Source organism: Sardina pilchardus, chromosome 7 (assembly GCF_963854185.1).
Source record: "Sardina pilchardus chromosome 7, fSarPil1.1, whole genome shotgun sequence".
Classification (NCBI taxonomy): Eukaryota; Metazoa; Chordata; class Actinopteri; order Clupeiformes; family Clupeidae; genus Sardina; species Sardina pilchardus.
In genome coordinates, this window is record NC_085000.1 from 8336106 (window position 1) to 8396105 (window position 60000).

Below are 60000 nucleotides of genomic sequence, written 5' to 3' on the forward strand. Positions count from 1 at the left end.
CTTTTGTGTGTTCTGCCCTCCTTTATTTTTCTTGTTTTATTGCATTGTTGTTGAGTGTTATTGAGGGTTTGGCTGCCCGCAGTGAATCAGGGAAAACTCACACTCTGAGAACCGCCTCTGCACAGGGCCCACTGGCTGCCCGTCCCGTATCTCGCTGGCATATAAAGTCCTCACCACAACACAAGAATGTGAGAAATGCTTGTAAAAAAAACATCCCCGTCATCACATCACATGCCGACTGTTTTTTCCCCCCACGGCACAGCAGACTCATTCGGATTAGAACCAACCTCACGTCAAAAAAACGACCTAGAATAGAACAAGCTCTGGTATTATAACCCTTGTGTAAACATCCGTCGCCTTCCTTCCCAGACTGCTGCTTTGTCAGGCGTGATGTGGCACTCTCAGACAAAGAGTGACATGGCAGCCCTTGGCCGCTCATCCGCTGACTTCTGAGTTGAGCAGCTAGGTGTTTTCCTGCCCGCAGCCTGAGCTGTGTGATTATGGTGGCGCTGGAGATCCAGGCGGGCTGCTGTGAGCCGGGCTACTGCTCCGGTCAGGGACACTGCAGCCGGACCCTCCCGCAGATGTGAGGAAGGATGCGTCACAGCTGGACCAGGATTGGCCGCTGCAGCCAGGGGGGTCATATACTTCTCATCTAGCACTGTGTGCCCCCCTTTAATCCACTTTTTCACTGCCGTTCTCTCTCTCCCCCTCTTCTCTCTCTCTCTGTCCATCTCTCCTCCCCTCTCTAGTCTACCACTAATCCACTCCTTCCTTTGTGCTGCACTCCTTTCACTCGCGCGTTCTCAATCACGTTCTGTCTGCAATGCTGGCCTGGCACGTCTCGCCTTCAGCCTCTACATCTGGTTCCCTTTCCGTGGCCACTTTGTTCACAACGCTGATGAAATATTGAGCAGTGCCCTCTTTCTCTGCTCTCCTTTTTCCATTAGACACTAGATCTCAACAAGCCTGTTGGGCTGTCAGTCAACAGGAGAAAAGACTACCGGGTTTTTTTTTCCCATCTTGGCAGGTAATTGTACCTTTAGACCTTTTAGTCAGGTGTCTTTCGTCAGGCTTTTCCAATGAAGATGATTCAATCAGCTTCTTTGAAATGATGTGTGCATTTTGCAACAGAACAAGGCGAACAGAAAGGATCCCTGGGCAAAACAAAAGAGGGGCTTGTATGACGAATCTGTGTGTTGTGACATCCCAGCACAAGCATGGGGAAGGCGGCCTATCCAAAGCCCGCAGGCGAGGGAGGGAAGGAGGGAGGAAGGGAGGGGTACTGCATCACAGCTCTACGTAACATTAACCTGGACCCTCCCATGACACAGTGTACGCTTTTTAATGCACATAGCCACAGCCACAAACAAACACACACACACACACACACACACAGAGAGAGAGAGAGAGAGAAAGAGAGAGAGAGACAGAGAGAGAGAGAGAGAGAGACTCACGTAAACACACCCCATCTGCCCTGGCTTCTTAATCTGCTTATGGCCGTATATCCTGCGGGGCGACAGTGGGTGAGTGTGTCATACTGTGACATACATTAGCAGCAGGGCTGCTTTCTGACTTCTCATTACCCAGCATCCTCTACTCGCCTGCGCCATGTGCCCTATTGCTACTGATACTGCCCACTTCATGTGAGTGTCTCTGTGTGTGTCTGTTTGCTTACATATCTGCTCATCTCTCTGCCTACATACTGTTAGATAACCTCACCACTTTGCTCTCTTAATCGCCTACTTCTACACCTTTCACACAGCATTGCCTGCACTGGACTATTTTATAGGCTACCATCATTCCATGTGAACAAACCTCCCCTCTTATAGAGTTCCATTAATTTTGTTGGTAAATATACTGAAGCATTAAACATTAAGCATTTCGTATTTAGTACAAATCTGAGGAGTATCTCAACATATACACAGCAGTTGAGTAGAGAGAATGGGGCCGAGGAACGGTATGAGAGGTTGGAGAACATTCCTTCCATACATTTCCTTCAGCGTGTCACATTCTGTGCATGTGGGTGTAGCGTATAGAGCTTCAAAGGCTTTTCCCCCGCGTTCACGTGGCCATGCCTGAGCTTCAGAGAAGCAGAAGCTGCTCTGATGTGCAGATGTGTGTGAGTGTGTGTGGATTTGTATGGGTGCTCGCTCGTACCACACCACAAAGTACCTTCTCCTCCCTTTAAGGGGAGGCACCCCACCCCCCACCCCCAATCCTCCCAGCTGAGCTTGTAGTAAACAAAGGCATATGGCCTAGTCTCATTCATGTTGGGAGGAGGGACATTTCTCTCTTCTCTTTTTTGATCACCTTCATGGGTTTGTTAGGGAAGACAATACCGTTGAAGAGAAGGGAAAGTGACCATTGTTGTAAAAAAAAAACCCTCCTCAGTGTCTCTGCTTTGTTTGGTCAGCGGATGGTTCTGATAAGACCCCTTGCGGTCCTATTGGTGTGAGGTGACCCACTCCACTCTTCCTCTTCAGTAAAGCACATCAGTATGCAGACAGGGCATCCAGCACCTTTTCTTCTCCTCTTCCCATCTCCCCCTCCACTGGTTTTCAATTATGTCTTTCCTGTAGCCTCTCCCTCCTCTCCTCTTTCTCCATCACTTTTTCTTTTTTTTGCCTCTCACATGTCTGCCCTCCATCTTTTCTTTGGCTTCTTATTCTCTCTCTCTCTCTCTCTCACTTAACGTGATTCACTCTTTCACTCTTCCTCTCCGTCCCGTAAGTCAGGTCCTGTCTGCTCAGGGCTGGACATTAATCACAGGTGACTGTGGTGACAAGCTGTCGTCGTCAGAGACAAAGAGACTGGCCTCACTCTCCCCCCAGCGGGAATATTTATCTTTTAATACAACAGCTCCTAAATGGCAAAAACACCACCTGGGCAACACAAAAAATGAACAAAATATATACTGTACCTGTTTGTTATTGTAGGTGATGCAAACAAGTCATTGTCTGAACTTTTTAAATTGTACAAAAGCAGAATGACCAAAGTGTGATATGAATTGTGGATGATAACCTGTAATATGAATTAGAAGTGTAGATGATAACCTGTAATATGAATTAGAAGTGTGTTTGATAACCTGTAGTATGAATTAGAGGTGTGTTTGATAATCTGTAATATGAACTAGAAGTGTGTATGAATTAGAAGTGTGTTTGATAACCTGTAATATGAACTAGAAGTGTGAATGATAACCGGTTGGCACAGTTGGCGCTGCAGAAAACGGAGCTCAGAGGTGGCACGTAAGCCATCACTGGACTTGTGCCACCGCAGAGAGAGAGAGAGAGAGAGAGAGAGAGAGAGAGAGAGAGAGAGAGAGAGAGAGAGAGAGAGAGAGAGAGAGAGAGAGCGAGCGAGGGCACTGCATTCCTTTCTTATTCTGTGGCCATGCTCTGATGGACGCGTTCAGACAAGCGTTTGTGTGCGACTGGGTGAATGTTTGTGTTTGTGCCTGTGTGGGTTCCTGTAATTGCACATGTGCAGATATGTCGGCACTTTCTTTCATTCTTTCTTTCAGGGATAGATGTTGTCCTTCTACATCTATGTTTTTTTTGCCTTTCAAAGAGCGTGCACACCTGCGTCTTTTACACTGAACGTGTTCAATAATATATATTTTTTAGCATTTCGCTGCAGCAAAAATGCATACGACTAGGAAGTGGAGTCCAATAAGACACAAACAGAGATGTTGGTATCAATAATTCATGCTAAAAGTCAGATCTCTGTGCCACCACGGTTCTGTTGGCTAGGGATGAGAGGAACCAGCACACAGGAAGCTGGCACAGGCCACTTGTGGCAAGCACCAAAAAAAAAAAAAAAAAAAAACGTCTGCCCATGGCAAACCATACATTTTGGCAGAAGTTTTTATACCACGAGAAGACAGATTTCTCAAAGGGAAAAGAAATCCTGTTCCAATTCCAACCAGAGATTTAAAGCAGGGTATTATCCCCCTCTTTTCCAAGACGCGACCCAAAGAGTGCTACTGGGGATTCAGGATGAGATCATGCCATGGCGGAATAAATGCATTCCAACTTCCTCTCCTGTCTTCAGCCAGAACAGGGATTCTAAAAAACTATGGTCGACTCTTTTACAAGTTTTTCCTTTACAAGGGTAACCATTCAGTTAAAACTTTCAGACTATTTTTGATATCCTTATAAAAACACAGTTATTGTTAAGGTACAAAGCAATGCAAACACAACAACAAAAACACGTATGAACACTTTTTTTCTTTATTGAAATGTAAAGACAACAAGAGGTTGCAGCAGAAAAAGATCTCTTTTCTTTTTTTGAACTGGCCAATGCTCAACTCAACAGCACATCTGAACAGGGCATTCACGAACATGGAGAAGACAACCCAGTCATACATGTCATGTCTCATCTTCACACAACCGTGGTGTGTGTGTGTTCATCACCGTGTGTGTGTGTGTGTGTGTGTGTGGGTGTTATTTAGCTGTATGTGGATACCCTCAAACAGCAATCAATGAAAAAACAAGAAACTAAACTTTGAAACACTGAACACTCAACAAGTCTTGAAAAGTTGTAACTAAGTAACATTGCATGTCCATAGAGTCTCTTGTTTTGCAGTTGTATTTTGTTGTTGACGTCGTTTGATTGTTTTGTTTTGTTGGTTTTTTTGCATGAGCCATACTCCTTGCACTTAAATGACCATTCCTTGCCTTTTCATCCCTCCTCATTCTTGTTCCAACTCCTCCCTCCCCTGATCCAGCGACCAGTGGTGAGGCTGAGGGGCCAGTGTCCTCACACCACTGAGCAGATGGCCAAAGTGACCTTTGAACTCCAACCTCTGACCTCCTCTGACCAACATACTTGAACCACTTGTTGACAACATGACAAGACCTTTCTCCAAGCTCTTCCCAGAATACAGCATACGACAAACGTAAAAAAAAACCTAAAAACAGCTTGTCCTCAACACTTTTCGTGGAACAAGAACCTGACCCCTGCTGCCATGGAACCCATCTGTGTTCTGTATGTGCTGGAATGTGTTCTGTGAGTGAGGAAAAGTGTGCTTCATCGAGATGGCGTTCCAAAGCATACAAGACGTATACTGTATGTTACACACACACGCACGCACACACACACATACACACACACTCATGCTAAAAAGGGTTTCTCTTCATGCACTGCAGAACCTGGGACAGCATTAACAGTCTAACAGCCACGGTAACTGAACAAAGTATTTCTCTCTTTTTTTTCCGTGAAAGATGCCATTATTTCACAGTATTTATGAGGGTCTCTTCTTTGCTATTCTTTGCATTTCTGTAAAAGCTATCTCCCTCTCTCTCGCTCTCTACACACACACAGACACACACACACATTTCCATTGCAGATACCAGGAAACCAGGTGTGTGCAGATGTGCATGTATGGTTGTGTTGAATTACATGTGCACAATAATATGTGTGTGTATGTGTGTGGGTGGGTGCATACACTTCTGTGTGTCTGTAAATCTGATCAGTGTGTGTGTGTGTGTGTGTGTGTGTGTGTAGGTTCATCTTCCCTTGCCATGCAATGCATATCTCTGATTCTTCACCCAGAGTGTGTAGGCTTAAATGACAACCAAACTGTGGCTAACTGGACTCTCCACAGCCATGAGAGGCTGCGACCTGATGAACCCCAAAGTGAAAGCTGTCACTCAATCAACCAATCAATCAATCAACCAATCACCCTCTCTTCTAAACTGACCAAGCTCTTTGCTCTTTGACTGAAGGGATTTGTCGACAGCAAGACGAGCACAGGGCTCAGAGATCAAAGTAGCACCAGATAATCTGACAGCAACTCTTGGGGTTCAAAGTTCACAGCCACTCCACCACTGCGCTTTTTAAAAAACACACTAAAGTACCTGAACGGTCAGCAATGTAACAGCAGGTCTACTGCCGCCTTCATCCTCCTCCTCCTCCTCCTCTTCCTCATTTTCATTCACTCAAAAGCTTTTCATTACCATTGCGATCATTATTGCTTTAACCGGCTCCCCATCACCCACTAGTCTATGTGCAGAGTGTGTTGGCCTTCCATTCGCCTCTGAGGTAAGTGGTCCACATAGCCGACCCTGATGACAATGACATCACGTTTCCAGAAGAGCGAGCAGTTCCAAGTCCGAAGGTTAATGCTTAATGCACCGAACGTAGAGGGGTCCCCTCTCGACAACAAAAAAATATATCCTTTAACTTACTGTAAGGCAAAAAGAAAAGAAAAAATCTCTCTGTGTTACACAAATATACAAAGAAAAAAATAGACACAAGAGGGGGCTCTAAATGTTCTCATGGATTTAATAAATTAACTATATACCATAAAAAAAAAACGAAACAAACAAAAAGAAAACAGGGGACTATCCAAGTTAGTCTCTTTCCCCGATGCATATTCCGTTATTACTTCCTGTCTGTCCCGAAGTCCAGCCTCCTGTGCAGACAGACGCACGAGTGTCTAGACGTTGGAAACGTTCTGCGAGGCATCTCGTGCCTGCCGGATGCCGTAAAGCCACTTGATGACGCGGGCGTTCCTCTCGATGACCGAGATGCTGTAGGGCACGCGCTCGTTGGGCCTGGGCGGGCCGCCTTCGTCCTCGTCCTCGTAGTCGTCCTCGCAGCCTCCTCTCCCTCGGCCGCCGTAGCCGCCGTCGCCGCACTCGGAGCTGGGCGTGCTGACGCTGCGCATCTTGGAGACGGAGACGATGTCGGAGCTGGCGCGGGCGAAGCACTCCACGCCGCCCATGCCCTCCACCTCGTCGGGGTCCAGGCCGCAGTAGTTGAAGAAGCGCTCCAGGTCGGCGGTGGCGCGCGAGTAGCGGTCGCTCAGGTCCGACTTGGAGCGGTGCAGCGCCGGGTGCTTGCGGGCCGAGCCGCGCGAGCTGGCCGAGGAGATGCGCGTGAAGGCCGGGGAGGCGGGCGGGAGGACCACGCCAGCGGTGGCGCGGAGCAACAGGGGGCTCGCCGGCAGGCACAAGGGGGAGGGGGGCTGCTGCGGACCGGGCAGAGACACGGGCAGGGAGGCCGGGGACGGGGACGGGGACGGGGAGGAGGTGGTGGTGGTGGTGGTGGTGGTGGGAGGAGGTGGAGGAGGAGGCAGCGAGAGCGGCGTCTGCGTCTGCGTGGAGTGGGCCACCTGCGGCTGGGCGATCTGCCGCGGCTTGTGCTGGGGCTGCAGGGGCATCCTCCTGGGCGGCTTGCGCACCTCCGCCTGGGGCCGCACGTCCACCCGCCGCACCGTCACCGAGTTGGGCGAGCTGCCGTACGCGCTCATCCTGGGGGCGCGCGCCGGGACGGGGGGCGGCCGGCGCTCCACGTGCCCGTTGAGGGGCGACGAGGTGCAGGAGGAGACCGGGGTGGCGCCGGACGCCGGGTTCTGGGGCTCCAGGGAGGGAGGGGGGACGCCGCCGCCACCGCTGCCCGGCCGCTTGCACCCCGAGGAGGGCGAGGAGGCGGAGGGGGACGGGGAGGAGGGGACCGGCGACGGAGAGGACGACGGCGAGGGCAGCGGCGGCCCGTCGCACACGTTGATGAGGTTGTTGAGGATCTCCAAGTTGAGGTGCGGCCCTCGGCGGGTCCCCGTGCCCCCGTCGCCCCCTCCGTTCTCGGCGTCGGCGTGGTTCGCCGGCCTCCTTGGCACCTTGCGCGCCGGCGGCGTGCTGATGCGGCACTGCAGCATCATGCCCGGCGACATGAGCGGCTTGCGGATGATGGGCGGCTTGACGGGCTCCTGCCGCGTGAGCGCCACCTGCTGGCTCTTGACGTACTTGGCCTTGTCGGCCTCCAGGCGCTCCACGGCGCTCAGCTTGCGCGTGCCCGGCTCCGCCGGCCGGCGGAAGTAGTTGGGGCCCTTGTTGAGGATGCGGAAGGGCATGGCCGAGGTGAAGGGCCCGCCGGTGCCCAGGCGCCCGTCAGATGGGCGCAGCGTCTCCACGGGCATGATGGGGTTGGCGGTGGCGACAGCAGTGGTGGTGGTGGTGGTGCTGACTGCTGATGCTGCTAGAAGAAAGAAGTGCAGAGACAGAGAGAGAGACAGAGGAGAAAACACAAACAGGGTGAACCAGAGGGTAATGACCACAGCACACTCTACACTCACAAATGTCACTAACACCAAAAAGCTCTTTTGTACTCCTCTTTTCTTTGCCCCTCCCCACACACCCACACACCCACCCACACCCAACAACCCCCCCCCCACACACATACACACACACACACACTCACACACTCCTATCTTGGGCCCCATCCTTTAGCTTGCTTACCAGTCCTTACGGGTTCCTCCTGCTGCTCCTGCTGCTGTTGTTACTGCTGTTGCTTCTCTTCTCTTCTCTTCTCTCTCTCTCTGTTCTTCTTCTCCTCCTGGCTTTTGTGCTCGGCCTGGCTGGCCGGGGCTCTTTCAGGCGCCCTCTTGCCGCTGCAGCTCAGTCAATGGGGGCTTGTGGGCTCGGGTCAGCAGGGGTCACATTCCACATCAGTCCGGCTGACTGACCCACGGCAGGTCCGGGAGTGAGGGTGGAGGTGGTGGAGGTGGTGGGGGGGGGGGGTGAGAGATCCGGGGCCGAGGTGCTGCTCCGACACAGCCCCCTCGTTCACCCAGTAAAAAAGAAAAGACAACTCCACACAGGCAGGCAGTCCTTCCTCCGCCTCCTGCTGCTCTCTGCCGGCTTCTTGTTGAGGCTGTTAATCCAGTGCTGGGGCACTCACTCACTCACTCACTCACTGGAGCTCCTGTTTCACACACACACAGAGAGAGAGAGGGAGAGAATGATCACTTTACAGCCCAGCAGAGAGAAGGAAACTCAGTCAAGCGCTCCGTCTATTCCTTTTCTTTACTCCTCTCTCTTTCTCTCTATCTATCTATCTGCTGCGCTCTCTCTCTCTCTCTCCCTCTCTCTTCCCTGACTCGACAGCTGAGCGGCTCTCTGGATGAAATGGGAGCAGACGTGTGGTTTAATACGCCGTCTACCCCTCCCCTACGCACTCCGCGACAGCAGCCAATCGGAGGCCTCGCACCGTTTCTCCACAGACAGGAGGGAGGGGCAAAGCCAGCGGGGCTGGGAACTGCCCCCCGATTGGCCCGGCCCCAAGGAACTCCCGACCCACGGCCGGGCCCCTCCTCTCCCCTCCCCCCACTCACAAACAAACACTCCTGCTTGAATTTTCATTCAAATGAAATGCTGTGAAAGGCGTGGAGAAACAGACACAGAGAAAGAGAGAGAGAGAAAGAGACAGAGCAACTAAGAAAAAGGAGGAGGACGCACACACGCACAAAAAAAGAAAAAAAGGCACCAGCGAAGGGAACAGCTGCAATCTTTTACATTCAGTTGCATCAAACACAGCAGGGCTTTTGTGGCGGATTAAAAAAAATATACATTTAAATCTCCGGCACTGCTCCACTTGTTGTTTTTCTGTGCTGCTCTACAACACAACAAAAGAGCGTGAACATGAGAGTGGGCTATTGTGCCCCGTGTCTCTGAGCTGAGACATTACGGGCAGATTAACATGTTCTGGAGGCAACAGGCCGGGCTCTGTGTCGGTCTCTGCGTCTAAATCCAGCGGGAACAGTCGGGAGCATCACCTCCGCCGGCCATGGACCAGCCTCGTTTTTAATATAAAGCCCTAAAACCCTCTTAAGATGTCTGCCCACTGTAAACAACGCCGGGCTGCTCCAACGTCGCTTCCACTCAGCTCCACCGAGGCTCCAGATTATCGCTCTCCCTCTCTCTCTCTCTCTCTCTCTCTCTAGGTTTCAGTTTCTCTGGTCTGTCCATGTCCCTCTCTTTCTCTCTCCTACCCCACTGTATACAATGCCACTTGTCTAGCATCTCTCTCTCCCTCTCTCGCTCTCTCTATCCCCAGTTCTGTGCCCATATCACCCCTCTAATTCCTGCTCTCGCCCCGGACTCTCTGGTCCTTTCATGTCTGCTTGATCCTGTGTTCCAGGGGGAAATCGACTTGTGATTTGCAGCTTCTCTCTCTCTCTCTTTCTTTTTTATTGTCTCTGGGTGTCTTCTCTCTCTCTCTCTCTCTCTCCCTCTCTCCTGTCCTCCCTTTCTTATTTTAGTTACACCATTAGCGCGTCAGATTACATCACATGAAGAGCCCTGCATCCTCCTCGTCTCCTTCCCCCTTCGACGCTCCCCCTCTTCATCCGCTACACTTTTAATTAATCTTTTTATAGCCTCCTTTTCTCCCTGAGCCTGTGTCCCCGCTCCTCCCTCCTCTCCTCTCTTCTCCTCCCATCTCTGCCCCCATCCCCCTCCATGCCCCCACCAACCACCCTCCCCACCCTCCCCACCACCCCCCCATGAAAAAACAGGCCCGACGGCACACACTGAGCAATCCGATTTCATAAGACTCAGCTCCCGAAATGAATAGACTCTAAAATTAGTCTGAAAGATCTCCATTTCTGCACCAAATCCCATCTAGCGCTGCAGTGAATATACAGTGTGCTGTCTGTGCCCACATAGCAGCCTAGAAAATCACACGGCACACAGACAGATAAACAATTACACACACAGATAAGCATACGCACGGACACACACAGACATCAAACGCTGGGGTAATAAGAAGATTGATCTGGGTAAAAGAAAACATACCCGAAACAATCACATTATATCTTTGATATTTAACTTCATGCTGCATTTACATTGAGGAAGTTGTTGCTGTTATGTTTTCCATCACATTAGCTTGAGTGAGCGAGAGAGAGAGAGAGAGAGAGAGAGAGAGAGAGAGAGAGAGATAGAGAAATGTGTGTGTGTGTGTGTGTGTGTGTGTGTGTATGTGTGTGTGTGAGAGAGAGAGAGAGAGTGAGTGAGTGAGTGCAAGAGAGACAGAGAGACAGAGGACAGAGAAATAGAGAGTGGCCAGAGGTTTATGACTAGAGACATGCAATACCTGCTTCCTGATGGATGAGCGCTATTGTCACATTGGGAGCACATGGATGTATTCAACACATACTGTATGATATGTCTGTCTGCACTAATGTCCCAGAATGGGGCTCCATGTTCAGTCTCAAGGCTGGCCACAACCAGGTCAGGGGCTGAGCAGGGCCTCTTCAAAGACATGCAAACTCTACACATCCGTAACCTTGTAAGAGACATTGGCCCACTTCAACACACACACACACACACACACACACACACACACACACACACACACACACACACACACACACACACACACATATGCATACACACGCATACACACACATACACACACACACACACACGTGTAAGCACGCACGCGTGTACACGCACGGATACAGAGTTTTACCTCTCAGCTGTCTCGAAGTGGCAGCGCTTTTAATAGACGCAGCACAGTTGCTCAGGATCGAGCCAAGCTTGCTCAGATGCATGTCTGTCTACATACATCCCTGGTGTGTGTGTGTGTGTGTGTGTGTGTGTGTGTGTACCCTCCAGTCCCTTCTCCTAAATACCCACAGGGTCAATCGTGACTCTCTGCTCACATCCGCAGTTTCCTGCTGCCCCAGTGCCCTGTGGCCTCTCTCAGCACACAGCTGCCCCGAAGGGGTGTGTGTGTGTGTGTGTGTGTGTGTGTGTGTGTGTGTGTGTGTGTGTGTGTGTGTGTTCACTTCAGCAGTGTCACCAAAGATGATAAAGAGGACTAGGGACCATTGTGCCCCGAGGAGCAAGAGAGAGATAAGATCCCACCAGCAAGGAACAGCACAGGAGAATCACATGGCAGACGCAGAGAAGGAGGGAGAGAGAGCGTGAGAGAGAGATAGGCTGAGATATAGGCTGGCCAGCACTGACCCACCCACGGCTAGAGTGTGTGTTCTCATTGCAGCCCTTAGTTCCCACGTTTACCAGTCGTAAAACACAGACACAGGCACACTAACATAGGAACACACACAGGAACACACAAACACAGACACACACACACACACACACACAAACACATACACAAACACAGACACACACAGACACACACAGGTACACACAAACACAGATACACAAACACAGACACACAAACGCAGACACACAAAAAAACACAGACACATACAGATACACAAACAGACACACACAGATACACACAAACACAGACACACACAAACACAGACACACACAGATAGACACCACCAAAAAAGTACAAACAGACACAAAAACACAAACACAGACACACACACACGCAGCCTGTAATCGTGCTGACAGGAGAAGTACCATTGTTCTGCTAATCAGGATCAAGCTCCTGAGTTGTGTGGGGGAGAACAGAGAGAGAGAGAGGATGGGGAACAGAAACTTGCCTACAGCACTCTGAGAGTCGCCATGCAACACACTACTACAGCACATCATCAGCAAAGTTCAGTGTGCTCGCTTGTCAGACCTGACCTCAAAATGACTAGGAGCACAAGCTACGAGTCTTTCTGGTACAGTGACCTGTTCTGTTACATTACATTACGTTGGGAACTGTTCTGCTCATGCATTTACATGGAGGTTACAGTGCTGCAAACAACCTCTATTTATGCTGTGTGGATGCGGCCCGTTAGCCTTCAGCAGGTTCTGTTTTGTGTTTTTTTTTTTTATTATTTGGAAAGGAGTACAGCTGTTGACACGGTCACAGGTTCACAATCCACTGTCTACATCATGTCAGAGATGTGGGACCACAACCACAAATAACAATCTTACACACACAAAACACGTAAACGTACACACACACACACACACACACACACACACACACACACACACACACACACACACACAGAGGAATGCATCCAGACAAACAGTGCTAGCTCCGGCTGTGCGGTCATGGGCTGACGGACGTTGGCGGTGGCGGTGCAGCCATGGAGGTGCGAACTGCTCCAGATAACAGCAGGGTGGCCAGAGCGTGCCAACGAGGATCAGGGTGCCACAGCAGGGCGGGCGGGTAGGCAGGGCAGCGCAGGGCAGAGCTGATGGGGGAGGAAGGCGACAGGAATAACCGGCCAATGGTGAGTCAGCGTGGATAACGCCACAGCGACAAGGCCCTTACAGTCCACACTTGTGTTGTCAAGGCCCTATGGGTTTGCGGTGAGGCCTGGTGCCGTTGCTCGCACGCGGCACGAAAGTCCACCTCGAGTGTGAGAAGCAGCTCGGGGGAGCGGAGAAGGGAGTGAGAGATGTGAATGTTTGCTAAGTGACGTAACGCACGGGTAACGGACAGACCGCGGTTTGGCCTCGGAGACCCAGCATGGAAGAAAGAAGCAGGAAAAACATTTCCCTACCACTTGGCCTGAGCCGCGTCCAGAAATCTAACAGGCCCGTGATTGTGTCTGTTTTCTGCATCGCGTGTCTCCTTTTTTGTGTGTGTGGCTCCCCCCCCCCCCCCCCCCCCCCCTTCATGTGAAGAGCTGGGATAAGTTTATTAGGATTTAATGACATGCTATTACGAGACGTGCCCAACAAGGGGGGGAAAAAGTGACGCCACATGTGCAATTCCTCCAGCCGCAAAGCACTCTGGGAAAGCAGGGGTCCCTTCCAGAAGTCTCCAGCTGAAGGACGAAAAAACAACATCACCACAACACGTTTTTCGAAGGGGGGGGGGGGGGGGGGTGTCTACAGAGCTACGCAGTATAATTATAGGGGAATTCGGTGACTGGAAGCAATTTTGCTGCTTCTTTAATATGTATCAATTACTGGACGCCATGCGCAACAACACAGACACACGTGATGGACGGATGGACAGAGAAACTGAAAGCAAGGGAAAGAGAGGACGGACAAAAGGGACAAACGCATCAAGAAGAACTGAAAGGAAACCGTAGGTAAAGAAATGGAAAAAGTGAAAGATAGAGACAGAGAGAGTGCAAGATGAAACTTTGATTTAAAACGCCTGTTACTGAACCATGGATCAAGGACACCAAAAGGCTACCATTCCCCCCACCCCACCCCAACACCATGACTATGGTGCAGACAGCCAGAGGAACAGGGACAGAGAGATGGAAGAGACGAGGCTTGGCCACCAGCCCACTGTGGAGCGGCGGAGGAGTTCCTGTCCATAAAATAAATGGCAGTGTGTAAAAATAAATAAGCCCCGCGGTGGGCAGCAGTCGGCCCGAGTCCCCAGAGCTCTGGCCAGCCTAATGCCACTGGTCACCTCGCTCAGCTCCACACTGCACACGAAACATGTGGAGGAGAGGGGCGAGGGGCTTAGAGATGGACAGACCAACAGGGGGAGAATGGAAGAGGGAAAAGAAAGAGGAGCAAGAGGGATAACAGTGCGAGAGTGAGAGAAAACTCAAGGGCACGAGTCAGCTCAACCCTGTTTTAGCCCAACCACTGATACTGACACAGCCCAACTGTGTGTGCCAGGGTCCCGGGTGTGAGCACCCTACTGAAGGTGAGGGCGGGGGGTGTAACGGACACCAATGGAGCCACTGTGACTCATTAGCGGCGGAGCGACAACAGCACTGGCCAGTGTGCTCTGGGGGAAGCAAGTGCAAAGCTATATATAAAAGTGTTAATTAAAACTGGGGTGGTGCTGGTAGCGGCTTTGCTGGACGCTGCTGGACTCCTCTCGGAGCCCGCTGGTGCTTGCCTGAAACACTGTTGGTCTGTCACACTTGGAGGCCGTTTGGCCTGTTGGACTTGGAGGCTGTTGGACTGGAAGGCTGTTGTTGTACCGACTGCACTGCTCATTTATTTATGGTCCACCCACAGGTCATTTTTCCCCCTCTCTCTCTCTCCCTCTCTCTCTCTCTCTCTCTTGGCCAGCTCCTGACAAGACAGACGTACTGCCCTTCCTGTGTTGGCATTCCAGCAACAGGCCACTGCGATGGAAAAAAAAAAAACAGAATCCTTTCTCCAAAGGGGTTCACCTTTCCACTAAATGCAAGACAGGTAAGCTCTGTCTCGGTCAGTCACAGTCACAGTCACAGACCAATACACTGACCTCTCTGCTTTCCGGCCGTAAAGCCCAGCCTGTGCTGTGCTGCGCAGCGCTGCTCGATAAGGCCTGTCCAGGGTCGGTGTCCCCTGGGAAGAGTTAAGGGCTTTTACTGGGGTAATAGAAGTGTGGCCCCAAGGGCAATGACACCACTGTGCTAAACCACTGAATGGACAGCGCTGGCGTCCAACCTCTTCACCTGATAACCTTTCAAACAGCGGGTCAGTGTGTACCCATGGTCTACCTCCACTGTCCACTCTAATGAAGAAGCATGCTCATAATGGGCAGCAGAGAACAGTATGTACCCCCTCTCTCATGCACGCACACACACACACACACACACACACACACACACACACACACACACAGTCTTACTCCACATCAACTCACAGCAGGCCAAAGTCAACTCTCTGGCACACAACCATTGAAGCATGAAAGAGTTGTTACAGCATAGACACGCACACACACACACACACACACACACACACACACACAAAATCCCTCCCACTCCCCTGTTCCCGGATCCAACCCAGTCAAACCCCCATTCCCACCATTAGTTTTTACCCATCTCCCCCGACCCCCACCCGGGCCTGACTGTCTGCATCTGCACCCTCAGGACAATCTCAATATTCAAACCCCCACACACTCTATTACACTCAGACACACACTATTACACTCTCTCTCACACACACACACACAGTGAAGCCCTGGCAGATAATCATGGTGCCCCCCTTCGTTCCTGCTGTTCTCAGGGAGACACACACAGACACACACAAACACACAGACGAGCACAAAGAAACAATATGCATACACGGTCGCGGTTCATCACTCTCAATTCCCAAAAACATAATGGCCACAAATATGCTCTGACCTCTCCCTCAGTAAGCTTAATTGGACATTACATGGGCCCAGTGACTGATGGACTGACTCTGTGTGTGTGTACGTGTGTGTGTGTGTGTGTGTGTGTGTGTGTGTGTGTGTGTGTGTGACTGTAGGATCGCTCTACCTCCCCAATCTGGCCGAAAACAAGATAATCAGATGAGGGCAGGCGGTCCAGCTGCCCCCCTGCGAAGTGGAGTTGCACCCCCTCTACGGCAGACATACGGACACTGACATCTGTAATTTGTCCTCATTAGACGAGACGGAAAGCGGGGAGCAGCAGGAGGATCGACCGACAGACAGCGTAGGGGGGAAGAGAGAGAGATAGAGAGAGAGAGAGAGAGAGAGAGAGAGAATGAACGCAAGAGTGAACGGATGAGTAAAATCCCAAAGGGGGCACTTGCTCATGCTGATCTGACTGCGGGGAGCTTCAGTGAGTAGTAGCTCGCGTAATCTCAAACACACACCCCCACACACCCCACACCCCCCGGTCTTCCCAGCTCGACAGGAAATGACCCGTCACCTTCCCATGACTCCCCGCTGCATCACAGAGCTGCGTTCTCATCATCCCCCACTCCGCGCGCCGCACCCGGGCCAAGCCCAGCCCGGCAGTGTGGGAGGCAGCAGCGGCAGCACGGCAAGTCTAGTCCCGACCTGCATGTGTCATGACGCGCTGCTCCACTTCCTCACAACACCCCACAGCCTCCCCCACCGTGTGGCCCGGCAACAGTGACGCTGACGGGGCCTGTGGCACGAACCAGAGTTGCAACACTCATGCCTTAGAGCAAGGAAAAACCCTCTACCTGAGCTTATCGGAGCCCTTTGAAGTTATCGAACGCCATTATCCATTCTGCATTTTTGAAATGGCCTGCACAGTGCCTGGGAACCGTGAGCCCTGGGCACTGCTGTGGTGGTGGGAGAGACAGGACTGACTGGGCCTCCAGAGGGCTGTGTGCGTCGGGTGATGATTGACAGGACACAGGCCGTGCTTCTGCAGCCGCTCTGAACCCCCCCCCCCCCCCCCACCACCCACCCACCAAAACAGTCTGGCCCTGACCCCGAGCTGACCCAGCGGTCGGCGGTTTGTTTTAGCGGAGTCTATTCCCTCCGGTGTCGTGGCCTTCCATGCCTGACATCTCTGCAGTTGGACTAAGACGAAACAGCAATCGGATCAGGCCTATTGATTCGATGCAACACCTAGTTAGGAATGATGCATAACAACAACAACAACAACAAATACATCAAATTGGATCATGTCTGTCACCATGACACACACAAAAGAGAAATCGGATCAGACCTATTGATCAGTCAGAAAGCCTAATTAGGAATGATAACCTAACAAAAACACCACTACCACCACCACCACCACACTGTCTGGTCCTCATGCCTGTGGTGACCTTGCTATCTGGTGTCCAGAGCGCGGAGGCTACCTTTCCGCTACGCTACCGACACCACCCCCGTGGGCAGCGCTGGACTGCAGAGGGGAGGCGGATGCTGCAGAAGGGGAACCAAGGGTAAAGGCAACTCCGGGGGAGAGTGTGCGCGCGCGGCGCAGACTAAACACAAAGTGTTGTCCAAAAAGTGCTACGTCAGCACGCACACAAACAACACTGGGACACACAATGACATATTTACAATTGCATTTAAACACTCAACTCTCACTGATCAAGCACACACACACACACACACACGCACACACACACTGCCAACATAATCTCTCCCTCTCCCCCCCTCTCACTCGACACACACACACACACACACTCAGAAATTTGTGTAATCATAGAGGTCTGGTGGTGCACTCAGCGACCGAGCGGCGTCACTGCAGTCTGTGCTGGCCAGCCGTGTTTTCTTTACCCATTTCCACTCCAGTCACGAGCCTCTCACTTTCCCACAGGGCTCCATGTACTACGCACACACACAAACACACAAAGCTTTTTATCATACCCTTGGCTGTGCAGCGACACGCAGAAACTCTCAGAGCCAAAGTGTCAGAGAGAGAGAGACACAGGATTTTCATTTCTTTTTTCCTACTGGCATGCTGAGTACACACACACACACACACACACACACACACACACACACACACACACACACACACACACACACACACACACACACACACACACACACACACACACACACACACACACACACACACACACACACACACACACACACACACACACACACACACACACACACACACACACACACACACACACACACACACACACACACACACACACACACACACACACACACACACACACACACACACACACACACACACACAAACCATGGCAGTCATACCCCGTCATTCACACACACTAACAAGAACTCCTGCTGCCAAACACAAACATACACACAAACAGAAGAGCAACCAGTGAACTACACTGCAATTATACACAGTTGCACACACACACGCACACACACACACAAACAGACTTCTTCAATTATCAACATTCACTGTCAAACCACTCTAAAAATCTCTCTGTTCTAACACTTCTGCACACAACTGATGCTTGCGTAGAACATATGGTCTTAATGACACAGTCCCTGACGTATTGCATAAGAACACAAAGTTCTACAGGCTTATTAGTGATGGGAAAATTCCACCAGACAAAAGTGTTACACAGAGTCTAAGAGTGTCACCGAGGGCGCAGGGCTTTTGTCACCTCGGAGTCTCTTTATCTCACCCTCACTCGAACCATCTCTCCCCTCTCTCTCTCCCTCTCTCTCTTTCTCTCTTTGCCTCAACTCAGGAGCAGTCTTGTGTGTTCAGTGAACGAGCCCCATGTTCAGTGACCCAGTCATTAGTTAAGCTCATGTTCCTCCCGGTGCTCATTAACATTCTAGGAGCACAGGACCAACTCATGGCCCTACACGTGTTCCCAAGACATTCCTCACGCTATATTATTAAATAAAAAAGAACGAGAGAGAGAGAGAGAGAGAGAGAGAGAGAGATTCGCTGAGGTGCCCACTCACATGAGTTGGCTCTGCCAAACAGTAGACAAAAAAACAGATATTTGCCGTCAATGCATAGAGGCCGATTTGAGATACTCATTCTAAGATTGATCAACTTTACAGAATCGCTCAACTTTAATGCAAAAGCCTCCATTCTTATTTTCTAAATGGAATCCTCTCTTAATTGCTCATTCACTTTCTAATAAATGCTCTTCAAACCACAAAAAAACTAAATAAGTGTGATAGGTTCTGTCATCGGCTACTTACAGCTTGCTTTAGGTCTTCGTGAAAACTCCTATGGAGAGTTGTCCAGTCTTAACTGTGGACTTGAGCAGCGAACCAAACTCAAGTCCCAGGGAAAGAGAAGTCGTCACTCCGTGCCAAAGCCACAGCGTGCGTCTGTGTCAACAGTGTGTGAGTATGAGTGTGTGTGTGTGTGTGTGTTAGCTTGAAGTCCTGCTAAAAGAGTGGGACAGCCTACCAGAGCGGCCACAGCACATTTCAACCAACAGGAATGCCCCTCTGGACTCATATACTCTAACTCCTCCTCTCTCCCTCCCTCTCTCTCTCTCTTTCCTCCCTCGCTCTCTACTTCCTCCCCTCACTCCACCCTGGCAGAGCAGGAAGTAGAGCCACTTCTGCACAGGCAGGAAAGACACTTCCTCTTGGCCACATGGGACATAACTAGCCCTTTAATTATTAGTCCCTTTAATACCCCCCCCCCCCCCCCCCCATGACTCAAAACACAATCATACACACCCCCTCAAATACACACAAACATACCCTCTCAAATACACACACCCACACATACATATAAGCTTATGTGCACATCCAATGCACAGACAAATATACATTCTGCAATGCTCCACCATTACTCTGTCTCTGAGTGAAACCTCAAGCAGGGTTCACACTGCTGGCCCAAACGGCAGCGCTGCACAATGACACATATTATTCTAAAAAGCTTGCGCCTGCAAGAACTGGACTGCCGTTGCACCGAGCAAAGCGCAGCACAAGCAGCATTTTGCCACTTTGCCACTCTTGCTCGTGCCACGCTCGAATTCAACCATGTTGAACTTGGACCGCAGAGTGCGGTAAATCATAAGTATTATGCGCTGATAACAGTGGCAAGTGCAACGACAATCCTCTGGACATTAACGACAATCCTCTGGACAATCCTCTGGACATGACCAAGAGCAGCCCAGCGGCGAACGCAGCGTATGCCGCATGCGATGTGAACACCCCTTCAGCCTTATCTGTGTTTATCTGTTTATCTGTCATTCCGTCTCGCGGTCCTCCTTCTCCCGGAGTCCTGGCACTCGTCATTCTTGGCCCGACACCGCCATCATTTCCCCGTAGCACTTCATTCAAACACCTCGCCAGGAAGTGACATAACAATGATGGCCCGGACCATCAAAGAGGAGGTGAGCTTCCCGCAACCGCGTCCAGGAGTCCAGGACTGTCACAGGAGGATGTCCTGCTGTCCCCCCCCGCCGCCAGAGTCATGGAGGTCGTGCCAAGGTATCCGTGTAAATAAATTAAAATGCACTTTAAACCGATTCTAAAATAAAATGCCAAAATAACCTCATTTTAAATGCATCAGAAGAAACGACTAAATACAGTGGCCACGCCATGTTCCAAAAATAAGTAATACTGTGATTGTATGTATCACATTTTTTTTCAAATGTATCACATTTTTGTCTAAATCAAATTAGCCTATTAAAACTCCAAAGAGGTTAGTAGACACAGAACCCCACATTCCAAAAATTCTACAGGCATGTATCAAAAATACTGCCCATCCCTGGTCGTCTCGGACAAGGACTACCTGTGCCAGACCACCCATCTCAAGGATGTTTGTATGTATGCATGTGTGTGTGTGTGTATGTGCATGTGCATGTGCATGTGTGTATGCAGCAGGATACCATGACTTTTGGCCTAATTGTGTGTGTGTGTGTGAGTGTGTGTGTGTGTGTGTGTGTGTGCGCACGTCTGTGTGAATGATGTACATACCTTGACTTTTGGCCTGATTGTGTGTGCATGTAGGAGTGTATGTGTGTGTGTCTGTGTTCTTTACACATTGACTCTTGGCCTAATTAGTCAACATGTTACTCCAGGTTTCCTGAGGCCCTGTATAGAGGCGGAGGAGTGCTCTCCTGCAGCGCGCGGTCCCAGCTAATGGAGCCGTGTTTGTTTGTGTAGCGTACCAGACCAGACCAGACGGGAGGAGCGCGCTCAGCACCGGCCCGGGAGGGAAGGAACAGGGCTGTAAAGTTATGAAACTCGCTTCAGCTTTTTGCGTGTGTGAGTGTGGGGGGGGGGGTATAGATGGGTGTTACAGTGTGTATGCATGTGTGTGTCTGAATGTGTGTGCGTACATCTGTGTGTATGTGTATGCACGTATGTGTATGTGTATGTGTGTGTACATGTGTGTGTGTGTGCGTGTGCGCGTGTGCGCGTGAGAGAGAGAGAGAGAGAGAGAGAGAGAGAGAGAGATTCTAACTGACACAGCAGTTCCTTGAGCCACATCAGACATTGGCTCTGCACCAGGGGAGCCTATGGTGTGCAGACGGACTGGGCTGGATAACGGCGGAAAAACACTCTCAACCTCTCGCCCCAAAGCTCTCAAATGTTATGACTCACTGATTGTCATAATTGCATTACCACAATCTCCCAGTCATAACCACAGCCGTGTCTTCCAGTAAACAAAGTCAGACACAGTTGCAACATCGAGCAATTAGTGAAAAGAAAAACGATAAAGTGAGTGTCCATCAGACCCACACACACACACACACCAACGCCCACACCCACACCTTCTGTCAAACTGTGGCAGGCAGCGCCTCTGTGAATAGGAAAAACAAGAGCAGCACATGCTTTAGCTTCTTCCCTGCTGCCTCGCCCTTCTGCCCAGATCCAGGCCCTAGAGCAGCAATAGAGATCTTATTCAGATACAGACTAACCCTCCACCACCAGCATCCCCTCCCCAGTGTCCTCCACCCCTCTCTCAGGCGGCTTGGGAAAACAGATCCCACCACTGCCAGGGGGGCATACCTGACTGAAGAAAAACTCCTCATAGAGAAAGACAGAGAGAGAGAGAGAGAGAAAGACAGAGAGAGAGAGAGAGAGAGAAAGACAGAGAGAGAGAGAGAGAGAGAGAGAAAGACAGAGAGAGAGAGGTCGACAGAGAGAGAGTGAGCAAAAGACAGGGACACAGAGAGAGAGAGAGCAAGCAAGCAAAAAAAAAAGAGTGAGCACAAGAGAGAGAGAGAGCATGCAATAGAGAGAGACAGAGTGTGCAAAAGAGAGAGCGCAATAGAGACAGAGAGAGAGTGAGCAAAAGAGAGAGAGTGCAAAAGAGAGAGAGCTAGCCAGTGGCTATGGTAACAGAGCTCCATGGGAACGGGGTGGAGGTGTGCACTTGCGGTGCAGCAGGGGCAGCAGGGGCAGCAGGGGCAGCAGGGGCAGGGGAGACGGACAGGAGGGCTGCCTCAGCTTGCCTCAGCTCGCCTCCACCTGCTCTGGGGGGGCACAAGGGTCAACATGTTTTGCCCCAAGTGCAGTAATTCAGCGGTAACTGTGACGCCAGCGCTGGAACAGACACACGTACACCACACACATGCACACCACACACACGCACACCACACACACACGCACACCACACACACACGCACAGAGGAGTTGATGGATTTATGGGTTTTTTAGTTTGGGACGGGGAAAGTTCAAACACTCCCCAGGAAAACGTGCCACCACCCTCCCCCCCCCCGCCTCAGATTCTGCCAGGCCAGCATCGTCAGCGACTCGGAGCGGCTCATCTGCGGCTGTGGCAGGGCGTGGGGTTAAGCCACTCGCTGCCCTCGGAGCGGCTATCGCTATGACCTTTGACCTAGGAGCTGTAACTCCATCGCTGCTCACGTCCATGGACTGCTGCGCACTTTCCCACCGCTCTGGCTCCTTCCTCATCCTTTTCCTGTTAAAGGCCCACTCTGTAACTCTTTTCTCTACAGAGCTCCCCCTACAGTTTTGGGGTGCGTAATTTCCACAAACGTCTCTTTTGGTATTTTTGTTGGCTCTGCCATGATGAACATGGCCTGGAGACAAGACTCTCTTCTTCGCAAAGTCTGGCCTAGCTCCATTGACAAACGTTTATTTCCTGGTTTGTGGACGCTTGTCTGAAGTTTGAATTCATTGGAGTTCAATCACTAACGTTTGGTAAAGACGTATGATAACCATGGGGGACACAACGATAACGATAGGCTTGAAACTTGAACAGAGTAAACTAAGCTGGATCAAGCTATACCAGACGGAGTATGAAGAGAAATTAAATTGAGCGGAAGTACATAGTCAGGTGAAGCCAGGCTATGATGAACATGCTTGTGCTCATAACTATTCCTGATTCAGACTTTGCCGGGACGCTAGTGCAGATCTTGCGAGGCTGGTTATCCGCTAGGAGATGGTAAGGGGAGCAGGGAAAGCATTTTTGACACAACTGGTCATTTAACCAACACTATGATTTCTAAACTGTAAAAGTTGAAAATGTTGCATAGAAGGCCTTTAACAAACTCTCTCGCGCGCTCGCTCACACACACACACACACACACACACACACACACACACACACACACACACACACACACACACACACACACACACACACACACACACACACACACACACACACACACACACACACACACACACACACACACACACACACACACGTATAGCATGCCATCTCATTCAGTGGGCAAGGCCAACAAGCCACAACATAACTATTTAAAATAGTCTGAAAATGTCCAAATGGGATAGTATCCAGACACCCTGGTGTGTTTTTTAAAGGACAGATCACAAGCTAGGGATATGACACTCAAAGACAGACACCCACACACCCACTCTTCACACACACCCATACATACATTCCGTAAGCCTGACGATTTGGCAGGCCAATTCACACATTCATGTCTCCTTTTACAATCTGGAATTACCCTGAGGCATGTCCAGACAAGACTTCACACAGCATCACACACCTAGCACACATGTGCCCACCATCTCATAGCCTCACGTGCACACTAGATAACCTTCCTCCACCATAACCATGAAGTGTCTAACACACACACACACACACACACAAACACACTTAAAGCCACTGTTAAGTTTGTATGATCCATAAAAGATTTGCATGAGGTAGAGGTGCTTTTGAAATGTAACCACAGATGCCCATTTGCAAATTAGAGGGGAATGAATTGCTAATTGTGCGGTTGTTCACTGTTTCACACGAAGGTCACTACTCCACAACTCCATGTATACACACACAGGCACACATACACACACACAAAATGAGGTCAGCAGGTCTGTCAAACATCATCAAAGTCAAGTGAGACCTTCAACATAAATAAACGAAATGAACACAAAAAGGGTCAATACATACACACAAGCACACACACACACACACACACACACACACACACACACACACACACACACACGAGAGCCGTGCTTGGGATCAATGGCCAGTCAGAGGGGAGAGTAAAGAGCAGAGCAGTGGGAAAAAATATCTCCCTACTCAGACACTCACGTGTGCCACAGGAGCAAGGCCTTCTGGGTAACTAGATGGGTAAGAGGGTGGGGGTATGGATGGAGGAAGCATGCACACACACACACACACACACACACACCTGGACAGAGGCTGTTTATCTAGAGAGAGCTCGAGTCAAAGGAGTGTCCCGAGAGCAGCTCAGCTCACATTCCTCATGTGCTGTCAAAGGCAGCTTGGCAATGCCAGGAGAGTGTGTGTCTGTGTGTATGTGCCTGCGTGTGTGTGTGTGTGTCTGGATGAGCATGTGTGTCAAGGTAAATGATTGACTCCTAGAAGAAGGGAACATGTACTGTAACTTGCAGGATTCACAAGAGGAATGCATACCGGGGCCGCATGACAAGTATGTGCATTAGTTAATAGGTGGCCCTTAGTTCTAGAGTCATGTAAAATATGAAAGAGATAGACTTCATATGAAAGAGAGAGAGGGAAAGCAAGAGAGCAAGAGAGAGAGAGAGAGCTAGCCAGTGGTTAGTGGTGAGAGAGGGGTGTGGATGGCAATTCCCACTTCTCTTAGTCTGTTTGCTGTATCTCAGTTCTGCTAATCATCTCTATTAGTCAACTTGTGCTATCCAACAGTGCATCATAACAACACACAGCATTTACATACAGCCAATCAGAAAGGACAAATGTTGATTACTCATCCGAGTGTCTGAGCTCTCTACCGATGGACGCACACAGGTTTATTGGGTGTTTGAGTGTGTGTTATAGAAATAGACATAAGTGTATGAATGTTCGGTGTGTGTGTGTGTGTGTGTGCATGTGTGAGCACACGGAAGAGAGAAAAAATGATTGTTGACGTGAGAGACTCCACAATGTGTGTGTGCATGTATATATGCGGGTCTAGGAGTGTGAGTGTCTGTGTACACGCATGTGTGTGTGTCTGTGAGTGCAGCGCAGACTGACACACTGCAGGCCGCAACCCTGGGCTCTCCCCCTCGGCTCTCCTGCATCTGCTGAGCTGAGGGAAGGATCCCATCTGTCTCTCCCCCTCGTCCCCACAACGCCCTGCCTGAACCCTGCAGCGGCCGCGACCAGGCACTGAGGCAAACCCACAGGCCAGGCCAGGCCAGAGGGCTGCAATCTGACGGCCGATTATTTATAGCCCTCCGCCGAGATGAAGCGCCCCGGACCAGGCTGCATGAAGAGCAAAAAGAACAACATTGCTTCACCGAGCAAGCGGCGTGTTTACGGTATTGATGTCAGCTGTGCCAGGGTACGGCGAGGTGATCCCAGCCTAGAGCTGACTGATTGCTCTCTGAGAGAGAGAGAGGGAGGGAGAGGGAGGGAAGAAGGGACAGCGTGAGAGAGATAGAGAGAGAGAGGGAGAGAGAGATGATGAGAGTCATGATCGGGACCTGGAAAGACCCAAGGAAAACTGGCCCACGTGCTTTTGTATGAGTCAGCTGTTCACGTCAGATGGGGGGGGGGGGGGCAAAGCTTAATACAATCTGAGGATGACCAACAGATGACCCCCTCAAGTGTTATGAGTCACTGATGGGTTCACAAAATCCAACTATTGATGAAAAGAGGGAAATCTGCAGCTACAAAAGTCTGGATTTCCCCCTCCCCACTCATGGATATTAGTAATGGAACACAAGAAGCTGACGTCTGGCTGCTAAACGCATCTGATCACCTGATGTGAATCATTACTGAAAGCCTCTGCCCCTGGCTAGTGATACCCGACAGTGAGAGTGATACAACAAGTGCACTAGTGCATGAACAACGGGCTCCCTTTTTGTTAATGAGGAAACTGGGATTAATCATTCGTCACGTTGGATACGCATACAGGCAGAGGCACTCTGTTTGGGTTAACGGTGCCTCCCTCTCCTGCAAACACACTGACAACCGGTTTCCATCACACACCCTCCTTATCCCCCACTCAACCCTCAGGTCAATCTTAAACACACACACACACACACACACATACACTCACCCACCCACACACACACAAACAGAATGTTTGCTTTGCTACAAGGTAAACCAAAGTCCACAATGGCGCTGCACGTGCTGAGGGCTTAGGATCCCCTTCCTCCCACTGACTGCCCTAGAAACCTGCAGAGCTAATTCTGACTTACAGCCGAAGGGCTGACGGTCTAAAAACACCATCCTGCAGAGCTGAGCCATAGAGGCCCTGGGTGATAAAAACTAACAACAAACCAACTTCAGCAAGGACAGGACAGAGCCTGAGTTGAATGTAGGACGTATCCTAATTTCAAAAATCCTAATGGATCTGCTAGATAAAAGTTGAGGTTGTGTGGTCAGTCGGTCAGAGACACTGAGGTGAACCACTACCTAAGCGAGTCTGGTGACATGGACTAGACGATCTGTGTATGGCAGGCAGTGAGGTTTAGGTCCTCTTTGTTTCCCCCCCTAGAAAACATAAATACAAAACAAAAGAGAGACATATTGGTAAAGTGTTATGATTAAATGGTTCAAGTCGAAATGATGGTTCATGTAAAGAGAAGTTCCGGCCACACAAATGTGACCAGGCAGCGCAAGAATTTACTTTCCAGTTTTGTTTAGCTGGGATTGGAAGCTTAAGGGTTTTAACTTCTACCACAAGGTCAACAAGATGTGTGAGTACCACAACACTGGGCAAGATTACTATGCAAGATCGGGTTGAATATATATATAAAAAAAAAAAAACCTAATCTTCAAATGATGTAATCTGGCCCAAGATGACATAATTTAAAAGCACAGCAAAGCTGTACAGTAGAGTGTGGCTGAGCGTGACTCTGTTTAGTAATTCCCAGCACCACTGCAGCGCTAAACCTCTGGCTGGCAGCAACATCTGCTAACCTCTTTAATCTGATCAGTTTCACTTGGGTTTGGTGTCGGCCCAAAATGTCTTACACAGTAAACACACACATACCCACATGCACACACACGCGCACGCGCACACACTGCTATGCAATAAACAACCCAAAACAATCTTTCTGGTCAGATGTACGGGTTCCGTCAAGACTCTGAGGAATCCTCCCAACCGCACAGTCTCACTCAACACCAATCAAAGGAGAGGAAGGAATGAGAGAGCACCCTGAATTACAGCCGGAGAATGTCACCATTGGTAGTCACCCTGACATACCACAGTTTCACAGTGATTTGAGGCTGTTCACTTCGGAGTACCGATTCCATAGCATGCATGTTCAACACTTCTTGTATTTTGTTGGACGTGACTAAAAAAAAAAAAAAAAATGGGGACTCTGTTGGGGACACAGACAGGCATTAAACATCATTATTATAGACGCCAAGAGCTGAGGAAACACCGGCCAAAAGTTTCCTCTGCATGGCTTGTAGACTTTTTCCAGTACAGAGAACACAGACCAAAAGAGACTTTCACATGCACAACATGCACGGTCAGCAGCCTCTGCGATATCTCTTTTGAAAACAATGGTTAGCTCCGGCTTTAGCGGATACATTACACACACAGTCATTATGAAATGCGCCATATGGCACAGAATGCACCATATTTGTCAAACTGACAAGCTAACGTATTCCAATCTGCATGAAGTTGCCATATGTTGTCAAGCACTAGATAAATGCCCAGTGTAAGGGAACACTGGATGTCACAGTTCAAACACAACTTCCTGAAATGGCTCAGGAAAGCAAGCAAAACATTTCTGAAAAATCTGCGAGAGAAATTGCATGGAGGATTTTTTCACTTCCACATTCAAGTCACTTCTCTTTGTGGCCTTGGACCGAGTCATAGCAGTTCATCATAAGTGGTCGATGACCCAAAGTAGTCTGACTGAGGCAAGAACTGTAGGAGCCTGGGTGAACCCAGATGAATCTGTTAACAGTTGTTTACTCAATTCCAAAGAAAACTAGAAAAGCACTCAGAAAGCGCAATCCTCCAGAACCACCTTGGCGGAGGCAATAAGCCTACACGTTCCTGGGTTTTGGGTGACTCAGAAACAGAGGTCAATGGGCCTCTTTCCAGACTGACCTGCACAGCAAATTAAAATTTGCTATCAGTTTTGACTGGGTACACCCAGGCAAGGACTGCAGAACAGTGCCTACTACACATTACACAAATAGTTGCAATGTTGGATCTTCAACCAAACTGAGCTTATTTGCAGCTAAACAGGCTAAGCCATAGGTGTATACTGTGCAGACAACCATCAATCAGTTCAGCTATGCCATTTAACATGGTGCAACTTCTCATCTTGTGAAGACTTGGCCTGCAGCAATGTCTTGTTCCATGGGAAGAAGGGCCAACAAAACAGGTCAATCCAGGAAAAGCCTGTGGTTTCCCAGCCAATGCCTCCCATCCCAGTCTTCCTTTTCCGTGAGGGAGCAGTGGGAGCACTCAACCACAGCCCTATCCCTTCCAGTGAAAGCAACGCTCAAATAAACAAATGCAATGTTGAATGCCTTCCAGAAACGGATGATTGGCACTTCATTCACAGCAGCCCAATTTCTTCCGCACATCACCACTTACTTATCTCGGGAAAGAGAAGTATGACATGACCTCAACATTCGTTTTCACAATGTTCCCTTGCCAATTGCCATAATCCACTAGCATCTTTAGGGAGCAGTACTGTACATAAGGACTGGTGGATCAAAAGTGATCCTAACCTGATCAAATAATGTCCGCTGCCGAGAAAAACGTTCGAATGTTCAAAAACGATATATAATAAAAACATTATAACTGCTACAACCTGCATTGCCTGACCTGACCAAGTTGACCTGTGACCAGAGAGAAGAGCCTAAAGCTATCCGGCTATTTTTACTCCCTAAAGCTAACGTCACATAGCAAACCTCTTATTATTAGCCAGCCCCAGGACTTTTTTCCTTCCCTTAACCTGAGCGAAAAAATGACGTTGGGAAGGCAATAAAGAACGGTCCCAAAGTCGTTTCGTCAATTTCAAAAGTATAGTAGCTAGCTAGCAGCCAACGTAATATAACAGCATCTAGCTTTCCTTCGTATTTGACTTAACGTCAAATGTGCCATTCAAAACAGTTTAATGAAACAAAAGCATTCGACTGCCAACATATGCTTACGAAATACTCACTCTAATGTCTCTCTTCTCTTTGCAGTATTTTCGTTCCTTTCTCTTTCAAAAACTTTCATTTGAAAACTTTCCACATTGTTATCCGAAAATTTGAATTCAAGGGATTTCTGCGTGGCTCATACCAATTCAATGGTGGTGCATGTTATACCAAATCCACACATTCTATAAGCACTCTGCAGTAGCAAAACGTTTACGAGTGGTTCTCAAAGAAACATTTTAATTGATAGGCTTTGCATACATGAATCCAAACTTGTATAAATACGCAAGAATTTGTAAAACTTTGTGTCCTCACACCCCTATGAGACGGTACATAGTATGCCCTAAATCCCGCCATTGGCCTTTCCCCAGTTTTGGAAGACGCTGGGAATTTGGTTGCTAGGATACCGTTGCACATGTTCGGTGTTGGGTTCGTGAACGTTGGGAAACAATAGAATGGAAACTAAAGGGAGATGCTTTTGATGGAAACTGAAGGAACTTTAAAAGTTAGTCACACTTACTTACCTGATGTGACTCAATCTCATAGACTACCCATCAGAATGCCACCAGAAACTTGGTGTGAACTTGCCATTCCATGGTTTTAATTTCAGTGGGCTATGTGATGGACTTTAACCATCCTATGAAGCTTCATTTACAGGCGAAGATCCTCGGCAAATGGGCATCCATGCCTCACAACTCTGCTGCTCTTTATGAAGAGTCTGGCCCTTGACCAGAAGTAAGCAGAGTGTTTATAGCCTAGTTTATTTACGTGTGGCACACGTGTGTGTGTGTGTGTGTGTGTGTGTGTGTGTGTGTGTGTGTGTGTGTGTGCGCGTGTGTGTGTGTGTAATTAAAACAGCTGAGTTCCATGGAGCCTGACAGCATTACTGGACCACAGCCAGTGAAGAAAAGGGAGGGCAGGTCAGAGGAGTAATTCATTTGCTGACACAGTTTCTCTGAAGCTTGCAAGTTCTTGTGTAAGTGCCTGCCTGAGGATGAGCAGCCTGTTTGTGTGTGTGTGTGTGTGTGTGTGTGTGTGTTTGTGTCAGTGTGTGTGTGTGTGTGTGTGTGAGAGAGAGAGAGAGAGGAGAGAGAGTGATTGTGTGTGTAAGTGTATCAGTGTGGGAATAAAGGTGTTCTTAATTAATCACATGGCAAGATGATCTCATTTTCTGTGCCACAAAGTGCTTCAATTATCTAACTGAGCTGACTGCATCAGGAGAATGAGATGTTTCCCCCTCCCTTTTTGACTTTTTGTGTTCAAAAGAGAGGTTAGTGAAGAACACTTGGCTCTCTGTACCCTTGAGAACAATAATTTTATTCATCTGTGCAAAAATCCTTTAATGTGCTTTTTCTACCCCACCATTAAATTAAAATGCTCCAAAATATTTGCATAACATTGCTCAGAAGTGCTGTGGTTTGAAAAGACAATTTGCATCTATCTGACAACTTAGGAAAAGCTCTGTATGTGTGCCAAAATGCAATTTGTGTACCCAGGGTTGTGTGTGTGTGTGTGTGTGTGTGTGTGTGTGTGTGTGTGTGTGTGTGTGTGTGTGTGTGTGTGTGTGTGTGTAAAAGTCTAAACTTGAATGGTTGAACAACTTCACCCCAGACTCCCACTGGCCGGCCCCAGTCAGGAAACCTTTGCCCTAGTCCTGGATAGTGAGTACAATCCACCCAATAAAAAGCTTCCTGGTGGAAGTGAGACCTCTCCTGATGAAGATGGAAGAGCCCAGAGAGGGGAGTGGCAGGGTCGGTGTGTGTGTGTGTGTGTGTGTGTGTGTGTGTGTGTGCCGAGTGCCGACAGTGCAGCTGGACCTTCAGCCTCACGCCACACCCAATTGTAACACCAGCCGGGATCTTTAACTCCTCGTTAGCGGCGTTACCTCTGGGCCTGGGCCTGTCTGCCGTTTGCTCCATTGTCTGCGGTCGGGTTTAAACTGTCACTGAGGACGGTGATGGAGTAACAGAGGGATCCATAGTAGACAAAGGAACCGTGTCCCAAGGGCTGCGGTCCCAACTGTCAAACCTACGCAAAGCAGACAGACCCTCCTATCTTATTGCAAAGCTGTTACCTAAATCTCCTCTGTTTGTGTGTCTACAGCATGCACAGAGAGGGACATGTGTAAAATGAGTGTAACCAAAGAACCTTTTTTGCCTGAAACCAAAATGACATACATGCCTTTCAAAAATACTCACATTGTCTATCCACTTAGAGGAACTGACTGAAATGAGTTTGGTTTTCGGAAGATTTTTCGAAAGAGTTACAGCTCTATGGTTTAACATCAGATGTTTTTGTACTTCATCCCTGATGTGGGAGGAACAATATGGTTATGAAATGTCTATGTTATGCAATTTTCTCATTTTTATCTGTCTCAAAAATATTACCATAGTTCGCTATCAGTCAGTGGAAAGTTTTCCTATGATTACCTCCATTAACATCCAGAAAGTGAAACACGAGGTTCAAATAAACCATGTCAGACAGCCCCTCTCTGCAGTGTTTTCCTAACAACCCTCCCTGGCACCAAAACAGTCATGAAGGGTTATAAAACAGAATAACCACAAGGTTATTATTCCTCAAAAATGTTGTCCCTCACTTTTTCTTTTAAAAAAAAATGTTTATGATAACCCTTCCTTTGTGGAGAGAAAAGAAATGTTTCTGTCACCAACAACAGCATGAGAAAACACTGAGCAGAGGCCTGTGTCCATTGTTTAAGGGCCCACGTGAGGCCAGGTTATTGTGTTTCAATGACTTCCAGTTTTCTCAGAGATAACCCCATCACCACACTGACCTTAACCCAAAACAGGCTCCATAAAAGTGGAGGAAATGCAGCAGAGGGGCCTTGTGAGACACCAACTAGGCTTCCTCTGTGTTTTTCCGGTGCCACACCAACCCAAACAAGGGAAGACAGCATGGATAGAATTCACACAAGGCTCTATTTTGATTTTTTTTTTTCTGGATTCCTGAGCAATGTTCAACCTGAAGTAACCTCATCTGAATTTGTTGACTATTTTTGCAATAGAGGAGGAATTTGGAAAATAGTTTTCTTCCAATTGCTTGCGTGGGCGTCTCTGTGTGTGTGTTGGGGGTAGGCAGTGGTGACAGTAATTGGCATAGATTTGTGTGATCTTAGAGACAGCATGAACACCGGAACATCAGTTTCTTTCCCACAGAGGCTCTGGGAAGATCTGCGTGGATAGGACATCTTTGATCATGTCTCAGATGGTTCTTCAGATGTCCTCTCTCAGATAAAAAGGAGGACATCACAAAATGGTATGAAACCTGCCTCTGTGTATTTGGGACAAGCTCTACTCCCCCTCGTTATGGTTTGTTGATGCACATACAGAGACACACCAAACACACACACACAGGTCCAAAACACTCAATGAGACAGACACTACACAGTAGCATACACACACCCACGTGTAAATATGTGTGTTTTTATCTTTGCTCTCCATCTCGGCCGGTTCTATTTATAAGCTTGTGTTTCCCTTCCTGGTATTGAGGGGTTGTGTGGCTCACTGCTGAAGGCCAGCACTAGGCTGGTGCTCAGTCACTTCTGACAGACGCCGGGGCTTCCTTTTCATTCACAACACTGTGCTCCCACTCTCTCTCTCTCTCACACACACACACACACACACACACACATGCCTGCTCACTTGGTTGTTTGCACAAACACAGACACACACATTCAAAGAGACACACAAACATTCATTCAAAGACATGAGCAGTGTATTTATAGTAAGTGATGTCAATCTCATTGGTCAGAAATAATGCTTTGTGAGTAATTTCGTCTGTGTTTTTGTTTTGTTCTGTGAAGACATAAACACAGAAATGGGTCAAACTGGTGTGGGATGTGTGTCTCAACGCCTGTTGCCCTGGTGGACAGTCTCATCTGACCCGCTTGGTTGGTCTGTGTTCCTGTTAAATGCAAAGTGTTCATGGGGAAAACAAACACAGTTGTTTGTCTGTAGAAAAAGAAATTGACAGTGTCACAGTGTTAAGAGATGAAATGATAGTGAAAACAAAATAAGTATCTGGAAAAAGAAGTATCTGGAAGAACCTGATCAAGACGGCCTTGTTGAAAGACAATTGCTCAAAGACTACACTGGGCGGACTGGTCTGCTGGCTATCATGGCTGGTCTGGTCTCTACCACAAAATAAGACAAAAAAGCAAAATTTCCACATTGCTGCTTAGAGATCAGGGGGAAACACTTGCAAATGTTTGTTCTGGAGGATGCTATTGAAGTGTTTTGCATGTGAGTGAAAGCTGGGAGCAGCACGTGGACTCAACAGTGCGCTAGACCACAGGCCCACACCACAGTGTATTTTAAGGGTCTTTAAATGGGAGGGCGCTGTGCAGTTGCTAAAGCAGAGTGGAATGTTTATAAAAGAGAGGCCATCACAGAGACCATCTCAGACTCTTCCCCAGGAAACCGTGCACGTGCTGAGGCTCCAACCAAAACACTTGGGCATTTTGGTTCATACATGTGAGTCACTGCATTATCTCATTAGAAATCTAACCACTTTCCTCTTTCTCTCTCCCTCTCTCTCATTCCCCCGTGTCCCCTTAATCTGGTTAACCCCCCCCCCCCCCCCCCCCCCCGCAGCCCCAAAGGTCCGGGGCAACAGATGCCAAGCAGCACAGACACATGCTGAATAAAACAAGGCGGCACTGTCACTCTCACACTCTCTTTCTCGCTCTCAATCGTTCTGTATCCAGCCACACCCACACACCCCTCTTTCTGCACTCTTCATGTCCACACACACACACACCTTTAGAGACACTATAGGGGAAGATGGGAAGAGATCAGAGTGCAACCAAAATACTGTAAAGAAATACATGGATAAAATAGAGTAGAGTGTGTGTGTGTTTATGTACACTTGTATGTGTGTGTGTGTGTGTGTGTGTGTATGCGCATATCACTGCCATGTCTATAGGTGCTGAGCTGAGGGTGTGGTGTGTGGTTACGGAGGCAGTGGCCCGAGGCAAACTCTCGTCAGGGGGAGGAGGCAGAGGTCAAGTTGTTGTCGCGGTGGGGTCAGGTGAGCCGGGAGGGGACAGATGGGGATTTAGCGGCTGACTGAGGCCTAACAGCACAGCCAGGGGGACGTGACGATGACCCCCGTCCCTCGCACAGATCAAGATTATGCTGATGCAGGTGTGAATGTGGCATAATGTGTGAATGACAACTTTCCAATGATGTACGTTAGCATATGTGGGCTGTAATCTAAGCAAATTCACAGGGCTACTTCCTTTTGCTTTTACTTGCCTTTTGTTATTACAATCCTAAAGCCACTGAGAGTCTGCATTTACAGAGAGAATTATGAATGACTAAACAGGCACTCTGCCAAGGCCAAATGCCCTATCTCGCAATGTTAGTAAAGTGAAGAAATTATCTGTGGATCTGCCCCACAAATCACATCTTCACTTAATTATAAATGGCTCTTCCTTGGCCCCATACAACATCTCTCCACCAAGTTTCAGCCAAGAAGTTATTGCAAAATGATTAACATGAGGTTAAAATGAAGGCTGCAAATATCAAAAAAGATCATTCAACAGACTTGAAAGACCTTCTGTTGTATAAGTAAAACTAGTTCTTCACAGTATTCCTCACTCATTGAGTGTCCAAATTGTGTACACTAATATTAATGTAACAGATTGTTCAGATGGCAAAGCCCTCTAAATCCGTCTGACCACTTTTCTTTTAAATGAGAATATTTTTTGCCTACAAATCGATATTTCAGACCAGGTAGAGAGTGGTGCTTAGCGGGTTTTGAAGCTAAATTACTTGATTAACAGATGCGTGGAGAGTATTCACTCACCATCATTTTTGGCGAAGGTGGCATTTAGAGGGTTTTGCGTCTGAACTCTGAACCCATGTATATCATGTAGCCTATACCCTTACACACATACAACTAAAGTGGGCCAAAGGTGAACACTAAATGAGAAGCTCCACTCTTCCCCTCCATCCTCCTCCATATACACGCCCATTGTGCATCCACCTCTCCTGATGTACTGGACGACCAACCGACCAGCTGCGCCCCTCCACCGGAAAAGGCCCCAGGAGAGAGGGAGCGGGGGAGAGAGGGAGGAGGGAAAGAGAGAGGGAAGAGGGGGAGAGAGAGGAAAGAGGAGGAGAGAAGGAGAGATACTCAGAGGGAGGAGTGTGGATGAGTGCAGCCAGAGATAGAGGGCCAGGGTGGCATGTGCCGCTTCCCTTTGTGTTCCTGAGCGGGAGAAATATATGGACACACACACACACACACACACACACACACACACACATATATAGATATGCACAGACACAGAAACACACAGAGATTTGCACACTCACAAAAAAGACATGCACACACATGAACACACACCTATGAAAATGTACATCCACGTGTCTATGGGCAAACATATGCACTACACACACATATTAGACCTATACAAGAATACACCAGGATACACACAATCACTCACACATGAGAATGAATGCATACACACGCTCACACACACACAGACACAAACTGCTCAAACACTTTAAACACACTCACACACACACACACACACACACACACTACCCACAAAACCATACAAGAATGTATAAGGATACATACAAAACACACACACACACACTCATGTGAATGAATGAATACACACACACACACACACACACACACACACACAGAATTACATAAAAAAAATGTACACACACTTTTAACACTCACACACAAACACACACATACACACACATTACACATAACAGGGTCAATCAGCAGAGACAGGGTTCAGCACCCATGGGATGCCCACTCACCAACACAATAGGGTCACAGGGAGAGGGGTGTCAAAACCACACCCATCCCCCATTCACCTACCCTCGCCTGATCAACGCCCCATATTCCCCAGCATTACATAAATCTCTGGACACAGTCTCCTAACTCAGACGGCCCTCATATTAAAGTCAAGTGGCACGAGGCTCACAGACCTGAATATCACATGTATGCACACACACACACAAAATGTTCCTCTATTATACAGAGGCACTTAACAGAATTATGAATTATGAATCAAGATAAATTATGGACGTACATTGTACAATAATGTTTTTGCCCCTGCAGCTGTGCAAATAGTGCTGAGATTCAGAAAATCATAAATTAATAATTATAATGACAGTGGCGTAGAGTTTACTGAAGTGGAATTAAATTAAACTGTTGTGACCCACTGAAGATTGTGTCTTACTTTATGAAGTACATACATGTTACTTGCCCATGGTTGCCTAATTCTAGTAATGAAACCTGTATACAGTACAACATCCAGTTAATTTGGCAAGCCTCTTGTTTCATCAATTTGCTAAAGTGAAGATTGTGTAGATGTCATCAGTCCTCATATATTTCCTCAAAATGGATAGTGACACACACTGATTCTGGGTCCAAATACAGGTTTTAACATGTGGACCAAAATGTACAATAGCATTTGCTGTTGTACATTGGCAATGAGGACAGCTAGTCTGTTATGAATAAAACTTGAGAGTGGGGTATGAATCATCAGATAATTTGGGGGCGGAGAAGAGCTCCAGGGTTGGAGGCGAAGTGACAGGCTGGTGGTTCAAACAATGCTGAGGGCCATCATCACAGAAATACGAAGAGAACGGAGAGAGAGGGAGGAGGAGAAAAGAGAGAGATGGGAAAATGGATAGAGGAGGAGAGAGAGAGCAAACAAAAAAGGGAAAGTTGAGAGAGAAAGGAGAAAGGGAAGCAACTGAAAAAGAAAGTTAACAGAGAGAGAGAGAGAGAGAGAGAGAGAGAGGAAAATAAGGGGAGACATAAGCCCCAAGGCTGCCCTCATTATCACACTGTCTTGGCGATAACTGGTGCCTATGTCTCTGTTTTTTCTGTCTTTATCTCTCGGTCCCAGCAGAGATAAGTCAGAATGTGCTCATGTCCTGTGTCCATGTAGCGGTCTGATGTGGCTGTGTACTACCCGAAGGGACAGCATATTAGGCACCCCCAACAAAACCAAAGAGCTTGGAGTGGAGACAGAGGTCACAGTTGGCTCGCTTCAGCCAAAGGAGAGACACACACAAATCCTCACCTCTCCCAGTATTGAGAAATAGACAGAGTATTAACCAGGCAAGGGGGGAACAGTCTGAGCCTGAGGCCTGTGAATGAGACACATGACATCAGCCCGGAGGGCGAAGCACAAAGGTGACAATGACGATGATGGAGCTATTAAATGGGGCGTTGATGTTGCTAAGCAGCACGGCGAGAAGACACAAGCGCAGTGATTTGCTCCCTTTGTCTCGCCCACCAGAGGTGCGCTATTAGCTGGATGCTTGGCGCGATTTCATCATGGCGATGCGGGGGTGAAGCAATAGCCTCGCAACATAGGCAAGCGACCGGCAGCTCCTAGGGCCAGCAAGCGTCTGTTTTGCATCCCTGCTCTCGCTTCCCCTCACTAGGTCACCTGTTAGGGAGCTAGGCCTCCTCCACCCAATCCCTCCTATGGCTGTTTGTTATCCGTACAGCTTCATGTGGGCCTTCGCTGTATGTATATGTGTATGAGTATGTTTGTGTATCTGCGCCGTGGCATGCAGAGAAGTGTATGTACGCCTGCTACTGTGATCCAATATGTTTTTGTAGCACTGTTAGCGTTTGGGTTGTGTGGGTGTGCCTAATGTTTGTGTATACGTTGTACAAATATACATGTGTGTCGACACCGTGGGACCCGTGGGTGTCTGTAGGAAGTTCATAAACACACTTCTGAGGAACTGCAGACACACATTCACACATACAAAAGCAGGCAAAAGTGTGTGTGCTGCACGCCAACCCACACACACACACACAGAGAGAGAGAGAGAGTGCCAATGCTGAAAACCAGCGCCTGGTCGCCTAGCGGTGAGTGCTTTCTCCTCTGTTTTCATTTTGTTACTTCTGATGAGAGGAAAAACAATTTCCTCTCACATACCACCCCCGCCCCTGACAATGAACGAAGCATTTACTTTCCAGATATCCGTTCCACAGAATTCCAAACACCGAGATCATCAATCTGCACACACATAAAAACAGCTTAAACCTAAGAATAGAAGTTACAAACTTGGTTCATCAAAAGGCTGAGAACCCATTCACTCTTAAGGAAATGTCTACTCAGAGCACTGGGCATTTCCAGCTAAATATAACAGACCTTCCAAGAAATGGACTTCTTTGATTTTATAACAGGCAGACCACCAACATCACAAGCCAGGAATAAATGCACAATACCGTCCCTGTTTACACATGCTTTCATGCCTATTTGAAGTCTATCATGAACTTCCTACGTTTAATCCCAATGTAAATACTTAAATTTGAGCCTGCATTCACATGGAACGGAAAAAACAAAACAGCCTTTCTGTTAGGGTTTTTAGGAAAAGTTGATTACAAAGCATGCAATGAAATCAAATCCCAGTAAATTACAATTGGCTAGGTTATGCGTCTTACCACCCATAAGGAAAACACAAAGCATGACAGCGGGAATACTGGCTTAGTAGATTCATAGGGATGAAGTTAATTAGCACCCTGCACCCGGCACCCGGGCAGCCCTCTCCTCGTCTTTGTGTGGCAGGTGATTCATCAGCCGGCAGTGGGATGTGCACTGACATCCAAAGGAAGGTTCGGAATTCTCGGGGCACATTGGACGTAGCTCCAGTGCTGCCGTGGCAACAAATGGAAGCCAACGGCAACAAAAATGAAACAAAGCAAAGCTCCACAAGAAAAGTGACCTCTAGGCAAAAGGATTCCGGGTTTAGGAGGGGGGAAAATGACTTGTTCAAACATTTATGTTTGAATTCTTTGAGCTCAAGGAATTTTTCTCCCAAAAAAGTGCCCAGACCAAAGCCAACAAAAGGCATTGTGGCAGGCAGCTCTGTGTGCAACCTCGAGGGCAACGAGCATAACCTCATTTGCCTCATTAAGCACCCCACTTGCAGATTGCACAGTTAGCTTGGGAAACTACAAGCTAGGTAACATGCCACAGATGATCACTCACGTTCTAGGCAGATAAATATCACTATTATCAGCATAACAGCCCACACACACACACACACACACACACACACACACACATACACACACACACACATACACACAGACACACACACACACACACACACACACACACACACACACACACACACACACACACACACACACACACACACACACACACACACACACACACACGACCCCATTACCATTCGACTTCTTGTCATTCTCCCTGTGCAGGAACGCAGCAAGAACAAAGAGCGAAGGCTGCCAAATCAGCTTTCTAATTCAGGTCAATGGCTCACGGCACCCTACACAAGAGGGCCACAGTGAGGCCTTCATGATCTGAGGCATCGCGCTTCCTGCCGTGCCGACATCCTACCAAACAGGCTCAGCTTCTGGGCCAGAGCAGGCATGGATGATGGCCATGGATCACCACACAGCAGTGTCTGTGCCACTGGCGTGAAATGAGCAACAGTGTTGGGGAACCAAGCGCCACTCCACAGAGTGGGGGTGAGAGAGGCTCCAATGACCTATTTACCCAGGAAGCCCTGAGGGCTCTAATGTACAGCAGGGCTGACCATCTTATAGCTACAACATGCAGTCACGCTCGATAACGACATAGAGAGAGAGGCTACTCAATAGGTCAGGATAAATTAAAGCAACACCATGTCGTTCTTTTTTGCCTTGAAATAGCGGCTCCAGACTCATTTTGATGGTATACTGACTGCAGAGTATAGCGTCTCAGACATTACTGATGCGCGCCTTGAACGTCTGGTATTGCACTGTGTAATTTGCGTGACAACAGCAGAGACAGAATGGCTCAGCGCGGACCCTCAGTATATATGCCAGACTACATGATGACACTGGCAGAGATGAGACTCTGGCATAAACCTGGACCCTAAAAGAGTGGACAGTGGTCAGGTCATGGACAAACCCACAGCTATGACGGGTATGATGGTCCACTCGTTTATAATTGAGAGGTTGATGGCCGACCCGTCGCCCTTAAATGTTAGGTAGACAGGATGAGGAGTTTTCCCTTCACGTGACTCTTCCATTCAGGGAACTTATAGAAGGCGAGGGAAACCCACACGTTCTTAAAAATAACACCAACATGTCTCAGTTGCACATCTAGCTACCTAAAATATACCATTACATATATCATTACAAACCAGCGCTGAAATGGATGAGGTCAGCATTCCTGGAAGCCTGTGAGGGTTCTGGTAAAATTAGGACAGGGGAAGATAAAGCTGTGGAGCTGAGGCCTTCCATTCAACAGTTTGGTTAACTCAAAATCACTAGCACTAGTCACTAGTAACCTCCACATAACCTCCAAATGGGTACAGAGTCATTTTAACCGTTGATCATGCCTCTTGTGCAGTAGCAAATACAGAGCAGACTCCCCAGACTAATATTCAGCCTTAAAAGATGGAGCTTGGTCTGGTGATAGCCAGGCTAACTCACAAGCCCATTGTTTTCAGTGTCAAAGAAACTACTCCTGCAATCATTAGTCTTTGTCATCCGACAACAGATGACCAACGACATGCAACAGCTCTGGATGGTGAGAGCTGGCGAATCCCATCGGCCTACAGCTGCCCTGGCGTTGGTGGACCGGGTGGGTCAGTTCACAAATGATAAAAAAACTCATTGATTCTGCAGAATAAGTTAAAGAAAGAGAACCAGGCCTCAGGAGGAAGTGGGAGGCTTGTAATCTGTCGATAGCGGTTGGTTTCGGTTGGACAAGGGGGCGTCTGGTGCCTCTGTCAAGTTTTCCTGAAGGGCAAAGAATGAAAAGGGCCAGATTGACTTCAAGCTGATGGTCAAGGGTTGCTAACGCCTCCTTCGATCTTCATCTCTGCCTCATCATTGTGTGCAAATAGACAGAGAACGAGACAAGGGAAGAGAGACAAAAATGACAAATGGCATGCAGAATTTTCTCCAGAGACGCAAAAATGCTAAACATGGCAGTGGGCAGTGGGGGAGTGGCAGAGCGGCAACAATGGGGGCAGTGAGGCAAAAGGGTGGAGAGGGGGGTGGAGGTACCAGTGGGGGTGATTTAAGGGGATATCAACCTCATGCTTTGGGTTGGGGCTTTCCTGTGAATGAATCAGGAGGGGCACGTGCCGTCCTGCGGTAGGGTGTTGGGAAGACGGGCTTTTAGGGTGGAGTGGTGGGTGGAGGGGTGCTGCTGGGTTGGGGGGGTTCAGCGGTGTCTGCGTCTGCCCATGGTCTTTGTTCTCCCAGCTGCTGGTGTCGCCGCTAACACCCCAAAGTCATTCCCTTAGGACATACCCCCCCTCCACACACACACACACACACACACACGCACATACACACACACACAGCTCACCCATCCCAAATTAGACTCTTTATCTTTATCTGAAATCAACACACTCTGCCATTATCAAGCTCCCTCCACAAAAGCACATACATTTGCATACAATCATGCTTAAAATAAGCTCCAGACCATATCTTAACAAAGGGTGACTCACATAAAGGCATAATAACCATTTTGGACTGGAACCGAGATAAAGAGAACTTGTTTTGTTGCACAATAACTTTGTTCTTACCTCCCTCTTCTTTCTGCTCTCCCCCTCACATGTGTCAAGGTGCATGATGCGCTGTCACGGAAAAGTACAATGTTTCGAGGGTATGTGGATGTTTACCTGCAATGTGGGCCATTAGCTGCTTTCTCTGTAAGCCCTCTTTAAACAAGCAGGACACGCCAATTCTGTGTTGAATGTTTCTGTTTTTCTTGCGTGTCTTGTCTGACTTGAGATACCATGACTCATTCCCTGAGCATATAAAATATGACTAGTTGAAAAAAAGAATAACATAACATTGTAACGATCTATAATCCCTATATAATCCCATCAATAATCAATAATCACCAGATCCATGTGCAGCCCTTTCACTGAGAGTTGTAGCCCACATAGCTCTAGTGTAGGCCTACACCTCATATGAGTCATTCTCAAATATCGTTGATAAAGGAGTGAGAGTGTGTGGGAAGAACCTGCATTCACAGCAACACAAAGCTGCTTGTCCTGGTGACTGATCCGCTGGCAGACCCGTCGCTCTGCTTCACCCCCCTTTAGGGCCTGGCATTTGATCAGATGTGTCCCATCCCGTCCAGAACTCAGGGCCAGTCACCCCGCACCATCTAGACCCCATCCGTCCTCCCCCAATTCCCCAGTCGGTCTTATCCAAGCCTGCCTGATACACTCAGCTCATAATCCATTGGCAGACTGTTTGTGTGTGTGTGTGTGTGTGTGTGTGTGTGTGTGTGTGTGTGTGTGTGTGTGTGTGCCACCCCCGCCCGGCTTCACGGACAAAGATATTTTATTTTGTTCATTCGTTACATCAGAACGCCTCTTATCTGAGAAAAAGAGCGAGAACATTATGAACCTAGGATTCATTGCGCTCAAATCCTCTGGGAAATTGGCAAAAGGGCTGACAGGATCTCTTTTAGCTGCCAGAACTGGCTGTTTGGGCTCCTCCGCCACCCTGTGACCACTGTGGGAGCATTCGAACTGTTACTCCTCTGGAGCTACCGCTAATGAAGCAGCCATGTGCTGCCACCTACTGGGTGAATATGAGGATGACATGAATGTAGGTTGCATGGGGTCACACACCATTGCAAATTGGTTCTGATGCAAATCTGAGGCAATATACAGTACAGTGTCTGTGCCAGGTTAGCAGATAATAAGAAAATGACAATGCAACAATATTCCCATGTATTCTACAGTATATGCACCTCTCATATTTCCATCTCTTTATACCTTGTGTAAGTAAGTATGCAAGTAAGTTACAGTAAGTAAGTATTTATTTATATAGTAAGAGTGCAAGACAAAGCGCTCCACATAAGACATTAACACACAAGACAAATGATAGACTCAGTTTGAAATAAATGAATGCAATTTAGATGACAATCTAAATGTGCCTCAGATCTGCCATTCATAATGGATTTTATTTTGCATCCCAGCAAGTTGTTGTCTAGCGCTAACTCTGGCCAGTGAGGCTGTAGCAGGAGCCCATAGTAACCAGCCAGCAGCTCACAAGGCCCAGACCCACACCAATGGACCCTGTCTAGAACAGCATCCGTTTTTAATGGGGTAAAGAAAGCTAGGCGTCCAGCGGCCACTGGTGTTGGATCCGGCATGGACAGCAGCTGCAGCTGACGGCCTCTGTCATGTGACTGGGAGGGATGGACAAGGGCAAGGCACTCCAGCCGAGTTCAGCCCAGTGACCGCGCACTCACCACTGGAGAGCCCACTCTCCTGCCCTGTCCCTATTTATACTACTGACCCTTTATACGCATGCCATTCAACCCTTTAGAGGGATCGTCTGTTCATCTGATAAACATTATCAAGGTACAGTAAATACAGTATACGTTTACAGTGTTTCCCTGACTTCACTCATGGTTAGAATGTGATATCAATATCCAGCATATAATTTATAATACATATAATGAGAGATTCACATTTGAAAGGAGACTATATGTCGTTTTCCAAATTGACTTAGTCAAGTATTTCAGACACCTGAAGAGAGTCAACATTTTGCACCGACAAGTCATTTCAAGTTCACTGCTGGTTCAAGCATGCTTTGATATAAACACATTATGAGTGAAGATTTCATAATGTCATGCTGGTGCAATAAAAGCATAAATAAAATAAAGGATAAGTACCTGTAACTACATCATCTTTCTGAGTTTACTGGGAATTCACCAGAAAATGTGAAATGGGTGCTTTCTGAAAGGTCACTCAATAAGACGTGCAGCAATGAACAAACAGACAGTTGAGGACACCACAAGGGGGTTTACAGAGCATGCAGAGAGGGTGTTTTAGGTGCATTTCTTGGCAGCAGACTTTATCTGATAACAGGAAGGTCACAGGAGTTGATGAATGTGGGCAGACAGTGTTATGCTAGAAACAAATCAAAGTGCAAAAGATCATAGAAGGTGGGGGAGGCAGGCAGGTACAGAGAGGAACCTGAAATATGGTTTCATAGTTCATTAATAAAAAATAGGAGCTGGCATATTACTATTTATACATCTCTCGATTCATGTCAGGAAGATAAATATATACTGTAGACAGACAGACAGACAGACAGACAGACAGAGATGGAATAACACCAACTTTGACCCTGAATGGTCAAACAAAAAAGTTTGCTACAGTGTAGAAATGTAGGCTACATTTGTTGTTAAAATGTTCCTCAATACATTCCGAATGCCCACTGCATGCAAAACTGAAATTGTTATACTGGAAATATTTGAATTGCAACCAGAATTCAATGCTGTAGCACAAACTATCCAACAGGTGTTTGTAGGGAGACCACTCCTCCAGCAGTCGAGGAGTTAACCCTGATGAAGTGGCAGGGGGTGAGGGGGAGTGTGTTGAGCAGCCGTGTCCTCGGCTAACCCGCCTGACGACACCTCCCACAACTCCCCTTCACTGCGGGTTGACCGTTGGTTGCCCTGCCAGACACGTACCAGTAGGTGGGTCCCACTCCGTTGCCAACAGCAGCCCAGGGTTGGTTTCATGCACAACAACTGTATAATGCTAAACTGGACAGATGAGAGGTCAGATCAGACCAGAGCTCTCAAGCCCTCCCCCTCTTCCTGTGTTTGACTGAGTGTCTAACCATTGCGTTCATGGCTGTTTGTCCCTCTGAAAATAATCTCCCAGATTCTTTCGATGCTGCTGGCTGCACGTCCGACTCTTTCCCATGGGATGTGGTCCAAGTCTCTCTGTCCAGGGAAAGCTGCCTCTCTGATCTCTCTCTCTCCCCTAATTAAAACTAGCATTTCCTCTCTTTCCAGTGGTTTACAGGGGGTAGGGGGCTTGAACCCTCTCTCTCCATCTCCCTCTCACTCTCTCCCTCTTTCTCTCCCTCTCTCTCTCCCACTATGTCCATCTCTCTCATGTCTGCCTGCCGCTTGTCTCCCAGTGGTTAGAGGCAGCAGAGGAGAAAGCTAAAGAAATGAATATGAGCAAAGAAAAAGGGAGAGTGAAAGCAGAGCAGAGCACCACGTCTATTTAGCCACACTAGTCACATGTTGTTCTTGGACTGTTTACTTGCACTTGCCTAGTCCCTAACCTACCGCCTCCCTCCCTCTCTCTTTCTCTCGTTCTCCCTCCCTCCCTCCTTCCCTCCCTCTATCTCTCAACAGCCCACCCTGCTCTTTCCTAGTCAGCGCAGACGCCAAATCCAGTGCGCACATTACAGAAGGATCGGGGGGTTCTGATTGTTTTAGTCTTATTGTCTGTTTGGTGGTTCTGTTTCCTGTGTGGTCCCTTGTCTCAGGAAAAATGTGAGTATTTAAAAGCTTCATGCAGAATACTCTATCCAAAGTACACAGATTAGTTTACTTATATGGTGCAGGAAGTGCAATCCATAGACGTGAAAAGCTTGATCTTTTATGGAAAGTTCTGGCATACTGCATGCTAAACTGGGGCAAAGAGATTAAACAGTTTGCTGCAGGTTCGGATAGCAGAGAGAGCTGACTGTAAGCAGTACATATGAGGTATGAAGTCAATGTAAAGGCTGGAGACAGGAGAAAAAAGTACATATTCTAATAAATATGGATAAGATTGATTCAAAATAATATTGAAGTTGACATTTCTGCAACATTTAGTCACTGCAGCAAAGCGAACATGAACTCAAAGACGCATTGTTTGCCATATTTGGACAATTGTTGACTGTCCTTTTGAATCTGTCCAATTTTTTTCCAGGAAGCATTTGTCGAAGGCATCGCATTGTAGAACTTTTTTTTATTTCAAAGACTTCTGTCCAGAACAGGTCCAGTGAATAAGTGAGGGTGACTGTAATGACCGGTGGTGAATATGGAGGTCAGAAGGGACGTGTCTGCACTGGAGCATGGTCCTCTGATCTTGACCGAATGCCAGTTTCCACCATTTTCTAAAGCCTGTTTATGTGCCTGTCAGTTCCACGCTGACATTTAAAAACTAAAGGGAGCTATGTGCCACTGAATTGAGACTTTCTGGATTACAGTGGGATGAGGAATGGCACTGGGAGTGAAATTGGAAGAAATAAATATTTGTAGATCAATGGACATTTATATCTCACTTTGTTTTTCTTGAGAGTTTGAGAACTCTAGGAGGGCTGAAGTGAGACTGTAATCAACAACAAAAGATGATTAGGCTCGCCAGACTAAGCTTCATGGGATTTGGATTGGATCCAAGGTGACACCTGAATTAAGGCAGTTTGCCATCTTAAAGTACCTACCTTAAAGTCAACATCTCAGTAGGAACGTCACCATGCAGTCACTTGTCAATGTTGGTCTTTTGGTACCGGCCACCAAACCAGACTGAAAGAAAATGAAGACATGAATCAAACGGGTTAGGACCACTTTGCTGGTCTATTTCTATCAAAATCCGATCCAATCCCTGAATCTTGAGCTTGAACCCTGACACAATCTGCGGCTTAAGGAAACTTCAGCAGACCTATTTGGCAAGGAGTCGTGTTTTGTTAGAGATCTTGGAGACCCACACAAGCTCACTGTAATGTTTCCTCGAATAAAATAGAAAAGTAAAATAGATAAATAAAAAAGGATTATTTGGGGGGGCTTTTCATTTACAGGCCAGTGATGGCCAAACACAGATGTTTATTTGTTACTGATGAATAAATTGCACTCAGTGGTGATAAGAGTTTATAATGGCCAGGTACACAGCGGTGAGATTAAGATTAAGATTAGAGATTAAGATATTAAGTAGTCATAACCAGTCGTCAGATGTAAGACTAGCCAGTGTTCATCATATATTGCCCAATGGATGCTTAAACTTGGAATAATACTTTGAATTAGATTATATGATAATAATCAGCTCATTATCTGATCAAGTAACAATGCTGGCACTTGTACTAAATGAACTGCGTCCAGATATAGATTTTATATATATTTACAATGACATAAACGTGGACGCTGACTTAAAAAGCAAAGACTTACCTTGCCTAATTTTGCACATGTATTGTGTTGCCCCAGATGTTGCACTTGACCGCTGGACGTATCGGAAGCCTGCTCACCAGGCGAGGAGTCATGGCACTGACCAGCAGCAATGTCAGGATGGCAAGCCATGGCCATGGTAACAGCTCTGCTCTCTTTTCAAGCTAATTGACTGATCAAACAACAAATCAAACACACATGACCATAATAACTTTTATGAAATCACAAATGTACTTTCAATAAGGTCTGTTATTGACATTTAAGAGAAGCTAGACAAATGGTAATGGAAAATTACCCTTATTAACAAATTGTGTTTTGTTGAGCGTTTATAAAGACATGAAATGCAAGATTAACAGGAAGACTTTGCAGCTCCTTTGAAACCGTCTATGCAAATGTTTTCTATTCCAGACTGAGTGCTACTTCTTCGTCAGCAGGTGGCACTGTTGGATACGGAACCCTCCTGAAATGAATAGGCCTACTCTTGATCTAACAAAAATGTTAGTTTATAGCAAGATCACCAAACAAATAGATGAAGTATAAGTAGCAGTAGTTATGCTCTAATCTAAAATGTAAAGGTTTAACATTATTTCTTTTAAAAATCAGTGTTCATCTGAGCATTCATCATGGTCTTATAGGTTAACTCATACATTTACTTATTTAACAGATGTTTCTGTCCAAAGTGATTTACATGTCTACATTGCAAGGGTCATTGACCCCGAATCAACTCAGGCTTAAGTGCCTTAACTGCTCAAGGTCACAACACTGGGACCCGGTATTGAACCCACAACTTTTCAGGCTACTGTAGGCCTAGCCTGGCTATCACCAGACTAAACTTTTGACATTGAACATTAGTCTGGGGAGTCTGCGCTGTATTTCTACTGCACAAGAGGCATGGTCAATGGTTCAAATTACTCTGTATGCATTTGCATAGTCCTTCAACCAGTCAGACCAACGATCTGGGTGCGCCTGGTGGATAAGCCAGTTTATGAATCGTTCCAGCAAACGTGGACAGGAAGCAGGAGAGATAAATGTGCAGGTTTCCAGCCTGAGCTGCAGGGCGAAATCCAATCGCCGGCAGATCGGGCTGGGCTTACCCAGTCTATGCTAAGCTAACTCCTTATGTCAAGCTAACTCCTTATGTTAGGATGTTACCTGACCCTTGCTGCTGTTTTCTTTCCCTACAATCCTCCGTCCACCCACTCTCAGCGGTGGAGCAGGCGGACTTGTCTGTCCCCATGTACTGCGACCGCCTGGACTACCCGCTGCCTGATAGAGCCTTCAAGGACGAGCTCACCGCCGCAGAGAAGAGCCTCAAGCAGAAAGAGAAGGGGCCATGGACACAGCTGTCTAAAGAAGAGAAGCTTGCCTGTCAGTCTACTCTCTGTCTAGTTGTCTCTGTCCACACACACACACACACACACACACACACACACACACACACACACACACACACACACACACACACACACACACACACACCAGCCCTTTCCATATTTCCATATTTTCAACATTTACATGTACAGCTTTTCTCCAAAGTCATTTGTATGGTCATATTCACATTTTCAGTCTAAAGCACAGGCTTGCTGTGTGTCATTTCCACGACTTTGCATTTAGCCTTTGGCATTCACAGTCCAGCTGCATGGGCACTCTGTTACCTTTGACTTTTGGTGGTTAGTGACACAAGCGACACAAAACATTTTTTTTTTTTTTTTTTTTGGCTACACAAACAAATCCCAGGAGAATGTAGTGTAGGCTACCTGTGGGTATTCCCCTCTTCATGTCCCATTGGCGTCTGTGCCTCTTACTGTCTCCACAGTGTACAGGGTCATGTTCAGAAAAACCTATCCTGAGATGAAGGTCCCCAGCCACGAGTGGAAGACAGTGTTGGGAGGCATGTTCATCTTCTTCGGCATCACCGGACTCATCGTCATCTGGCAGAGCCACTATGGTGAGTTGAAGCTTCTGAAATCGCATAGGTAGATGTATATGGTTGTAGTTATAGCCATAGACATAGGGAATAAAGCCATTTAATCTGGAGGCCCAATCTCTAAATGTCCATCTCTTGCGGGCGAACCTCCTGCAACTCCCCAGACTGCCACAGTGTGTGCTACAGTCTACATTTTACAAACCCTCCTGTAATCTAATCTAGATTGAATACGATAATTGGATTGGGTTTTAGGAAAAACAGTTAAATACAGACAAATCATAATACACTTTGAGGGGAAAACCACTCCACAAAATCAGATAGGCAGACATATTAGTGGATTACCTATGGTGATGTACATGTTAAATGTTTTCATGCAACTCAGCATCGGATAATTAAACTCCTGTGGTCTGCATGCTTTCTTCTGCCTTTTGTCTGTGAGGTTCACAGTGGCACAAGCTGTCATATCGCAGGGGTGTCAAGTCTCACACATTGACTGTGAGACAGATCTCACCAGACCTCATGATGCCACACTTTTTTAGACGTAATAGATCAGAGATGAGACGAGAATGGAGAACATGAGATAGAGGACAGGTCATGATTAAAGGAAGAGAGGCATCAGATTTCATGAGGATCATGATTATGAAAGTTTTACTTTTTGAAAAAAAAAAACCCAGAAAAACAATGAACTTTTCCTTGATATTATATATATATATATATATAGTTGATGCACCTGTATATATAAACATCACTCCATCTGTTCATACTAGATCAAACAGGTCTATTTGGTCAAATCAAAGCTGAACATTTGCAAATATTTTCCTTTGGGAAGTTTTGGATATCCCTTCAAACAATGTTTAATGCTGACTTTAAACACCTTAATCTCCCTCTACACCAACAGTCTACCCACCCGCGCCTCACACCTTCGACCCAGAGTGGCAGGCCAAGCAGGTGCAGAGGATGTTGGACATGAGGGTCAACCCCATCGAGGGATTCGCCAGCTACTGGGACTATGAAAATAAAAAGTGGAAGTAAACATCCAAAGCTCCAACATCAGGGTGCGTTATGCCTCAGGCAGGGCAGGACATGACGCATCGCAGCTTTCCTGTAAATACCTGCCAATCTCTCCTGCCCGAGAGTCCTAACTGATTTAGGTGGTTCCGTCCATTCACAATATTATGTAATTCCACACGTAATGTCATGAACATGAACAAAGAAAACAAAGGGGGGGGTGGGGGGGGGGGGTTCCCTTCATTACCATTTCACCTGCTGTCCAGTGTCAGTGTGTCTGGAATTCAGAATAAGAACATTTCGACATGATTTTTGCTCATGTATCCAGTCACAGTGGGCATCATAGTATACCAATATTCCTCAACATTTAACTAAACATTCAGAATTGTCTTCACAACAACCCCTCTGTTTTGGCTTTTTAAGTCAATACTGCATAAATATTTAAGGTACACATGTACACTATGCTTTGAAGAGCAGGAAAATATGTCTGAAATATGGTTTCTCCACACTCAACAACCACAATGTTCCACCGCATTGAATGTACTGTACAAATGTCCTGTCAAGGCGGCTAAAATTAAACTTAACAGTGCAAAACATTTTGTGTTTTGAATGACCTCATGAAAAACAAAAATACAGACATTGAATCATTAATATTTAGATGTCTGCTTGGGTTCTACACCTATATGACCTGACTAGGTGTCATGATTTTTTTTATTTTATTTTGAATATTCATTTCCAGGGTCATTAATATGACATTGAAAAGGTCCTGTATGTCACAGTCATCACTTTGGCTGAAAGAAAGCAACAGGAAACAACACTGTGGTTATGGGTTTTTATTCATTTCAGACATTAAATAAGTTTCTAGAACATCAAACAACCCATTTAAGTTATTGTTTTTGCTCAGGTTTGCTTAAATTAAACTATGGATGGGAAAAAAATAAATCAAAACTTTAAAAAAATATTTTCTCTTTTTTTAAACGTCCTATTTTTTTTGTTGCATTTTCCTAAAACACAATGACTTAAATATACACGTCAACAAAATAAATGATGGAGTTTAAGGCAATAGCAAGGAACACTATCTGTTTACACGAAATATAACATTTGGAAATAATCAGATGTTTAAATATTTAGCTAATCTAATTTTGCTACTCTAAAGGTAATTTAAGTTAGCTACTTTACATAGTGTCGTGCCAATGCTTGCCAGAGGAAATTCAAAGACAAACTTGCTGCAACTCTCCATCAAGTATCCAAACATATTATGCACTCACACTAACAAGTGAAGGGAAACTGTTTCTTGGCAGTCTATATTGTGAGAAACATGTCTAAAGCATGCAAGCAGCTCTTACATTTCACACGGAATGTTTTCTGCAGAATCTGTTAATGAATACAGAGCAGCAATGTCAAATACTTTGGGGGTGAGGGGTGTTGTCATTGTAAATTCACCTGAAACTGAGGAAAACCCAAATATAACATAAAAACATGACATGAGGCCACCTCTGCAAATCAAACCAAATCAAAGAGGTGGAGAAAAAAGAAAAACGAATCGAAGACAAAAAAGATGACATCCTGTGGTGTCAGCAGGAATGTCTCCACACACAGCACCAAGTGCTGTTCAGAAACATTTAGGCCTATACTCCAACTGTCAAAAAACCGATCAAGACTCATGGAGTCTCAGTGAACTCTCATATCCTCGCCAGGTTTTTAGGTCAGGTCTCATAGGACAGGGCTTTCAGACTCAATGGCATTTGAGTGACAGATGAAAGGACCCTGTCTTCCCAAAGGATTCGGAATCTCTTGAGGCAGACAGGTGTGGGGGGGGGGGAGATTCACCTGTTCTGATACTTCCTGCCGCCATACCTGTCTCATATAATTTCTCTTCACTTAGCTTTCTTTCCAAACAGCGTTAATAGGAAATGACAAACATGTCTGCATTTAAATTAAACATATCCAAGGAGTCAAGAAATCGCATTCTCGTCTTGGCCCATTTGACATTAGTTATGCGCAAAGCAGCAGGTGGGCTCGCTGTGATTGACATGTGCTATTAGCTGTTGTGGCAGAAAGGCGTTAAAGAATTAATGTGTTGTCGGTTGTCAATGGACAGAGGTGGCAGAGACACGGTAGTAAATGAACTGCCCTGGAAGAGCAGCTATTTCCTAATGCCTACTACAAGGAGTCATTCAGTTGTATCTGGGGTTACTGCTGTGCGGATCAGTTATCTTTTTTCTTTTTTCTACATAAGACATTGGTAGTCTATACATTTACCACACTGTTGTTGTTTTTTTGTCCCTATTAGGAACTTTGTTTTTCGAATCAACCTATTGCTCCTACAGCTGTGTTAAAATGAAGACTTTCAGGCTTCCTCAATGTCTAGACTTCCTCGCTTTCAATGTAGTCATACCCAGACTCTTTAAATGAATGTGTTGTCCCTATCTGGAAACAGAGAGGTTTTAAAATAGTTTTCCACACATGTGTTTTAAGAGTACAGATCAGGCATACTCTTTTTCACAACCTTCTCTCACTTTCTGTTACCAGTGCAGTTTGGTGCTTAGCAAAACTATCCATTCATCATTGAAGAACAGAAACATTACTGTTTGAAGATGGGACCAGGAAACACAGTAGTTACTGTCAGCCTCTAGTCAAAATGATAGTCCATATGTGTTGATACCAATATCAATAAATCCACAGTAGACATAGCATTCCTCCTTCTGCTTTGTTTAGATCATAGACATAGTTGTTAGTGGGTGGATATCTGCGGTTTCTTGTGCCGTGGGTCTTCAGGTTAATAAGGAGAGGAATCTATCTGTGGTATCACAGGCAAAAAGATATAGTGGACATATTTTTTTTTAATTATAAATCAGGGGTTTAAAAGAACCATGCATACGACAACTTAACTTACTTGCACCTATCGAACATAATTTCTTTGACTGGTGTGCTGACAATTTAAGACACCCCTGCCCCCAAACACACAAGTTTCCCTCCACAAAATTTCACCCACTCTGAAATCTGAAGAAAAAAAAAAAAACTAAACAAAAGACAGGAAAAAAACAAAACAAACAAACAAAAAAAACATGCAAACCTTACAAGAGTTAGAACAAAAACATCTCTTTTTACTAGAGTCTTCCGTCAGTGCTTGGTTGCCTGGCTGTTTCTGAGGCCGTGGTGCAGCAGCTTTTGGGAACGAGCAGAGATGATGTCCCCAAACAAAAACAGGCATTAAAATGGTTTCAAAGACATTTGAAGTTCCACGGCAATAGAAAAAAATAATATACAAAGGGTCTGTCTCAACTGCACTCCAGTTTGGGAATTTTAAGTATTTAGCCTTCACAAACAACACAAGCATCCATTTTATTTGTCCATTGTTTGAAAACGATAAAATATGCACGTGCATATGCATATGCACTGAAAATAACTAGTTAAGAAACAACATCAACAACAGCAACGAAAACAGAACAAGGAAAAAAAAACAGTGAATGTTTGGTCCACTTTTTTGGCGCCCCATTCCTCTCTTCTAAAGACTTTTTTTTCCTGTGTGTTTGTGTACATGTGTGTGCGTGTATTACGATGTAAAGGTCAGGACAGTCTTCCGTCTTAAGCTATGCCACTCACAAGGTCCTTCTCTGGTCACTCAAAAACAGACAGTGTCCCTGTTCCAGTGAGTGGCATGGAACATGATGGTATCGATAGCCTGGTTAGCCAGTGTGTTTTGGGCAGAATGTGATGGTGGTGGGAGGAGCGGATGTAAACATGGAGGTTCTTGGCAAAGGGAAAGAAAAATAATAATGTTAATATATATTTAAGCGTGTCGTTCCTTCATGTTTAGGGTCGAGTCGACTGTCCCTTGCTGCTCGCGCTCACAGCCGTTTCTGGGCAATTAGTGACCCGACCACAACCCCGGTCACCAGGGTTACGCCAGCCAGCAGCCACTTTTTGAAGTTCTCCTGCGACTTCCTGTCCTGTGCGGCTGAATCGTTCCCGAAGATCTCCGCAAAGCGATTCTGCAGGGACAAAGGAAAGGGAGAGCAAAAGTGAGTGACAGGAATGTACTGCGAAATCTGTTGAAAACATCTAAGACAAACAAACAAACAAACACACACACACACACACACACACACACACACACACACACACACACACACACACACACACACACACACACACAATTAACATATTACAGTATTCTTTTTGAAAATGAAAAACAAAATGCAAAATAAAAACAAGAGTATTATGCCGTGCTTCACAATGACATCATTCAGCCGTAGACAAGTTAACACATGCAGAGAGTTGAAACGTAAAATCTGTCGTTGAGAATGAGAGCAGATGCGGATCTGTGATCAGATAAGGCCGGGGTCTGGGATTTCACTTGCACGTCTCCTCAGGACAGTACCATCCACCCACATGGGAGCCACAACTCTCTCTCTCTCTCTCTCTCTCTCTCTCACACACTCTCAGAGGAGCCCCCCCCATATGAAACCACAGTCAGACCTAACACAGACTAGACACTGACAGTCACAAAATAGAACCACAATTCCAGGCAAAGTGACAATTTACCCAACGTGAGGATAATATTAGAGGTGAAAATTTCCATTGACTCATAAAGTGAACGGGGTGAATATGAGTCATAGCATGTCACTTGGGGTCTTGAAATAAAGTGGAGCGTTCTCATTTTATCACCATGGTAGCGATTATTCGTTTTTGAGGTTGTCGTTATCCCACGTGAATCGCTTTTGCATCCCACATTCTTTCCCGGCAGTGGCCTCTAGCCCCGCCCCTGACTCAAAAGGCAGTTTGGTTGCGCCAGCAACCGGAGTACTTCTGCTGAACACCAGAGGGCGCACATCTATCAGCCGCAGTCCCTCCCTCCGAGGCACCTAAGTGCTGAATTTGAGACTCCTACACTAAAGCCTTGGATTATTTGAGCTTGTACACCAGGCCCTCCTGCACCCAACACAACAGCGCATTCAGTGTGGACAAAAAAAACAAAAAGGCCTTTAGCTTGCTACATCTGGGCTTAACCAAAGACTTCAGACGAGGAATTTCACAATCGTTATATGTTGGAATTCTTAATCTGCTCACAGACTGTTTGTTCTCTATGCGGGAGGGTTTGAGTGATTCTCTATGCGGGAGGGTTTGAGTGATTCTCTAAAAAAAAAAATCCATGGAGATAAAGACAAGGTTACCAGGAGCAAAAAATGCCAGGCATGGGACTCAGATTACAAAATAGTCACGTCATTCACATTCCTTGGGTTTAAACAAACACACACACACACACACACACACACACACACATAAACTTCCTTCACTTATGTCATCTTGCAAGTTCCTTAACAAAAGACAAAGAGGGAACCAGTTCTGTTCTGGAAACCTGAGCTGTCAGAAGAGGCTTTGCACAACACAAGGCAGAGTGTAAAAACAAAGCGAGGAGGACACGTGGGAAAAGTCTCTCCTCCTTTCCCCTCCCCTCATGGCTCTGCCACAGACCGCTCCAACAACACCAACACATCTCTCTCAAGGCACTTGCTTTCAATGCATTCCTCCCTCCTAATCAGCTTGCCATTTCCTTCACTTTCAAGTCCCTTATTAAAGCCTGTCCCAAGAGACTACGTTCAACTGTGAATGGGCGAGGCCGATCTCAGTGCCTGTGTCCTGCCTGTCAGAGCCTCTGGTTCAGTCTGTGGGCGCTCTGTTGGGATTCTCTGTGCTGGCTGGTTCAGTCTGTGGGTGCTCTGTTGGGATTCTCTGTGCTGGCTGGCTGGCTCTGGCTGGCCTTGGGCAGCCTCACTGGCGCACTCTCTTGCCTGGCACTTTATCTCTAGCGGCAGAGATCTAGGCCTTCCGTTGACGTTCCGTGTGGGGGGTGAGAGTTATCACCTTTCATCTGCCGCCCTGGAAGGCTGGCCAATATCTACAGGGCGGCTTTACCTTTTCCCCCCTTTTTTTTTCGACTTAATCTCAACAAGGCTACCTGTGAGACACAATCACTTCAAAGCAGGTGACAGAGGACAGTGTCATTGTGGCAAATAAGAGATCTTTGGTGCCTTGCAGTGTGTGTGTGTGTGTGTGTGTGTGACGTGTGTGTGGGGGGGGTGGGTGAAATTGTGTGTACTTCTCTATTTGGTCAGCCTGTCTGTGTCTATAAATGCATGCGTACGTGTGCGTATGTGTGTGCGCATGTGGTTCTGAAGAAAACCTAGAAAGCCAGTTCAGGGGAACTGATTCTGAGAGGGAGAGGAGGGGGCTTTCAACAGAGTGCTGGGGACTGATAACGGATACTACATGGAGAGCGGTCGAAAGAGAGAGTGAACTTATCAGTGAGAGAGAGAGAGAGAGAGAGAGCGAGAGAGCGAGAGAACGAGAGAGAGAGAGAGAGAGAGAGAGAGAGAGAGAGAGAGAGAGAGAGAGAGAGAGAGAGAGAGAGAGAGAGAGAGAGAGCGAGAGCGCGCGCGAGAGAGAGAGAAATGAGAAATTAGGCTAACCTAATTGTGGCAAATACAGTGACCCATAAATGTGCAATATCTTCACAGTATTGTCATAAATTAATAAATCACTCATATTGCGATATCTAGCGAGCACAATAACCATAAGGCACTAATGCTTACTGCAATGATGGGGTACTGATGGCCACGAGCATATCTCCAGTCTCCTAATGACAGCATGACACAAGGCCAAGCCCCACAGAATGAGCCTTACTGGCTCAAATGATTCACTCCACCCTGCCTAAGCAAGTGGCTGTAGAAGGAAGACGAGTCTTACTGTGAGAAAGCCTACACCCTCTGGAGCTGCAGGCAGCTAAACAATTCTAAAAGGCGTGGGATGTGAATGGATACACACACACACGCCTATGAATGTGGTTGAGGCATCATGAGTTCCGAGATACATGAAGAATGCTGACCTCATTGTGAACGGTGGAGGTGTGTGTGTGTGTGTGTGTGTGTGTGTGGACGTGCGTGTGTGTTGTAGTGACTTTGCTGTAAGGCTCCTGAAAAATGCAAGGCCTTTTGACAGCCGATTACAGAAACACATTTCACAGAAGGGTAGTCAACATGTTACCACAGACCTGATAGGGTGAAGTAAGTACAGTTCCACACACACACACACACACACACACACACACACACACACACACACACACACACACACACACACACACACACACACACACACACACACACACACACACACACACACACACACACACACACACACACACACACACACACACACACACACACACACACACACACACACACACACACACACACACACACACACACACACACACACACACTGAAGTCTGACTAACAGGAATGGTAGGAACGCCGTGGGTGTCACAAAAGCTGTTTGATACGACTTTGGGTCATAAACCTCCAACATGTTCAGGCAAGTCTCAAAAGGTGAGGGTGCAACGACACTAACTGTAACAATCCCTACCCATACACCTTTATCAAACGCACAGACTATACATCATGTGTAAAAGTCAGTGAAGGCCAATAGTAGGACATGCCTGCAGCACAGCTCCCTGATGGTCTCTAAACTGTAAGTAATGAACTTACAGTATCCACTGAGAATGCGGTTAATTATGAACACTCTCCACCAGAGCAGAGGTTACAATCCTCCACCCATTCAAAGATTAACTCCAGTTAACAGGTCCATCTCTCTCTCTCACACTCACTCACACACACCTCCTTAAAGCTAATGAACACCAAGTGGCATCAACCCCCCTCAGTGACCAAGTTTGCGTGGGGCGAATGGCCAAAACAAAAAACCCCTCTGCATTTAGAACTGACTGGCTTGGCGTGGACAAAGCCAAAGGAGAGTGAAAGTGGAGGATGAATGTGGGGAGGCATGGAGGCAGAACATCAATGATGAATGTCCTCCAAGCACGCGTCACAATCCTAACTCCGACTCCTCCACCTCACACACCGCAAAACGAAATGACTTGCACTCAGTTTAACTCACTCTGTGTGCTTTTGTGCAGGTTTGAGTGTGTGTGCTTGCATGTGTGTGTGTGTGTGTGTGTGTGTGTGTGTGACTGTGTAAGTGAATGAGAAAGACGGAGAGTAGAGGTTTACTGATATGACCAAGAGAGACAAAACAGGATGAAACGGGAACTAAGGAACCAAACTGAAGATGCTAAGAGGATCCACAGTTAAATTGAGGCGTCACTGTAACACAGCTGACAAGCACTCCTGGCTCCACTCAAGACTATAAATACCCACCAGGGCTTTCACTGCTGGTTCCCCTGGGATACTGGGTGCTAGGCAGCCATGCCTGCCGCGTGTTTTCCAAACGTGTGCATAGCTTTCAACACACACGCGTTAACACAGACACACACAGACACACACACACACACACACACACACACACACAAATACACACACACACACGTGCATACACACACACACACACACGCAGTGTAGTGGGCCAGTGCATCACTTGGCAATGGATAATATAAAGCTGATTCACGAAAGCCCTTGAAACTACTGAGGGAAAGTTCAAGGCCTGATTGTGTGTGCATCATCTCCTACTTTAGAGAGCTGCTGAGAGGGAGTGATTGAGTGAGAGAGAGAAGGTGGAAGAAACAAAAAGAAAGAAAGAGAGAGAGAGAGAGAAAGAAGGAGAATGGCACTTTGATGGGAGACTTCGATGCAGGGTTGCCATAGCTACCATAAAGCAATGGTGTGAATGTTTGTCTATGTGATGTGCTCTGATGAAGTGCGTTAGCATGTTAGCAAGCTGTACTCACTGTGCGAATGTTTGTATTAAACTATTACACTGTGTGTGTGTGTGTGTGTGTGTGTTCGTGTGTGTGTGTGACACACAGTGACTCACTGGTTGGTTTCTGTACTATTGCAACAGTCACCTTCCTCTCCGTGGCAACCCCTCTGATCGATGGCTTCATAGCGCCGCCACAGTCAAAAAGGTCTCTGACCCGTGTGTCATCTACACATCAGCAACTCATTTGGACTGACTAAAAATAATAGAAGGAAAGCTGATAAGAGCCGGAAGAGGAAACAGCCTTTTCTCTCTTTTTTTTTTGTGAATGAGGATGAGACACATTCCGGAGAGGCTGGAACAAGACTTTCCTGTTTCTGTTGGCCATGACATAGTCACTGTTTAATGTTGACTTGAGTTCTGTAAGATAATCCACTGCCTGGGACATGGAATGTGTCTCTCTCATCCGTGAAGCAGACAAGGCCTCGTGTCTTAGGCTCCCTCCCACCGTGTTCAGGGTGAATGTGCAACGCAGAAGGGGTGGATGTCAAATCCTTGGCAGGAGGACACCAAACAAATATTTTTCATCTACTGGGGCGTATGATCACATATGTCTAGAATGTTGTGGGAATAATAATGATTTAATAATGAACCTTTGACCCGGTAACCGTTGTAAAAGGCCTAGATTCTAGGATCCTATCCACAACAGAACTAAGCCGAGTAAATATAAACACTTACAATAATAACTAAAATATAAACTACTCCTCTGTTTGAGGCCTTCCATCGATATTAAAACAATACTGAAAACGATACTTTTACAAGAACGTGGAGGTGGATACATTTGATTCGCAACGTAGTATGTACAGTATAGGGGAACTGGAGTTTCAGATACGACTATGTGTGGTGGTTAGCACTGAAAAAAAGTTCCAAACATCGCCCACATCAAACACTTGTCATTTCAAAGTTGTAATGTTTTCCCTGCAAATGTACGTGCATTTCCCCGGCTTAGTATAGACACAACTTAGATCTGGCCTACATGTTGGTCAACCGATTTCCCCTTATTACCACAGCTTTCTGAGAGTCAAGGAGAATCTTCTGAGA

At 47.0% G+C, this 60000-nt stretch overlaps 3 protein-coding genes across 8 annotated transcripts in view; 1 reads left to right on the top strand and 2 right to left on the bottom strand.

Moving 5' to 3' along the window:
- Nucleotides 1–4214: 4214 nt before the first annotated feature.
- wu:fa11c10 (protein FAM110A) lies at nt 4215–29391 on the bottom strand. 4 transcript variants are annotated; one of them, XM_062540589.1, is made up of 3 exons: nt 29311–29391; nt 8244–8709; nt 4215–7983 (listed from the first exon to the last, which is right to left on the bottom strand). In XM_062540589.1, exon 3 carries the CDS (start codon nt 7922–7924, stop codon nt 6443–6445), a length of 1482 nt encoding a protein of 493 aa, XP_062396573.1. In that variant the 5' UTR covers nt 7925–7983; nt 8244–8709; nt 29311–29391; the 3' UTR covers nt 4215–6442. The 4 variants fall into 4 exon arrangements, with proteins under 4 accessions (XP_062396573.1, XP_062396574.1, XP_062396570.1 ...); XM_062540590.1 differs by lacking the exon at nt 29311–29391 and adding an exon at nt 18976–19175 and having other exon boundaries at nt 4215–7980; XM_062540586.1 differs by lacking the exon at nt 29311–29391 and adding an exon at nt 18976–19174.
- Nucleotides 29392–45442: 16051 nt separating this feature from the next.
- Nucleotides 45443–50783, top strand: LOC134087228 (cytochrome c oxidase subunit 4 isoform 2, mitochondrial). Its single transcript, XM_062540594.1, has 5 exons — nt 45443–45602; nt 47292–47391; nt 48459–48620; nt 49069–49200; nt 50078–50783. Exons 2-5 carry the CDS (start codon nt 47292–47294, stop codon nt 50209–50211), a joined length of 528 nt encoding a protein of 175 aa, XP_062396578.1. The 5' UTR covers nt 45443–45602; the 3' UTR covers nt 50212–50783.
- Nucleotides 50784–51005: 222 nt separating this feature from the next.
- The window catches only part of bcl2l1 (BCL2 like 1), a 24927-nt gene continuing 15932 nt past the window's right edge, over nt 51006–60000 (bottom strand). For all 3 annotated transcript variants that reach the window (XM_062540593.1, XM_062540591.1, XM_062540592.1), the window contains exon 3: nt 51006–54182. In XM_062540593.1, coding sequence (XP_062396577.1) covers nt 54039–54182 — 144 coding nt within the window. In that variant the 3' untranslated portion in view covers nt 51006–54038. The remainder of the gene's footprint in view (nt 54183–60000) is intronic.

Bases quoted from the DNA above. Each gene is read 5' to 3' on its own strand.
- LOC134087228 (XM_062540594.1), top strand. From the start codon at position 47,292: ATGTTGCACTTGACCGCTGGACGTATCGGAAGCCTGCTCACCAGGCGA. The intron at 48,621-49,068 runs GTCAGTCTACTC...CTGTCTCCACAG, and splicing joins TAAAGAAGAGAAGCTTGCCT to TGTACAGGGTCATGTTCAGA. The intron at 49,201-50,077 runs GTGAGTTGAAGC...CTACACCAACAG, and splicing joins CATCTGGCAGAGCCACTATG to TCTACCCACCCGCGCCTCAC.
- wu:fa11c10 (XM_062540589.1), bottom strand. From the start codon at position 7,924: ATGCCCGTGGAGACGCTGCGCCCATCTGACGGGCGCCTGGGCACCGGC.